The sequence below is a fragment of the Coenobita brevimanus genome, chromosome 88 (genome assembly GCF_032717465.1).
Source record: "Coenobita brevimanus isolate Jiangsu-jjx chromosome 88, ASM3271746v2, whole genome shotgun sequence".
Lineage (NCBI taxonomy): Eukaryota > Metazoa > Arthropoda > Malacostraca > Decapoda > Coenobitidae > Coenobita > Coenobita brevimanus.
The window spans coordinates 650,308-716,403 of NC_137041.1; the positions used below are offsets into that span (position 1 = coordinate 650,308).

At 44.1% G+C, this 66,096-nt stretch overlaps 4 protein-coding genes across 7 annotated transcripts; 1 reads left to right on the forward strand and 3 right to left on the reverse strand.

The window, feature by feature from the left end:
- Positions 1 to 20,334: 20,334 nt before the first annotated feature.
- LOC145411121 (putative Golgi apparatus membrane protein-like protein CG5021) lies at positions 20,335 to 28,528 on the forward strand. Of its 3 annotated transcripts, none has more exons than XM_080281163.1 (8): positions 20,335 to 20,383; positions 20,969 to 21,001; positions 25,031 to 25,098; positions 25,522 to 25,676; positions 25,969 to 26,048; positions 26,408 to 26,533; positions 27,132 to 27,272; positions 28,406 to 28,528. In XM_080281163.1, the coding sequence occupies exons 1-8, from the start codon at positions 20,372 to 20,374 to the stop codon at positions 28,460 to 28,462; spliced, it is 672 nt and encodes a 223-aa protein (XP_080137289.1). In that variant the 5' UTR covers positions 20,335 to 20,371; the 3' UTR covers positions 28,463 to 28,528. The 3 variants fall into 3 exon arrangements, with proteins under 3 accessions (XP_080137289.1, XP_080137290.1, XP_080137291.1); XM_080281164.1 differs by having other exon boundaries at positions 26,420 to 26,533; XM_080281165.1 differs by lacking the exon at positions 20,969 to 21,001 and having other exon boundaries at positions 20,347 to 20,383.
- A 2,357-nt stretch (positions 28,529 to 30,885) lies between these two features.
- On the reverse strand, positions 30,886 to 38,278 carry LOC145411200 (amine sulfotransferase-like). 2 transcript variants are annotated; one of them, XM_080281263.1, is made up of 6 exons: positions 38,200 to 38,278; positions 36,128 to 36,270; positions 35,619 to 35,802; positions 35,170 to 35,361; positions 34,179 to 34,465; positions 30,886 to 32,273 (listed from the first exon to the last, which is right to left on the reverse strand). In XM_080281263.1, the coding sequence occupies exons 2-6, from the start codon at positions 36,262 to 36,264 to the stop codon at positions 32,078 to 32,080; spliced, it is 996 nt and encodes a 331-aa protein (XP_080137389.1). In that variant the 5' UTR covers positions 36,265 to 36,270; positions 38,200 to 38,278; the 3' UTR covers positions 30,886 to 32,077. The 2 variants fall into 2 exon arrangements, with proteins under 2 accessions (XP_080137389.1, XP_080137390.1); XM_080281264.1 differs by lacking the exon at positions 35,170 to 35,361.
- LOC145411151 (sulfotransferase 2A6-like) lies at positions 36,320 to 44,538 on the reverse strand. The gene is made up of 4 exons (XM_080281206.1): positions 44,474 to 44,538; positions 43,409 to 43,695; positions 42,828 to 42,927; positions 36,320 to 36,442 (listed from the first exon to the last, which is right to left on the reverse strand). The coding sequence occupies exons 2-4, from the start codon at positions 43,621 to 43,623 to the stop codon at positions 36,320 to 36,322; spliced, it is 438 nt and encodes a 145-aa protein (XP_080137332.1). The 5' UTR covers positions 43,624 to 43,695; positions 44,474 to 44,538.
- A 4,268-nt stretch (positions 44,539 to 48,806) lies between these two features.
- Positions 48,807 to 59,036, reverse strand: LOC145411138 (uncharacterized). The gene is made up of 13 exons (XM_080281190.1): positions 59,014 to 59,036; positions 56,933 to 57,028; positions 55,909 to 55,950; positions 55,390 to 55,491; positions 54,630 to 54,842; positions 54,113 to 54,271; positions 53,721 to 53,894; positions 52,937 to 53,095; positions 52,333 to 52,479; positions 51,756 to 51,899; positions 51,188 to 51,328; positions 50,834 to 50,956; positions 48,807 to 50,584 (listed from the first exon to the last, which is right to left on the reverse strand). The coding sequence occupies exons 2-13, from the start codon at positions 57,020 to 57,022 to the stop codon at positions 49,490 to 49,492; spliced, it is 2,589 nt and encodes an 862-aa protein (XP_080137316.1). The 5' UTR covers positions 57,023 to 57,028; positions 59,014 to 59,036; the 3' UTR covers positions 48,807 to 49,489.
- Positions 59,037 to 66,096: the final 7,060 nt, after the last annotated feature.

Consider the following 66,096-nt stretch of genomic DNA (forward strand, 5'->3'; position numbering starts at 1 on the left):
ATTGCACAACAGGATACAAAACAGTTACAGCAAATCTACCCTTACCACAGCATAGTAAACAGCATATCTAACCAGCCATAGCATACTTAGCCTTATCATACCCTTGCTAAGAACATCTACTACCCTTACCACAGCATAATTAACCATAGAAACAGCATATCTAACCAGTCATAGCATATCTAGCCTTATCATACCCTTGCTTATAACATCTACTACCCCTACCATGGCACAGTTAACCACAGAAACAGCATATCTAACAAGTCATTGCATATCTAGCATTATCATACCCTTGTTTATAACGTCTAGCCTTACCATAACATAGTAAATTTTGAAACAGCACACCTAGCCATATCCACAACATGTCTAGCCATGCCATAGGATGTCTCACTTAAGCTAAATCAATTTTAGCCAATTCCCTGCAGGTGGCATCACTAAGGACCAAATCTCTTACTGATGACGTAACAATCCACTTATTTATGCAACCCTCTTAGTGGTAATGGCAACTTGGCCAGCCTTTCTGTGTTATCATAGGGAACAGAGTCACGGCCACCTAACTGTGCAAGTATGACAGGTGGACTACTGGACTTAGGGAATGGAACACCTATACTCTTTTCACTATAACCTGACCTAAAACTGACATCTCCATATCATGACTGCCAAGAGGACACAGAGCTAATCATGAAGAAGTGCTAGCTAGGTTGACTATTGGATTCAGAGAAGATGACCTGAGGCTTTTTCATATTAACAGCCCAAACTGACAACTCTCTATCCTGAATGCAGAGTTAGAACAAGAGACTAACATAAAGTGCTAATCACAAAGAAGCACCAGAAAAAGAATGCAGAGCCACAAAACTTCCTTATTCTGCCACTGAGCTACAGGAAATAAGCTGCAAATGAACACAAACTACACATGAGGTGGAAATGACAATGCATCACCCCTCAGGAATAAACCTGAGCTGAATTTCAGTTACCAAACACACCCATCCAGCCACCAACAAATCACTACACCTCTACAGCACATTTACTCTAACCTGACAAAGATCATTATCCCCCTAAAGGTCAGCTGATGACCAAGTGTAGTCAGACTGGAGGGTGGATTTGTGTTACTATGTAAAACAAATCACTGTTACAACTGGAAAATGAGTGACAACACAAGACTAATGGTTTTCTGTACCCAGGAAACCATTTACAATGCTGGGTGGTAACCATATCACTAATGGTTTTCTGTACCCAGGAAACCATTTACAATGCTGGGTGGTAACCATATCACTAATGGTTTTCTGTACCCAGGAAACCATTTACAATGCTGGGTGGTAACCATATCACTAATGGTTTTCTGTACCCAGGAAACCATTTACAATGCTGGGTGGTAACCATATCACTAATGGTTTTCTGTACCCAGGAAACCATTTACAATGCTGGGTGGTAACCATATCACTAATGGTTTTCTGTACCCAGGAAACCATTTACAATGCTGGGTGGTAACCATATCACTAATGGTTTTCTGTACCCAGGAAACCATTTACAATGCTGGGTGGTAACCATATCACTAATGGTTTTCTGTACCCAGGAAACCATTTACAATGCTGGGTGGTAACCATATCACTAATGGTTTTCTGTACCCAGGAAACCATTTACAATGCTGGGTGGTAACCATATCACTAATGGTTTTCTGTACCCAGGAAACCATTTACAATGCTGGGTGGTAACCATATCACTAATGGTTTTCTGTACCCAGGAAACCATTTACAATGCTGGGTGGTAACCATATAACCAAATAATGGGATGATATGGAGCCCATTATGGTGCCCCTGTTAACTGGGTGGAGGCACAAATGTGTTGTCCATCCAGGAACCAAACCTTCACATTCTTCCCCACACCTCACTGTAGTCAGGGGTTGTCTGACACAGGGGGTAATGTTCACTGCACAGGACAGCCTCAGCAGGGGCAACAGCTTGCCTGTGACTGATGGGTCTGCTCAGCCAGACAGACCAGCGTTACTCAAAAACAACAACAACTGGAAAATGATGCTAAACTTGTTCCAAATCCTGTCAACAGAATTACTAACATTTGCTGTAACATATTCAGTGTTGTGTCAGGTACAGTTCCATGTCTGATTATTACCATAATATTTTCTTCAATAACAGCAAACTAGTACAGTACACATGTGCTGTTTGTTCCATGTGGCCTTGTAATACACACAAATATAAAAACATATAATCACAAACACATAATAAACATAAACACACTGAATAAACATAATGATGAAGTCAGTCCAGCTTTCTATATTATACTCAAAAATTTTGCTTCATAAGTATCTTGAAAAGTCATATAAGAGTGATGAAAAGAATGTCATCAGATATGTGAGTATGGCGTGGTTTTGGTAGGGTAGGGTAGGGTAGGGTGTGGTTTGGTTTGGTAGGGTAGGGTGTGGTTTGGTTTGATTCGGTTTGGTTTGGTTTGGTTGGGTAGGGTAGGGTAGGGTAGGGTAGGGTTTGGTTTGGTTTGGTTTGGTTGGGTAGGGTAGGGTAGAGTAGGGTAGGGTAGGGTAGGTCAGTTAAGATTTGGTTGGGTTGGGTTGGGTTGGGTTGGGTTGGGCTGGATTGGGGTTGGGCTAGGCTAGGTTGGGTTGGGTTGGCTTGGGTTGGGTTTTGTCTGGTTTGGTTGGGTTGGGTTGAGTTTGGTTGGGTTGGGTTGAGTTGGGTTGGGCTGGGTTGGGCTGAGTTGGGTTGGGCTGGGTTGGGTTGAGTTGGGTTGGGCTGGGTTGGGTTGAGTTGGGTTGGGCTGGGTTGGGTTAGGTTGGGTTTAGTTTGAATTGGTTTGATTGGGTTAGGTTAGGTTTGGTTTGGTTTGGTTTGGTTTGGTTTGGTTGGGTTGAGTTTGGTTTGGCTTGGTTTGGTTTGGTTTGGTTTGGTTGGGTTGGTTTGAGTTTAGTTTGGTTTGGTTGGGTTGGGTTGGGTTGGTTTGAGTTGGGTTGGTTTGAGTTGGGTTGGGTTTGGTTGGGTCAGGCTGGGTAGCAAAAGGTTAGGTTTGGTTAGGCTGGGTTGCATTAAGTTAGGTTTGGTTAGGCTGGGTTGCAAGAGTTTAGGTTTGGTTAAGTTGGGATGCATTAGGTTAGGTTTGGTTAGGTTGGGTTGCAATAGGTTAGGTTTGGTTAGGTTGGGATGCATCAGGTTAGGTTTGATTAAGTTAGGTTGAGTAAGGGTATGCTAGGTTAGGTCAGGTTCATTTAGATCAGAGAACATTGTTTACAAAATAAATGGAAGCTACAAAACAAAGCTCATAAATTAATACTGTAACTTGTTCTGATCACCATGTAAGCCTTTTATACTTACAAAAAATTTTCTCCGCTCAAAGGAAAAAAAAAAAAAAACTAGGAGTCTGAAATTTTACTTGAATAATAAAATCTGGACTGACTTCATTGTGGTAGTCTGTGGTGTGGTTGTGTGTGTGGTGTGCTGATGTGTGCTGTGGTGGTGTGTAGTGTGGTAGTGTGTGGTGTACAGTAGTGTGGTAGTGTGTGGCGTACAGTAGTGTGGCAGCATGTGGTGTAGTGTGATAGTGTGTGCTGCAATACTGTGTGGTGTGCTGGTGTGTGGTGTGGTAGTGTGTGGTGTGGTAGTGTGTGGTGTGGCAATGTGGTGAGGTGGTATGTGGTATGGTTGTATTTGGTGTGTTTGTGTGTGGAGTGCCGGTATGTGGTGTGGTAGTATATGGTGTGGTGGAGCCAAATGGTTTCCTGTACACTGGGACACCATTTATTACGCTGGGTGGTAACCATATAACTAAATTTTGGCGCCTGGTAGTTTAGTGGGTAATTACGGCGTTCCAATCGGATTGAGCCCGTGTAGGTTTATATCCAAGGAGTGGCTGGGGTTTATTGCTCACATACTGCCATTCAGGAATGAGTGAGGCTGGTCACTCTCAACTTAAACGTCAGGAGCAACTCGCCGAGCCCTGGGCTCCTATGCTCCTCATGGGGCAACATAGGATTGGATGATGAATTAATGAATGTGTAGTGTGTGGTGTGATTACATGTGGTGTGGTGGTATGTAGTATGGTCGTGTATGGCTGTGTGACATAAGGCAGTGTGTAGTGTTGGTGTGTATAATGAGACAAAGCATATTTCAATAGACCACTTTACCTATTACCCTGGAAAGCAGAGTCCTATAAAGTCCAGGAGGAAACTCAAGGAGTCCTGGAGGAGTCCTGGGAAGTCCTGAAGGGTCCTGGAGGAGTCTTAGGAAGTCCTGAAGGGTTGTGGTGGAGACATGAGGGGTCCTGAAGGAGTCCTAGGAAGTCCTGGATGGTCCTATTGGTGATGTGATGAATCCTGGGGGAGTTCTAGGAAGTTATGAAGGGTTCTGGCAGGCACAGTGGTTGGTTCTGGGTCCTACAGCAGCTGATCACTGCACAAGATCCTGGAAATTATTATGAAGTGTTATCCTAGTAGTTGGCCCAACAATGATTAAGTTATCTTTAGTCCATTCACATTTATTCAGCAGAATGTTTGTCTTTCTGTTGCTTATTTGCCATAGCTCAATGCATGAATAAAACAATATTACTATTCTACACCCTTTCCATGGCAGTTCTTTGTGACTGGCACAATATTTTTGTGTTAATACAATGTTGTTGCTCACCATTCAAAACAGAGATGTTTCTTTTGCATCTACTTCGTGTGCGTGCGTGCAACTCCACCCCCAACACTAATGCTTCTCACCTTCTGCAGCCAATTATCATCCCCCATCCTCTCCACATGCCCAAACTACCTCAATCTACCTCTCTTCATCACAACATCTATACAATCCAATCCCATCCTACCTCTCAACTCTTCCACCATAAGCCTAGGCCCCCCCCCCCTGGCCTTGCACTCAGGACACACTGCATATCCACCTAATCATTGTCATTTCTGTACATTTGAGCCTGCAAATATCCTCTTCCTTTACTGCCCAGGTCTCACTACCATACAGAATTACACTCCCAACATATGCTGCATATAAAGATCCTTTAGCATGTAGGGACAGCTCTCTCAATGTCTGGAGAGGCAACAGCTCCATGAACTTCTAACAACCACTTTTCATCCTGGCCACAGAGCTAGCTCCAGCCCCACCTCCAGCACATAACATGTCTCCCAAATAACAGAACTCTTCCACACACTCAAGATACTCACCAGCAAGTTCAATCCTTTCACAGCTGACCATCTCCAACTGCTCTCCCTATACACCACACACATAAAATCAGCATTATCTTGCAGTCTACCTCTAATACCGCCACATCTCTTATGCACCCACTTATCACAAACAATGTACAAAATGGAATCACGTCCCACATCCTTGTGGCAAACTGCATATGGCCACTGTCCCTCTTCTTTGAAAGTACTGCCACCAACCCTTGATATCATCATTTTTGTTTTATTTGCATTTACTCTTAAGCCCTTGTGCCCCATACTGTCTCTCCATTTCCTAAATCTTTCTGGGCGCTCACCATCCACTAACTCGATGTTGTACTGCTCGGGTGACTGCCCTTTCTTCTCTTCCTTTTTTCCTTCCTTCCTCTTGTCTCTTTCTTTCATTCACTCCTCTTCCTTCTGTCTATGGGTAACTCTACACTAAGTGACAAGCCAAATGGTTTCCTGTACACTAGGAACCCATTTACTACACCAGGTGGTAACCATATAACCAAATTATGGCACCTGGTGGTTTAGAGGGTAATTACAATGCTCCAGTCCAATTGAGCCTGTGCAGGCTTCCAAATCTAAGGGGTAGTTGGGGTTTACTGCTCACATACTGCCACTCAGGGAGGAGAGAGGTTGGTCACTCTCATCTTAAATGTCAGGACCAACTTGCCTTGCTCTGGGCTCCTATGTTCCTCGTGGGGCAACACAGGATCAGATGATGATGATGATGATGACAACATCTCCCACAGGAGTCCATTTCTGGAGTCACATGAGAGGGCCTCAAGTGTGTGCAGATAATGAATGATCATGCTAAAATACTGACCTATGTCATACGTTACATTCATACTTATTTCTCAGTTTACACTGGCCTTCCAAGAACCTCGGATGGCAGCTGAGAGGATGCGACCCTCCATGAGCCTGGCATTGTCGCTTGGAGGGTGCGGCTCCATGGACAAGTTGGTTGGAATGGAGTATAGGCAGTACTGGTGGATCCTGTGGCTGATCCTAGTAGGTCCTATGTAACAAAATCCACCAGAGAGCATTCTGGAAAAAAAAAAAAGAAAGTAATAATGATAATAATAATAATAGTAACAAAAGTACAGAACTAATAATACCAGTGATAATGATAATAATAAAAATCATCATCATCATTATCATCATTACTGCCATCATCTTCATCTTCATCACTGTCATCATCATCATCAATTGGTTCTGTGTTGCTCAAAAGCACCAGTTCTTTCAATGGAATTCACTTGCAATTGATACACAGTTGCACCATCACAACTATATGAACAGTGACATTTTTCATACACAAAACAAACTTCATCTGCAGAAATGTCAACAAATCAAACCCTGTAAACACCCACTGCAACATTTCCCTTCAGACTGTGCATACAGTGTTTAGAGAAATTGCCCGTATAGTGAGAATGGCTATAAAGAAAGACTCCAGCCCCTCCTCCCCAGGAGTCAACTATCATTATTATTATTGTTACTGCACTGTCATCATTAATGCCATCACCATCATCATCATCATAATTAACATCATTATCATCATCATTATTGTTATCACTGTCATCATCATCATCATCTTGCCCATTTTTTTTTCTACTTTAAATATGGGGTGAGGTAGGTTACAGAACCAAAGGAGGAGAAAATAGAAAAGTGGACAGTCATGGGATAAATGATGGCTATATTTATCCTCTCTAGTGAAAAAAACATTTCCTAAAGCTGAATAAATCTGTCTGAAGGTAGCAGGAGAAAGATTTAAAATACAACATCAGATTCAAGTGGTTCATGCAAAGTAATATCTAACCCATCCGGTAAGAAAAAAAATCAACACTAAGCTGGGTGAAAATGTCTGGTAGTTCGTTCATTTGTTTGTTTTTGGACGCTCCAACACATTTGCATGCATCGGCGTTGGTCACCTAATGGCAGGTCTCCATGCTGCTCGTTCTCTGGCAGCTTCCCTATTTAGTCCCTTAACTCTGAGGTCACACTCAATGACCTCGTCCCAGTTCTTTTTTGGTCTACCTCTCACTACCCTACTCCCAGCATTAACACTTCTCACTTTCTGCACCCAATCATCATCCCCCATCTTCACCACATGCCCAAGCCATCTCAATCTATCTCTCCTCATCACAACACCAAAACACTCCAGTCCCATCTTACCTCTCAACTCTTCCATCGTAAACCTAGCCCCCCCCAGGTCTCGCACTTAAGGTTGCACTGCATGTTGACCTTATCACTGCCATTTTTGTACGTCTGAGCCTGCAAATATTCTCTTCCTTTTACGCCCAAGTCTCACTACTATACAGCATTGCTCCTAACACATGCCACATAAAAAGATCCCTTAGCACGGAGGGAGAGCCCTCTCAATGTCAGGAGAGGCAACAGCTCCCTGAACTTCTTCCAACCACTCCTCACTCTAGCCACAGAGCTAGCTCCTGCCCCACCTTCAGCACATAACATGTCTCGTAATTAACAAAACTCTTCCACACACTCAACCAGCAAGTTTCATCCTTTCACATCTGGCAATATCCACATGCTCTCCCTGACACACCACATACATGAAATTACCGTTACTTCACAGTCTATCTCTAATACCACTATATCTTTTATGCACTCACTTGTCACAAACACTGCACAAGATGGAAATGCAGTAAAACCTTGATATAACAGACTTCAATAGACCGGAATTCACTTTTATCAGACTCGAGGAGCTACTGGACTAAATTCCTATAAATCGGAAAAAGTCCGATAAAGCCAGAAGCAGTCCAGACTGCCTGGCCACTTCAGCTATGTTCACCATAATAAGGTAAATAAAACATATCTTTAATAGTGTACAGTACTGTATTATCATATATATTATACCATTTGATTAATGTAGTGAAGTTATAACACAGTACAGTACCGCAGTGGTAGTCAAAACAGTTTAAAAACCGTTCATGCGATCTGGACTAATGTCTGATATATCAGAAAAAGTCCGGATTAGCAGGGGGAAGTACGGATGTCGCTTTTATCGGAATTTCACATTTTTCGGGATGGTCTATCTATCTATCTATTGCCAGACGCCTCAATCCCGTTTGGGGTGGCCACAAACAAATCGCCTCCAAGTCGCCCTGTCCCCCGCCATTTCACTGCCCTGCTCCCAACTCCTATAATGGTTTGGGCCCTAATTACTCCGTTATAGTAAGGTCTTACTGTACTTCCCACGCCCTTGTGACAAATCGCACAAGACCATTCTCCCTCTTCTTTGACAATGCCTTTGACAGCCCTAAATACCATCACCATTATCCATCCATCATCCAATCCTATGTTGCCTCATGAGAAGCATAGGAGCCCAGGGCTAGGCAAGTTGGTCCTGACATTTAAGATGAGATTGACCAGCCCCACTCATCCCTGAGTGGCATTACGTGAGCAATAAACCCCTACCACCCCTTGGATATAAGCCTTCACCGGCTTAATCCAATTGGAGCACTGCAATTACCCACTTAACCATCAGGCGTCATAATTTGGTTATATGGTTACCACCCAGCATAGTAAATGGTTTCCTGGTGTACAGGAAACCATTCGGCTTGCCACTGAATGTAGAGTCACCCATGGGCAGAAGGAACAGGAAAGAATGAAGGGAAGAAAGACAAAAGGGGGAGTGTAAAGTAACCCAAAAGCAGAAGGATGGGGAAAGAATGAAGTAAAGAAAGACAGAAGAGGAAGGAAAGAAAGGAGGGAGGACAGGAAAGGGCAGACACCCAAGAACAGCACTACATCGAGTGAGTGGATGGTAAGCGCCCTCACCTACCACAATGATCTTTTGTTTTATTTAGATCTTCTCTTAAGCCCTTGTGCCCCATTCCATCTCTTCACTTCCTAAATCATTCCTCTGCCACTCTTTCATTCTCTGCAGTGAACACCAAATCATCAGCATACAACATCTCTCATGGGGGTCCATTTCTGAAGTCATGTGAGAGGGCTTCAAGTACCATAATAAACAACAAGGGGTTCAAAAGGGTGTGAGACATGCAGCGATGGCGTCTTCGTCGTGAGTCCACTCCCCAGAGACTGTCGAAGTGGAGGAGGAGGACAGCATGTAGGGCCAAACCACCGCTAACTCCCCTGGCCCCTCATGGGGCCCAAGAACCTGGGAGTGGCTTTGGTTGCCAGGGCAAATATCACATCTCCCAAAACAACACAAACAACAACACTGTTTTTTATACACCGAGAAATGACTCACCAGCGGTCACTTCTCAAAACTTCTTCTAGCTGGTGACATCAAGAGCAATCCAGGACCCATCAACAAATAGGTACGTCCAACATGCTCAAAATCCATCACTTTGAATCGACAGAAAATGAGTTCAGTTCAGTGCAGTTCCTGCAAGAACTAGACCCATTTCACCTGCACAACACTTGCATCCAGAGAACATTACACAAACACCTGAACCGGCTCCTTGTGCTCCTTCCCCCCACCCAATAACCCCCCACCAACCCCTCCCCTACTTCCTCCACACCTCCTCAGCCTAACCCACCAATCCTTCCTTTACCATTCAATCCCCCAACCCCTCCCATTCAACTCCAATCTAATTCACCCCAACCCATATCTCTATCACAACCTTTTCCTACCCCTTCCCCTCCACCCACACCCCCACCTCCCCCCCCTTGGTGCAGTACCCAACACATATCATACACACAACACTAACAATCTTCACATAAACAAGGATGGCATAAACACCAAAAAAAACAAGAACTCACACAATTCATCAAACAAAAAAACATACACATTGCCATCTTACAGGAAACAAAACTACGCAGAACACAAAAAACACCTACATTTCATAACTTCACCAGACAAGACTGGGCTGATGGCAGTGGTGGTGGACTCATCACCCTGGTACACCAATCCATCAACTTTACAGATACTAGTGCACACACAAAATCACTTCTCACCCCATGAGACACCACAACAGAAATACAACCAATTAAAATAAGCACTGGCAACAAATTTCATCCAATTCCACCTTGGACAATTCTGGTATTGTTCCTCCATCACTTCCCCTCTGACTTCCTCATGGCTGACATTAAAATTATCACTAGCCTCATTACTAACAAGGCATATGGGCCTGATGGGGTCCCCCCTGTTGACCTCAAGAACTGTGCTTCTGTGCTTGCACCCTGCCGAGGTAAACTCTTTTGCCTTTGTCCATCAATTTGTACCTTTCCTTCTTGCTGGAAGTTTGCTCTCATTCAGCCAGTCCCAAAGAAGGGTGACCATTCCCAACCCTCTAACTATCACCTAATTGCTTTAACATCCAGTGTCTTAAAAGTTTTCGTGTCTATTCTTAACAGAAAAATTTCAAAGCATCCTTCCGATCACAACCTTCTTTCTGATCGTCAGTATGGGTTCCGTCAGGGACGTTCCATTGGTAATCTTCTCACCTACCTTTCAGATTCCCAATCATCCTCCTTTTGGGACTTTGGCGAAAGCTTTGCCATTGCACTTGACATCTCAAACGCTTTTGATTGAGTCTGGCAATAAATCTTTAATATCCAAACTCCCTTCTTACGGTTTCTGTTCTTCTATCGGTGCCTTCATCTATAGCTTCCTATCTAGTTGTTCTATAGCTGCTGTTGTAGACGTCCACCATTCTTCTCCTAGATCTATCAACAGTGGTGTTCCTTAGGGCTCTGTCCTATCACCAACTCTCTTCCTTTTATTCATCAATGACCTAAGCTGTACATCCAATCCTATCCACTCGTACACTGATGATTCCACCCTTCACTTTCCATTAGGTTCTTGCAACGTCCATCTCAGCAGTTACTTCAACAAACAAAGGATGGGGCTATGGCACACCTAATGTCTGACTTGGCTCATATCTCTGACTGGAGTAAAAATAATCTTGCTGTTTTTAATGCATCAAAGACTCAGTACTTACACCTATCAACCCAACAAAATCTTCCACTGGAGTACCCACTAATGTTTAATAATATCCAGCTAAATCCTGCATCATCCTTGAACATGCCTGGGGTTTCATTCACTCGGGACTTATCTTGGAAACATCATATTACATCTCTTGTAAAATCTGTTTCCAAGAGATTACGTGTGCTATGCCGACTCCGTACTTTCTTTACCCCTGCACAGTTGTTGATCTTATACACGGGTTTTATTCGCCCGTGTGGAGTACAACTCTCATGTGTGGGGAGGCTCCCCACATACAGCTCTTCTCGCTTGCATCTCTCCACCTCTACGATGGGTGCATAGCACCTGTCTAGCAACAAACTCTCATCCTTTTTCTGTCCAACTCTCTAATGCAGGAGTTATCCGTTATTCCCAGTCTTTCATTTATGCAACAGGTCAACTCTGGAAATGTCTCCCTCTGTCTGTATTTCCTACTTCCTATGATCTCCAGTCTTTCAAATGCAGTGTGTCCAGGCATCTCAAAATGAATGGATCTTGAATTTGGCTCTCTTTTGTATTTTTTTTTCTTGGAAGGAATGGTTTGTGGGCTTCTGGCCTTTGGTTCCTTCTTCCTTGCATAAAAAAAGTCAGCCTAAATGAATCTGTGAGTGAGTCAGTCAATACATCCATCAGTCTATGAATCAGTAAGTTAGTCAGCCTATATATCACTGTGTCAGTCAATAATCAGTAAGTCAATTACCATAACTACAATGTAAATGCGATTATGAACAGAGCAAAGACAACACACACACACACACACACACACACACACACACACACACACACGCTGGTGCAGTGGTAACGTTCTCGCTTGCCAACTGGTGGACGGGAGTTCGCGCCTTGCTCAGGTTGCGAAAAGTTTCACTGACGAAGTGGGTGGTTACTGTCCCCCTTGAGCAAGGGGACGGGTGTGTGCTTGTGTGAAGGTCACAGCCTTGCCCTTAGATCGGACTATATGAGCTCTCAGCTCCCTTCCGGGAAGGTAAAAGCTGACGATCACGACCATCAAGTGATCCTGACCGACCCGGTGAATTACACACACACACACACACACACACACGAGTGTGAGTGTTTACAGCTTCTTGCTACACACACATACACACACACACACACACACACACACACACACACACACACACACACACACACACGAGTGTGTGTGTGTGTGTGTGTGTGTGTGTGTGTGTGTGTGTAGCAAGAGGCTGTAATCCAGGAAGGAGTGGCTACAAACTACCTTCATATCACCTTATCCTCTGTCATCAGCCTGCCCTTCCTCCAGCTCACACCACCCTCATCCATACACCTCTCCACTCCATCCCTCCCATTCCCGGTCTCCCTCTCCACCTCATTCACATACTCTCTACTCAATCCCCTTCTCCATTCCCTCCACACGGCCAAACCATCTCAGGATCCTACCTTCCTCCCAGCATTTATCTATCTATCTATCTCCTGACACTTTCCATCATATCCACATCAATTCCACGATAAATTTGACATGGTTATGGTCTGAAAATGAGCTAAAAACGTAAAATAACAACTTCACTCAAAATACGCACCACCCGGCCGAGAGTTGGTGGGTGACTGGGGTAGGGTCGGATCTTCAAAAAGGTTCAAATGTTTCGAGGTGGAAAGGGACTGAGATATGAAGCTTCAGTAAATTCTGCCTGTTTTTATCTATACTCTTTTTAAATTAACGTGGCCCAGATTTTCGTCCTTTTGCAGCTTATTCCTTGCAGGACAATGGCGGCTCTTCATCTCTATAGCACTTCTTCGTGATTAACATAATAAATGCTTACATTAACTTAGTCAGGATTTTCGTGTTTCAGGCTTATTCCATGTAGGATAATGGAGAAAGTCAACTACATCCTTTCCGAAGCACTTCTTCGTGACTAGCACCGTCAACTTTTTTTCTTTTTTTACATTAACTTGGGCCAGATTGTCGTCCTCTTGCAGCTTATTCGATGCGGACAATGGCAGAAAGTCATTTCTGTGGCTATACATCCTTTCCATTGCACTTCTTCGTGACTAGCATCGTATACGATTTTTACGTTAACCTGGTCCAGATTCTCGTCCTTTTGCAGCTTATTATTTCTGTGGGTCTACATCCTTTCCACAGCACTTCTTCGTGACTTGCATCGTACTCTACCGTTAGTCTATAGTTACAACATGACAGCATCCAAGATGGGGAGATGGCAATTTTAGGCCACGTGGCATATCTCACTACTGTATACTATAGAATTCTGACCCATACATACATACATTCATAATACATACACATACACATTCATACATACATGCATACATCATACGTACGTACATACAGCCTTACATAGTTGCCTGGGTCACTTCTGTATGCAACAGGATGCGTACAGTACAATACACCTTTATACACACACACACACACACACACACACACACACACACACACACACACACAAAACACTGCCATACAACTTCCTCCCCCCCCTCTCTCTCTTTCTCTCTCTCTCCATCATCATCTTTCATCCTTCTCAAACCATTAATTTCACCATCATCATTTTCATCATCCTTTTCACACCACCACCGTCATCATCACTCCCCCTCCCTCTCTCCTAAACCTCACAGCAAAGCGGCATATAATAATATAAAATGCTTTCAATATAACGTCATACACTAAAGCAGAATTAGGTCACCCAGGCAGCGCACATACATACATACATACACACATACACATACACGCAACCATACACACATACATACATATAGATTTATAGATACATAGTTAGACCGAAAGATTATGGATAGATAAAATAACTGATATGTAGGTGGGTAAGTTAATAGGTACGTAAATAGGCAGGTAAGTAGGCAGGTAGGAATATACAGACAGTCAGACAGACAAACAAACAGATGGATGGATAGACAGACAGATAGACAGACAGATACAAATATAAAAGGGGACGATCACAATAGCTTTGCCCTCAATCGCAGGTTAATCCCAATAAACGCAGTAACTAAAAATGTTTACAATATTATACGTAACACACACACACACACACACACACACAATGAATACCAATGACCCGGAATAACCAAAACTATTGATACGAAAATTTGAATTCAAAACACCTATCCCTACAATGAATATCGATGAAGTAATGAATAATGAATGATGTATAGAGGCAGCACACACACACACACACACACACACACACACACACACACACACACACACACACACACACACACACACACACACGAGTGAATACATAACCTCTGCCCACATTCGTTGAGAGAGGTAATGACACAATATAAATAACAGAAAAATAACAAAATAACAGAATAAATAACAATAAATAATAGAAAACGAATAACAAAATATATAACGTGAAGTGCAATATACATGAGTGGGCGAGAGTTACATTGTTTGGGTGAAATGAAAGCGAGATGTAAATAAGAAAGTTGTGTGTGTGTGTTTGAAAGAGAGAGAGAGAGAGAGGATGGTGTGTGTGTGTTTGTGTGTGTCATGACCCAATACGTGTGACATCACGGGGTGTGTTAATCTGCCACTGTTAATCACTGTCACAGGAGTAAAGGTCAACCTCCGAAATGACGGAAGTGGAGTGCAATACCACGCTCTTACCTAACGCCATGACCTGTGTGTTGGATAATGCTGTGTGCTGCTGTCTGACCTTGTACCCTACTGAACACCTTTATCTTGACTAATGATGTATTGACAAACGCTGTGACGATTACCCTGCGATGCTGTTGCTTAACCCTCGTCTGTCTGGCCGAGCTGACCCGTCGACTACAGACAAACAACTGCCTCTGTGGGTCTGTCCTACAGGTACATTAAAATACGCACACAGTGTAAATACCCAGCGCCCCCTTTTGTGGTAGCGCCTCACCAGGGTTAGACCAGGGTCCTTCCCACAACGAGTTGCAGGGATATGTGAGGAGCTCTGGTTCTTGGGTGGACGTCGCAACTGCTTTGCTCTACCCAGCATACACAGCACCACCATATGTAAGCTCCTCGTCAGCGTAAAACCATATCCTGCTGACAGTCTGCCTTCATGTCAAGGACCTGGACCCCTCCCACAATTTAAATACGATGCTGCTGCTCAATAAATTTCGATGAGACTTAGATATGAGGCAGCACTGAGTCTCCTTGATTACTAGACAAATCGGCCCTCCAATCAGACTACAACTGACCACCAACTCAACTGAAAGGGGTTAGGGATTATAGCCACGTGGGAGTAATTACATGCAAGACAGCTACACACAAGGGGTCACATGATCGTCGTCTGTAATATTATACCACACACACGATTTATTGAATGCTAACTTGAATTTTCATAGACAGACACCTGCTTGGACATACTGTCACGATGTAGCTTTAATACAAAGAGAGAGAGAGAGAGAGAGAGAGAGAGAGAGAGAGAGAGAGAGAGAGAGAGAGAGAGAGAGAGAGAGAGAGAGCCACACTGGTTACAACGTGACAGTGACTGGTTGGATGGGATTTGTGAGAGAGGCAATCCAAAGCCATAGCTCTGTCTGTCTGTCTGTCTCTCTCTCTCTCTCTCTCTCTCTCATCTCCTTTCCCCTCATTCTCATTACAACTTCCGCCATTCTCCTTCTGTAATCTCCATGTCCCTCGCCTCTTAAGCTACTTTATCTCCTACGATTTTTTCTTTCCTAGGATGATGATGATGATCAGGAGGAGGAGGAGGAGGAGGAGGAGGAGGAGGAGCAGGAGGAGGAGGAGCAGGAGGAGGAGGAGGAGGAGGAGGAGGAGGAGGAGGAGGAGGAGAACGAGGAGGAGGAGGAGCAGGAGGAGGATGGTGGTGGTGGTGGTCATACGGGCCCACACGGTCTGTATAATCTGGATAACTGTGTGTGTGTGTGTGTGTGTGTGTGTGTGTGTGTGTGTGTATATATACGAATAATACCTTTTAGCTAATGAGAGTACGGGTCACAAAAGTACCGTCCATTAACTCTCTCTCTCTCTCTCTCTCTCTCTCTCTCTCTCTCTCTCTCTCTCTCTCTCTCTCTCTCTCTCTCTCTCCATCATTTATAAATTTTTCCATATATTCTATTTTCATTAATAATTGTACTATTCACCCTCTCATGGCCGAGTCAACTCTAGTACTGCAAGGTTATGACTAGTAACCAAGGAGACGCATTCCACGACACAGTACTGTATCTGTGAAGAGGAACCTAAGAGTGTTTAATCTAATTTGTAAAGAAGTTAAGTTGTTTTCTCCTCATTAATAAGATAAACTGGCAGACTGCTTATTTAATTATACTAACTAGGAGTGCTGGAGTTGGAGGAGGAAGAGGAGGAATTTCTCTCTCTCTCTATAATTTCGTCGGAGTCTTTAGCAAGGAAAGAAACGTTTTTTGTAAGCTATTCTCTATGCCGTCCTGAGAGTTTACACACACACACACACACACACACACACACACACACACACACACACACACACACACACACACACACACACACACACACACACACACACACACACACACACACACACACACACACACACACACACACACACACACACACACACCGCTCGCTGGCACAGTGGTAACGTTCTCGCTTGCCATCTGGTAGACGGGAGTTCGCGCCTCAATCAGGTTGCGAAAAGTTTCACTGACGAAGTGGGTGGTTACTGTCCCCCTTGAGCAAGGGGATGGGTGTGTGCGTGTGTGAAGGTTACAGCCTTGCCCTTAGATCGGACTATATGAGCTCTCAGCTCCCTTCCGAGAGGGTAAAAGCTGACGATCACGACCATCAAGTGATCCTGACCGACCAGGTGAAATTATTACACACACACACACACACACACAAATACAGTCTTCACGCCATTATCTTTACTGTTTTTGTCTTCATCTCTCATAATGTACACACACAAAACACACACACACACACACACACACACACACACACACACACACACACACAGTTTCTTCTGCTAATCCTTCCTGCACTGAAATGTGTGGAAATGTCGCTCTCGAAATTATCAGTGTTGTTCTGTACCATACTGAAACTGTGTGTGCATCATTATTAAAATTAGTGATGGTTGTGATGGTGTGGATGGTTAGGTCAAGTGGACAGAATGGAGTGAGAGACTGACTATCCTCTTTTTACCTTAACTTCGCCTAAAACTTCCATCCTTCTGTCTTGAGTGCTGAGTTCTAACAATAGTCTATACAGGAAAATGGCGCTAATCACGAAGAAGTGCTGTGAAATGGATGTTGGGCAGCAGCATTCTCAGTTTCTGACAATGAACCAAGTTAAATATGATGCAACAGGACGAAAATCTGGCCAAAGGTGAATGAACGATAGGAAAGTGCATGTGTGTTAGGCAGATGGGGAGAAAAGGCTGAGATTAAAGATGAGGTGGGGAAATGGGATGGAGAGGTATATATGAATGATGGCAGTGGGAGGTGGAGGAAGAGCAGACTGATGGCAGCGGATAAAGTGACATGGAAACAATTTGTTTGTGGCCACCTTCACTGGGATTAAAGCGTCTCGCTACATACAGACAGAGGGGGACACAGACAGACTGGCAGATAAAGATAAATAAACAGATACACAGAAACATATTTATTTCTTTGAGGCAGTTATGAATTCCGAGGCTTCACTGATAGTGGCTGGATGTATGGGCTGATTTTTATACTGGGCACTCCCTTGATCGTTCTCCTTCTTCTCTATTAATGAACTGTGAAGCCCGATGCAGTTCCCAACCAGGCGTAGCGATTCACGAGACCTCACCCAGCCGTTGCCCGGGCTAGCGATCACGGGGAAACTGTTATGGGCGGCCCGTTACGCACGTTTTACGGTCCTGGATCCGCATACGCCCGTAAAATCCCGTAAAATGCTGGGATACGCCCGCCCCCGTGATTTGCCCAAGAGGTATGGCTATGGGCAAAATTTCGCCGACTCTTCTCTGCCGGGCGTGGCGATGGACGGTGTTACGTGATCATTCTTGTGGGATGGCAGTATGGAGGGCGCGCACGCACGCACGCACACGCACACGCACACGCACGCACACACACACACACACACACACACACACACACACACACACACACAAATACGAGAAGAAAGGATACTCTCTGTCGTTTGGGATGGTCTGAGAGATGTGGAAGGCAGGACACAACGCAAACTGAGCATTGTCGAGGGGCTGCCTTTTGCTCCTGGATGTTTCGCAGCATCAGCCATCACACAAGCAAGGGATTCCAGATTCGTGTATGTGTGTGTGTGTGTGTGTAAACAGTAAAGATCACAAGTGGTGTGACTGTGAGAAGAAAACGGATAAATAATACAAGTTAGACATGAATAACGCCGACTAAACCTTCCCCACAACACACGAGGATGCAGCTGGTGGAGTGGACGAGGAGTGGTATAAATGGACCGTCCTCTGTAGCACCTTAATATCAACATACCGTAGTTTTCATCACTATAGTACTTTCACACTAGCTTGGGCAAGATCTGCGTCCCTTTCCGGCTTCTTTCACTTACCTCACTTGCAGAAAAGACAATGGTACGGCTCTACATCCTTTTCATAGCAATTCTTCGTGACCAGCATCATATTCAAGTGTTAATCGTCTGTCACACATAAGTACTGAAGATGCATACTCATATATGACAGTTATTGGCCAAGTCAGAGTAAGAAATAGAGAACTGTCCCAGTAATTATCCAGTCACCCTAACTACTGAGAAATAATCCAAAGAAACACAAATCAAAATCAAAATGAAGGAGAAAACACTCGAACCGAGAAAAATACATAATTAAACCTAAACGAAAGACAAACAAAAGCTTACATAAATATCCAAATAAACCCATATAATTGTGAAAATGCCCAAATGAAGGTCCAAGAGAATAGCCTATCAAGTATTTACCACAAGTACTGGTCAACAGAAGCATATTAGAGGGTAATGAGACTGTACCTATATGTTCAACAGATGTAGTAATGAAGGTCAGGATGAACGTATGTGTGTATGCATCTATGTATGAACATATACTGATATGTATGTATATGTGTATGTAAGTACCGTACATATGTGTGTATACTGATATGTATGTACAGTATGTATACTGATATGTATGTTGGTATGCACATATGTATGTGTATGCAGATATGTAATGTATGTATGCAAGTATGTATGTATGTTCCACTCTTCAATTACTCTTGTAGGGAAGAAGCTGACTCTTGAACCCGCATTCTCGTCTGTTAAGGAAGCTTCCTAACACCTTTTCTTTAACGACTTGCTTTGCTTATTACAACTTACTGTCCTATTCTGTGCTATACAAATCCTTCACACATCGACATACTATACTTTGCGTAAGCAACGTACACAAGGATATTAACTAACCATGTCCAAAAATAAATTGCCAAGGAAGATGTGTTAGGGAGCTTCCCTATCCGACGAGAATAACGGCCGTGGTCACCGTGAGTGCTGGATTTGATGTTTAGACTGGTGGCCTCTATTAAATATTTCTTTACTTTCATTTCATACTATGCACTACTTTTAGCTTTGTACCCCACCCATCTCCTATTCATCATCGTCAAAGCACTCATATAACCACCAATGTCCTGTAATTAAAAAGGAGGGGAATGAAGAAACCAGGTGCCACAGCAAGGGACAGAGTAACGTGCAGAATTAATCGCTACGGATGAGATGTTACGGTCTCCAAATCCACCTAGAATGCGATTCAATGACCCAAGAACATAAAGACTATTAAGGAGTAAAGCGTAAAACAAATAACTTTGGAGGAGGTGTATCGAGACCTACAAAGCCACCTGGAAAACAACCAAAGACACATGGAACCAACTGGGGTAATTTTAACGTCGCACAAATGCACATAAACAACACGAAAATTTACACTTACCACCAGCGATAGATAGATGACAAGCCAGTACCACACAGACCCCTGGAGAGCAGAAACAGAGGATATAAGAGGAATTTTCTACTTGACGCTCGTATCAGATACACACACCGGGCCAATGTTTATGTTAGTTTTGGAGATTTCGTAGCATCTCTTGCTCGGCAATTTATTTTTCCTATGACAACCAGCAGATCCTTCAGTTTTCTGTATTTTTGTTATGTATTGTTGTTGCGTAGATATGCCAATATTGTAGAAAAAAATAATAATACGCACACCCTGAAAATATTACTCTCGCCTTGTCAAAATTCCCTGGAAGCTTTACACTCGCCATGTTATGTTGACATCAGCACAGCTGCTTCGGGGATCATGGCCAGCAACGTAAGCAAAATGTTTAATTTACTGATTTACAAAGTGTGTATCGGTATGGGATAAGATATATTAGTATATGTAGCCAAATTCCTTTTCCTCCAACTGTGGGAATATTTACAAGAAGGTACGTTACCTATATTTAACTTTTTTCATTTACCTTTTGATATGGGGGGAGATATTTTTATTAAGATTATCCTTAACCAGACTTTTCGTATTTTCTGTCTGGACCACATTAGTGTTTCATTACATTGACAGTTGTTTGTAATATCAGTGTAGGACTTTTCCTTAACTGTGGCTATTTACCAGTGTTTTACAGAGGCTTTCACACGTGCCACGAGCCAAGTCTGGCAGAAAATTGATACTGTTAGATAGCTATATCATTTTAGTTTATTGACCAAGAATGTTCCCTTTTTCAAATTACGGTGAAAGTAAGTATATTATGATAGAAGAAGGCCTGAAATAGGTGTTGATGAGATATAAATGCAGTATATTTGCCAAAGTGGCACAAGCGACCCTTGTACCGTGTGGTGCCTTACATAGAGCGAGCGTACCCCAGGCGTAACTAATACCCTCTCCATTCTTTCTCACTGTTAGAGTTCCATTATGTACGGAGAAGACCTTGACCAGGTAAATGATGAATATGGGAGCTGAGGCTTGTATTTTGTGTGGCTTAGGAGATTTCATAAGGCCTCTCATTTTGTTTATGGAGGCTCCAACATTGGCTTACATGCTTTGGCCTTGATCACTTAATGGTTGCTTTCTATGCTGCTTGATCTCAAGTAGCCTTTCAGTTCAGTCTCTAATTCCTGAAGTCACACTGTTATGATCTTATCCCAAGAGTCTGTGTAAGTGATTTCTTCAGCACATTACACCACAGTATGGTACATGCTTATGTGTTATTGATGCAAACTGTGGAGGTATTAATATGAAAAAATAAACTAGAGACTGCCAGAATGTAATATACAAAATAAATGACCAAGAAAGAGGTATTACAGTGCCTCCTATGCCACTGAAAATACAGCCCTTACTATTTACTGTTAGAAGCATGATCCTTGTCTGTTAGATTATTGTAATTGAGTATGTTTTGGTTGTATTGTGTTTGTGGATGTACCGTACAGTACTCTGATCTGCATAATCCATATCTGTGCATGCTACCCATTTTAAAACTTTAATCCATTGCCAGCCATATCTTGTGCATTCCCATAAAGATACAAATTTAGTGACAAATTGTACGAGGGATGTGAAGATGTTCAAATTTACACTAGTAGCACACACTTCATGTTTGGAACTTGTCTAACTTACAGTAGCTTACATGTGTTATCAACTTATCATCACAGACAAACCTTAAAACAGCTTGGAGTTCATAGCTGCAATCCAGTACAGTACTGAAATATTGTGTATTTTCCCCTAAATGCAGAAAAAAAATCCATGCACATATGCATTCAGTAGGCTGAAATTATTAAATATCATTCATATACAGTAATTTGTTTTGAGTGTTTCTGTAGATCCCATGCAATTTTATTGGCTGGGTTTCTCCACTGCTTGGTTATACTGTACAAACACCCTTCAGCTCCCTTCCTCTCCCCCCCAATTTAGTAGGTTAATGGGCTGCTGGAGAAGGGCAACATCATCCTGCAGTCCATTGGATTCATATTCAGATGAGCCTGGGTCCAGAACAACAACAAAGCTAAACCAGCGTAGAGATGACTAAGCTGATTGCATTTAGTGTAGGCATGACAGCTGTTTGCATGTTTGCTAGCTTTTTTTTAGTTGTGATAGTTACCTTACCTTATTACAAAGATTACAATGGCCTCATATGTTATTGCTGTAGCAATCTCCTGAGTGTGTGAAGAGTATACAGTCGAGTATCTCTGTTGTGATATTCAGAATATATATATATATACAGTAACCCCTCCAATATCCGGATCAATAGAGCCATAGGCAGGTCCGGATAGTGGTCCTGTCCGGATATTGGGCCCCAGCTTATAGACTTGTACTTATGGACCCTGACTCTGAAAAACACCTATACAACTCCCTCTGGACATGCATTGCACCTATTTAAGACCCAAATCACACCAATAAGGGACATAAAAGACTGAAATAAATGCAAAAGAACCATAAAATGAGGTTTTAGAGGTGAGTTTATACAATATTAAACATTCTGGGTACTTACAAGTCCCTTGCTCTTGGACTGGTTTGAACCGCCAGTTTGCAGTCCACAGTTAATCCTCTGCACTCTAAATTCTAATTTCTTAACACTGCACAACACTGTAAATTCCTGTGTGTTCTAGTGGCAAGGTATTGCAGTTTATTCACTGTTTATTCACAAAAAACAAGCACCTGTGGCTTGCACTGTTATGAGTATCTGCTCTCCATCGGAGTTAAGCTGTGACTGTTGATGTTGGTGGGGTAACACAGTTGCCAGATCGCAACAGCCACATTACCAATCTCCTCAACTTTCATTGTCAAATATAACTTTTCATTACCAAATTTGTAAAGCTAGCATATATTCTTCACTAATTATATATACAAGTGGAAATACATGTAATCACTCTCCTTATAACTAACACCATGTTGATTATTTTCACACTGTGTAGGGTAACAGATTAATCAGAGAGAGCAAACAATCCACCATCTCCATCCTGTGTATCCTCATACATGTGAAAAATCCATTTGGTAATGCATTATTTTAATTCATTACCAAACGATTTTTCATTACCAAATTGGCCCACACTTGGTAATGAAAAATACCAAATGGCAACCTGACAGGGGAGGGGGGAGGGGGAGGAAGGAAGGAGTGAAGGGACCATGGTGTAACAGCTGTTTGGCGCCAGGCGGGAATTTCAAATTATGGGAGGGAAAAAATTCCGATTTTTTTCGAATTTTTTGTGGTTTTTGGCCCATTTTGGGAATATTGGATCCCAGGAGGATTATGTCCGGTTAGTGGGGATGTTCGGATATTGGGCGTTCGGATATTAGAGGGATTACTGTATATATATATATATATATATGTGTATACTGTGTATATATACAGTACATCCCCACAGTACGCGAGTTCCAAGTACGCGATCCCCCTTGTACGCAAGGACCTATTTTTTGTAATTTTAGTGTATTTTTTATTAGTACTTGAATTGAACTCTTTGTAAGCGAGACGGGCAGCGAAGAGTGGCCCAAATCCAGGATTACCCTGAATATGCGACATTGCCCCCCCCCCCAAGAAGCGATAACAGATAAAGGTCTATCTATCTATCTATTGCCAGACGCCATAATCTCGTAAGGGGTGGCCATTTGACTTTGAGTTACTGGTTTTATGGGGAGGGGCACTAACCCTTCACCAATCCACTTGTTGACACGTAGGGAACACATATGGATTGGTTATATGGTTACCACCCAGCGTTGTAAATGGTTTCTTTGCTTACAGGAAACCATTTGGCATGTCACTCAATGTAAAGCCACCTGTAAAGGAAAGAAGAGCAATAAGAAGTGACAGGAAAGATGGTAAATATATGAAGAGAAGAGGGCAGGCTCAGAAAAAGAACGATAAAGGCTAAGGAAGAAGTAGGCAGCACTACATCAAGTGCATGGATGATGGTCGCCACCACCTACCACCAATGATTTACCTAGTAAAGCCATGATCTTGTAGGTTTACTTTATCTTAGGTAATATGTCTTCGATAGTTTCCCTGTATGGTACAATACTTAGGTCTGGAAGGCATCTCAAGGGTTCCCCATGAAGGGGGGTGCCGCCCATATGTAATTTTTCCCATAAGTTTATGTATTCACAGTACGTGACGTCCTCTGCCGGCCATATAGGCACGTACTAGGGGATGTACTGTATATATATATATACACACACACACACACACACACACATATATTGAGTGAATCTTTAACCCTTCTGTCTTGTAACCCCATTAGTATTTTTATTCTTCAGACTTCATACCATTTTATTCAGTGTAAGATAGTCTTTTTGATCCAGAGGGATTGAATATAGAATTAAATAAATGATTAATGCTCTGAGATGGTTTGACCAAATGGAGTGGATGGAGAACAAGAGAATAACCAAAAGAGTGCATGTGATTGAGGTGGAGGAGGGGAGAGGGAAGGAGTAACCAAGGATAAGTTGGAGCAATGGGATTGAGAGATGTATGATAGAGGGGGGGGGGGGGTTGAGTTGAAGGGAGGGCAGCTAAATAACAGAGGACAGTGGAACATGGAGGTGATGTGTTTGCAGCCACTTCTTATGGGATTAAAGCAACAGGCTGTAGATAGGTAGATAGGCTTGGTAATTTTTACTCAACTTAGTGAAGCCAGTACAAGCCCTAAGTTGAATAAAATTGCTAGGAGATGCAGGAATTGAATAGCAAATATGTCATCAGACTGAAGGGTTAAATTTTGATTCCTGATGTCTCCAGATTATTTTATTCAATTTAGGAGAGACCTCTGAATTGAAGGGGATAGACAGTCTTCATTGGCCTCCTAAAATTATCATTATCATTATTTTTATTATTATTTTTTATGATTAATCTGTTCCTTATATCATTTTTAAGTGAGGATAAGGGTCAGCTTAATGATGAAGAGAAGGAAGAGGCAGAGGATGATGATAGTGATGAGTACGATGATGATGATGATGATGATACAGTGTTTAATTTTGCAGGTGCCTTTGCTAGACAATGAAGAAACATTGGGATTTGGAGAGGAAGATGAACCAAAGGGCAAACTGAAGTAAGTTTCTCTGCATCTTTAGAATTATTTAGTACAAGATTTTATAAAATCCTACTGGTCCAATCTATACTTTGTTCACTATAAATAGGCATAAAAATTACCATCTCTCCATCATGAGCCCTTTTATTTTCCAATTTCATGACATTCTTCCTCCACCAGACATCCATTCATGGCACGGTTTTCTTATTTATTGCCCTTCCCCTCACCACCACCACCAGATCTCCATTCGTAACAGTGCAGGATTCTAAGGCCTTGTCATTTCCTACCAACAAACCCATCAGACTTTCATTTATGACAGTGCAACCACTAGATGTTCATTTGTGACAGTGTCGTTTTCTGTTTCCTTGTCATTCTCTCTCACCACCACCAGACATCTATTTGTGACTGTTTGGTATTCTAATTCCTTGTCAATTCCCCCACCAGACATCCATTTGTGACAGTGTTCCACCTGCTCTTTCGCATGGCAGCGCTGGTGGTGTACGAACTGTGTACATGGGTTACTGATGGATTCATTGGTCCGTTTATTCTCATCGTACTCCTCCTCTCCATGGACTTCTGGACAGTCAAAAATATTACAGGTTTAGATCATTTATATTTTTTTATCTCTTACATTTCTCTGAGCATTTATATTTCTTTGATCTTTTTTATTTCTTAGTTCATTTATATTTCTTAGTGTGATTTTGAGGGTGGGAGGAGGCATAGTGGGCCAACGAAAACTTGAATGAATAGAATCCTAGATGAACGTGGAAATTGAGGATGAGAATACAAGGCATATACTGTAAGTTGAAAAACCTAAGTAATTTACAAGGTATTGGAATAGATGGATGAAGTAAGTAGTACAGTAATTTACTGTTGACTTGTATCTTTCAGGTCGCATAATGGTGGGGCTGAGGTGGTGGAACTACATAGATGATGCTGGACAGAGTCACTGGGTGTTTGAAGCCAAGAAGGTGAGTGGACCACATAGGGAACAACACTGACAGTAACCATAGCACCTTTGTTGTCACCTGATGGAACTGGGCTTTAATAATAATAATAATGGTAGGTCTAAGGTGCTGGGCCTAGGTAGATGATGTGGGACAGATTTGCTGGGCGTTTGAGTCAAGAAACCTGAAAAATTTTAAATGCAAAGAAGGAAAAAACAGAGGTAAAAAACCCACAAGTTGTTTGTACAGAGAACAGCACAAAATAAAGCCAAAAATTGAGGCTCATTCATCTCCATTTTATTTGAGTGCACATAGATTAAGAGGCATTATAAAGGAGTGTGTGTGTGTGTGTGTGATGGGTAACTCAACTGTTCTGATGGTAGGGTGGTCTTCAGGGCAGAGTGTCTCCAACGGAGGTGCGAGTCTTCTGGGTCGCATTGGTGGCTTTCCCAGTCATATGGTCTGTTCTGCTGCTGGTGGCTGTATCCTTCCTGAGGTTTAAGTGGGCTGTGAGTTATCATTATGCTCTACTGTATTTTGTATTAGTAGTAGTAACAGTTGTATTGCCACGTTCATCTGAAATGTGAACCCAGTGGACTACAGGCAAGAGTTGCTTTCCTGCAGTCCATCCTCCTCCTTTTTTCAGGGGATTGGAAGAGAGTTGAGGGACATTTGTATAACTAGGTAGTGGTGCAGCATAGTTACATTGGTACCACCACATTGATTAGGCCTTTGAAGGTCATTCAGAATTTTCATTCTAAACCAACTGCCATGCAAGGGTAACAGTTCAGCTTGCCTCAAGGAATACATTGTACAGTAGTTGTATAGAAGATGTAAGCATGTGTAATAGTCTTCCCCTGGACTTCGATTTTCTAAATGTAATTGAGGTGGACTACTTGGTGCAAGAGCAGCTACCAATCTTTTGTGTCCACACCACACCCATGGCAGTATCTGCAGTGGATGAGGGTAACCAGCCACCTCTGACTTATGTTGACGATTGTTTATTTTTAAATTATGCTTTAACATTTTCTGATAAGAGTAAGTCCTACTTGTATCTGTATCATTAATGTAGCTACACTTGTAGCACTCAATGCTCTTGCTTTCCAGATGGTGGTGGTAATTGCAGTAACTCTGAGTGGCAGTAACCTGTATGGGTACATCAGGTGCAAGATCGGCAAGTCTCAGAGCATCACAGATTCCTTCAAGAACGTGGCATCAGGGCTCGTGCAGCGGCAGATGTTGAGTAATGTAAGTGTCTTGATATCCTCTTTGACCCTGATAACCCTTGACACTTTCTCATTCTCTAGGTACCTCAGGTGTGTTTGATTCCATCACCTTATACCCTTTTCACTGTAACTTGACTCAAATTTTGTTTTTCTGTAGCTGGTGCCACAGTTCTACCTCCTTTTCAGAACACAGTTTTGCAGACAGCTTTCTATTTTGCTGTTAATCTCCTGTTACAGCACAGTATTGAGATAGAGAGATGACAGTTTGGAACAAAGTCAGATTAGGAAGAGTGTAGTTATTTCCTCACAAAAAATCAAACTCTCTGGAAATACAGAGGGTACATTGAATCCATAAAGCTTTTGCGAATGTGCACCAAGGGCTCTGACAGCCAGAAAAGAAAAGGGTTATATGGTGAGTTAGAGAGGGGGTGAATGTGAACGAGAAAGTGTTAAAAGGTATTCTTCATTCATTTTCACAAGGGGGAGATTTAATCCTATTTCAGCTTAATTCCCCATAGCTCAATGCAGAATAAGATGATACTGTGGTTGTACGTCCATTCAAAATACAATACTTATTTTGTGACCAGCAATTTGTTCTAGTGTTAATCTCCTGTCACAGTTAGGCATTCCTGATGAAGAGATATAGTCATGGCACATGACTGTGAGGTTGTCATTATCATATCCTGGCAACCTGCAGTTCAAAAGTGCGTCTGAGTTTGTATCATATTATATACGAATCATTTTATTATGCACGGATATATTATACACAAATACTGTCCACAAACATATTATACACGAATCACATGCATCTCATATTATATACGAAATCGGATGCACTTTTTAATGGTAGGCTGCCAGGGCATGATATTAACAACCTCAGAGTCGCGCGCTGTGACTATAGTAGCTTTATGCCTGGTTACAGTGAACAGATACAGGCATTAGTAGATGGATAGCAACCATTGTCCCAGATAGGTACTACCATGAGAATAAAGTGTAGCTACAAATTCTGGTATGGGCAGCTGCCGCCACTGGGACGTCAGTATAACTGTTGCCCAGTGGGATCAGTGCTACCACATGAAGGTGTCTCTTTCCAGCACTTTTTATACTGTCAGCTCTTGAGATACATAAACATTTCATCCCATTTTCTTTTTGCAGGTTACGAGCATGTTTACCCGAGCACCCCCTACAACTGGGCCCACCACCACTATCTAAAAACAAGATATATCTAAATGCTAAGAGTGAGTGAGGACTGAGCTTCAAGATAGTTGACAATATATATATATATAATGTAAGTTTTTTTTTTTTTTTTTTTTTTAAATAGATGTTTGTAAAAATACGTAGGATTTTTACAGCATTCTGAATGGTGTTTCTGTTCGGCATATGGAAATTTACTCCAGGCTTTAACTGACTTGATATTTAACCCTGTAAGTGTTAGTCTCTCGTAGCAGCTCAGTATTCAAGATGGAGAGATGGCAGTTTTGTGCATAGTTGAAGTGAACAGAATAAAATAGAAAATGCATAATTGGATTGAAGGAGTTAATTGGTTTGGGATTCAGCATGTTTTTAAGTTGGATTTCACCAATACCTAAGGCCATATATTATACCCCAATGCTTTTTGAGATGTTCTAGTGATAAATTATACCGTATTGAGAAAGCAGGTATATTTCCCAGGTCATTAATATTGCTATGATCATTTAGGCTATAACCTGTAAGTATTGTTACCTTTGCCAGATATTATTGGACAGGGGGTACAGTAACATAACAAAGACTGTATAGACTATTTTGTACATTTCATTGAAAAGATTGCTTGGTAAATGCATCAAAAAAAAAAAAAAATCCAAAAGTTTGTCGGGGATCAGGTGTGCTGCATTGTCAGCCACAGAGATGGAATTTTCTTTATTTTCTCGAGTGACTCTGTTTAATGCACAAGTTGTGGTGCTTCTGGATTAAGTGCTACGGTTTATTGCACAGTTTTGACACTTTGTGAAAGACTGATTTGTGAGGAGATAATTTTTTCAGAACCCAGGTTAACCCTTCAATCCGATGATGTACTTTTCATATAATCAGTCCACCACCGGCTGAGTATATTCAGCCAAGGAATTATCTCTAGCAGTGAAAGGGTTAATGGAGGCTATATCGTACCCCACCAGTAGGAAAAATATCACCTAAACTGATTCTCTTTGGAACTCACTTCCCCGGATCCTAAACTTCAGCCTACATCAGTTCAGGTCCAGCTGTTACAGATTTTTTTAATGAACAGAGGATGCCTGTAATCTGGTGTATGGATTAAAAAAAATAAAAAATCCCGCCTCTTTTCATCTGTTTTTAAAAAATCATCTGGTTGTTGTAAGAACAACTCGAAAGGCATCAGTGGACTCGAGGGGTTAAAGGACAAACTTAAGCATTAATCTTTTGCTTTATTAATGCCCATTCTATTCTAAAGAGCTTTGTACTTATTTTCATATGTGTAAAGGATATTTTTTTATAGGAATTAATCCCAAATAAGCAAATGTTTAGTATAATAGAAACATGGGCCATTTGCTGTTATGGAGTATGAATATTATTGTTACTCTAAGCCTAGAAGAAAACCTGAACACTAATGTTAGAATGGAGCTTGAAAAAAATAAAAACTACAGCTACAGAAACAAGTGTAAATATTGGGTAAAGTTAAATAATTTGTTATATACTGAGTAATTGTGTTCTCTCATTCAGTACAGTAATATGGTTTCATCTTTCCTTGACTTTCATGCATCAGTTCACAAGGTTAGGAATAAAGAGTGTCCAGGGAAATGTGTAAGAGGCTCCAATGGGTTATTTTTTTAGCTGTTTTTGAGTATGGCATGTCAGTAGGATGGGTAAAATTTTCAACTGTTACAGAGCTACAGTTACTTATGACCTTTTGGGTGAAAATGGTCTGTGTCATGACTGTTCTACTCATTTCTTTCTCACATCTAATGGTCCCCCTTTTCCGGTAGCACAGTCATTGTTATTTTCATACTTTTTTTTCTTCAGATCTGGCAGCATCTTAGCATTAATTTTCATGTCAGCACTCCTCAGTCCCTGTTAGTGTATTAAACAAAAACATTACTTCTTAATTTACTACTTATCTCTCCATTTACCCATAAGCCCCAGGGAACATCATAAGATGTACACATTTATGCTTTTTTTTTTTTTTTTTTTTTCAAATCTCTAATAAATGGCAGTTCTCTTGTCATCCCAGTCAGTCTTGATCTGGACTAGAGTGAGGGTGGATTGCTGTGCCTCTGCCAGGTTTCATGGCCTTTCTGATCTCTGACATTCCTTTTTTTTTCTTCTTCTTTTTTTTTTTTTTTTAACCAGAAAACAGTTGATAGTTACTGTACTTGTCACAGAAAATTGATGAAAGCTCCAGAGTTGTTCATGGTATCTGTTTGCTATTGAAGGAATTTAGTTTAAGGGTTAAATACTAGTCTTTGTCATGGGATGAAGAGTTGCTTCTATAGTTGTGTTGTAGTAGCTGTTTAATATTATGGTGTTTCATGAAGTACATTCCATGATTGATTATGTAATTCTCTTGTTCATCACTCCTTATATGGAAACAGATGTACAGGGAATTACCAAGTAGATTTTTTTTTTATTATTATTATTATTTTGTCCCAAATGCTTTTGTATTTATATATCTGTAATCTAGATTTTATTAAATAAATATACAAGATGTTTCATTATACAGTATAATCTTTGTCCTGTGCTCCACACTTTAACTATAGGGAAGTGATTAGCGATACTTCTTTCACGTTAACTTGGTCCAGATTTTCGTCCTTTTGTAACATATAATCCGGCTCTGTGGTAAGGAAAGACAATGGTAGGGCTCTGCATCCTTTTCATAGCACTTCTTTGTGGAAGCACCATTTTCTAGTTAACCTGTTGCTACAGCTCAGCATTTAAGATGGAGAGGCAGCAATTTTAGACCAGGTTATAGTAAAAAAGAGTATAATTTTGGCATTTGTTTTAGCTGACAGTCCATGGAAAATATCAGCTGCATGACCACACTTCAGTTAGCTAAAATAATGTAAAAAAAATATGTAATTGGATGCAAGGCGTTAGGAGAAACAAGGCATCATTTTATTTTATTTAACTTGATTTGACATGACTGTGCCTCAACTGACTTTTAATACCTTACTGCAGCTTGGATGATAGAGTTACCAGCCAAGATAGGAGAGTCCCGAGGTATCAGTTGATAGGTTAAGATGGCCTGAGCTCAAGAAATGTGAGTACCTGCTTAGTCGTCAAGTGTTCGTAGATTTGTTACTTTTAAAAACTGGTTCGTTCAGTTTAACTTTTTTTCCCTTAGTCTTTGTGACTAGCACCATATTCTAGTGTTGATATTTTGTTATAGTGCAGCATTCAAGAGAGGTGGCAATTTTATGCCAAGTTAAAGTGAACAGAATATAATGTATAATGTATTTTAATCACATTTGTGCTGGAGAGGGATGCTTTCACTGGAGCTATACAAGTAAGGTGGAGCCAGACACGGTAGGTTTATGTTTAAGGGTCAGATGAAAAGTGATCCTCTTCTTGTAAGTCACCATTATTACCCTATTATTTTAAGTATGATAAATGAAAACAAAATCATATTAAAATACCACTGTTACCCATAAAATGATTTGCTAGTTTACAGTACCAGTGAAGTGATAACATTGAAATGGCAAGCAGATAGGTAGTACAAAGTGTGTGGGACCTGTCTCACCCCATCGAAGTGCAGGAAAAGAGTTGTGGATGATGATGATCTGCATATCTTCTTGTTAATTTGTGTGTGTGTGTGTGTGTGTGTGTGTGTGTGCTTCTTCTTCATTTAAAAATATCAATATCACTGTAGTTCTCCTTAATCCATGCATCCATCTTAGCATCCAGTTCTTGTGATGCATTCTTTGACCACCCACCAACACTTCCCTTATGAAAGAAACTCCCGTCTTTCGTCATGGGTACGATCTGGATGGATTTTTCTCGAGCCTTCATCGTCTCGAATTTCGTGTGTTCTGCTACCCTGTAGATGGGGAATAGAATTTTTTTAGTCTTTTTTTTAGGCCACTATATTCCTTTTACCATATGCTGTTCCTGTTATTTTGGGATACAGTGATCTAGGTTTATTGAGAGTGTATTGTATACAGTTTCATAAGCTTAGCACTGTCTGTCTTACGATGTGTTTTTCACTTTGTTCTTTAATCTCGTGGTGTGATTTTACAAAGCTAAGGAGAAACATTTGTAATGGGAGAGTCTTTTTATATAGCGTTCATGAACGCCTTCACCGTTAAAAGTCTTTCCTAACTTGAATGTAGTTGTCTGGGAAATAAAATATAGAAATACTGTATACTGATATCCATGAGGAAAAAGGAGACACAAAAATTTCCTGAGCACTTTTTGTGTATTGATACAGGACATTTTCATGTGTCCTCTTTCCTTGTGGACATCCTCATATCTGTGAATCATGGGTAATCATGGGATTTACAGCCACAACGAATTGACTTAGGACCTACACACAGAAATGCTATGGGAGAGTTGTCTGTCTTTGCTTTGTGTTTTCACCTCAATGAAGCAAATTTTTTGGGCAAGAAGTAACTGGCAACTCCTCTGGTGTGGGCAGGAGGTGGTGAAACACTCAGCATGTCAGGGCTTGCCTGGAAGTGAGAGTGGGAGTACATGGTCCCATTGCTCCGAGCTTGCACCTCCCTCCTTTTTCGTATGCATTACTGTTTGCCCTGTTATTTTCCTAGAGTCGAGTTGTCATGCCTGGAAAGTACTGTGCAAGGGATGAGAGGGTCCATATCATTGCATGGAGGCAGAATAGTGTCCCTATCAACATGATTTGTGAATGTATTGGACATGCAAAGTCGACCGTCATGAAGATTCTTGCTGCAGCACGCAACCTGCCAACTGATGTCATACCAGTGCACAAGCATGGTAGTGGAAAGAAGAGGACGACTTCCAGAGGTACAGATACGCTTCTGAGGAGCAAAGTAATGAAGAATCCTCGACTGCCAGCAGCAGAATTGAAGAGAATGCATCCCCAGCTGTAATGAGACGTCTCAGTTCGAACTGTCCAACACCGCTTGCAGAAGGAGCTTGGTTTGCAAGCCGCACCGCAGCCAACAAACCGCTTCTCACTGACTGCATGAAGAAGCAGCACATTTAGTTTGTCAGGAAGTATGCACACAGGACATCGGATGAGTGGAGAAAAGCTATGTTTTTTGATGAAAGCACGTTTCAAGTGTTCCAGGTGCGTTCTGCCAAGGTTCGTCACCCTGCCTCCTGTAGTCGATATGACCCTACTTACACGGTGCTGATTGTTAAGCACCCGCAATCAGTAATGGTATGGGGGTGTTTCTCAGGTGAAATGGGAAGGGGAGGCCTCTACCTTCTTCCAAAGAACTTGATGAATGGTGGCTGGTACATTCAAGTTCTTACAGATCATTTGTTAAACTTTTTTGCTATTCGTGGGTGTGAGTTTTTCATGCACGATTCAGCTCCATGTCACAAGTCAAGAAAGGTGACAAAATGGCATCAGGATAATCGGATTGAGGTCCTCGACTGGCCTGGCAACAGTCCGGATCTAAATCTGATAGAAGACTGCTGGGCAAAGATGAAGAAAATCATGGCAGAGAAGAAGACACCCAATCTGGACAACCTCAAGACTGAACTGATAGATGTTTGGTCCAAAGAAATGTCTTCAGATTACTTTAGAGATCTAAGTGATTCCATGCCAAATTGCATCCAACTGGTCCTAGAAACAAGGGAAACATGATTTCATATTAATGAATGGCATTTCATGAACAAACATTGTGATATACTATGATTTCTGTCTTTTTTAACACCTTGTGGGGGGAGGTCCTAAGTCAATTTGTGGTAACTGTATATAGTCTAAAAATACATCATCATATGTTATCGGTCTTACCTTTTAAGTCCATCATCGTCAATACCAAGCCCGAGGAACGAGTTGAGTTTTCGAAGCTCTGCCATCAAATCCGCCTTCATATCCTCATACAGCATGAAGTGAAGATTCTTATGCCCCCTGTGCTGCAGTGCCTCTCGCAGGTGTTGATGATGCAACCCGTAGTACAGCATGCCGTTCATGAAAAGCTCTGCACAACCGGCCAATCCTGTCTCCATAACGCCCAGGTTGTAGAAGAAGTTATAGGAGGACAAACAAACATCCTTTGGGTTCCTTGCCACATACACCACCTTAGGGAGGAGAAGAGGGAGACTGAGAATAAGGCATGTATCAGGAAAGAAGGGCATGTTAGTAGTTGTGGTAGCTGCAACCCAAGACTTGTGAATGTGATCCCAGTAGACTGAAGGCTGAAGTTATGGGAGGAGAAGTAGAGGGAGACTGAGAATAAGGTATGTATCAGGAAGGAAGAACATGTTAGTAGTTGTGGTAGCTGCAACCCAAGACTTGTGTGAATGTGATCCCAGTAGACTGCAGGCTAAAGTTACCCTTCCCCTGCAGTCCACCAGCATCTTTGTGGGGGATAGGGAGGGAGTTGAAGGACATTTGTATGACTAGGCACTAGAGCCGCTCATATCAGTGCCACCACATGGAGGCATCCCTGTCTAGCACCAAGGACATGTTGAGATGTGCAGATGTGAGAGATAATTGGATAATGAGTAGTGAGAGACTAACTAGAGTGTATGTGAGTGAGGTGGAAGGGATGAGCAGGAGGAGGAGACTGAGGCTAAGATGGAGGCCTGGGGTGGTGAAGTATACTGAGACAGACTAGGGGAGTGTATGTGAGTGAGGTTGAGAGGGTACAGGTGAGGGGGAAACTGAGAATAAGATGGAGGGATCGAGTGGAAAGGTGTAAGGGAAGGGGCTGTGTGAGCTTAATAGAGGGGAGACAAATGACATTGGACAGGACCAGTATAAGTGTCAGTTGCAGAATTACCTTGCAAGTATCGAGGAGGGAGGGGTTGAGGTGCGAGAAGGTGAGGTGGGATGAAATGAGTCTTCGTGAGCCCTTATCAGCGTCTGCTAGTTGCTTCACAACCCCGTCTTCCTTGTTTGCCCCCGGACACTCCACCGGGAATCTAGTTGTATTTAGGAAGCCATCACCGGGAACGTGGGGCAACACCATGTCCTGTGAGAAATGGTGAAGAAATGTATATAATGACCAGTTCTGTACTACTGGAGAGGGATGCTTTCATGTGATGGGACGAATATAACCAAACAACGGTTATACAGTGTCTCTCATCTCTCCCCCTGTCCCCCAAAAGAGGGATGGTGGACAGCAGGAGAGGAGCAGCTTCAGCCTGCAATCCACTGAGTTCACATCCAGATGAGTGCTGGGCAGTAACAGCAGCAAAAACAACACAACAAAAATCTGTGAAATCTCACTCGATCTATAAAGTAGTTCCTGTCATCAATGTGTTGCTCATCAGCCAGGTGGAGTTCATTAAGGTGCGTCATGGCCCACAGAATCTCCTTGGTCCACACAGTGCCACTTTTGAGATACGAGAGAAGAACAATGTCGCCGCTGCGGAACTGGAAGTTGTAGTAGTTGGCAGCCAGTTTCTTATACCTGTGGAAGATAGAAAAAAGAATTACTTGCATTTTTAGCCATTTCAAGAGGTGATATAGCCAGAGGGGAAGGCTGGGGTGGTGCTGGCTACCCCATATTTCTAAGGGAATGCCCTCGAACTTCCAGTGAGTTTGCCTTGGGCTGCTTCATAATTAGCCTTGGCCACCCAGTTCTTTAAATCGTAGCTACACCCTGCTTTTAGGCTGATAATGACTTACAAACCACAAATTTAGTCCCATAAGGAAAGGATCTGAAGGCCTTGTTTGCTTTGTGCATGTAACAAACTGCTTCATCGGATAAAATAAAAGTCACTCCATCAACTCACGCAAGAGGCAGTACAAGACCTCCGGGTTTGGTACACACTTGCCCCCAGGTCACGTCGCTTAAGCCAAGAGACTTTTGGTACTCAGCATGCACCTCCGTCAGGTCCTCAATGCTGAATGGCAGTGCTGAGGCAGCCATGTTGGTCTGTGGAGAGGTACGGGAATATAAACATGAATTAGGGATTTTGCCATGCCTAGTACTGTAGTTGAGTGGTTAGAATGTTCCAGGTGGAGCGACAACTTTTCATAGGGTATCCAGCAATCTCCTCCATGTGGCTCTTGGTGTCAAATGGCAGTGCTGGGACGGCCATGATGGTCTAGAGAACATGCTGAGGAATATAAAGACTTAGTAATCAAGTTGTTGGAATGACCCAGTTCTGTCAGACGAAAACAAACCAACTGCAGGGATTTCAGGGCACATAGGTGGGGGTGCTGGTCATCCACTCACACAATGTAGTGCTACCTTCGTGTGTCTGCACTGAGCGACAAGCCAGGTGGTTTCTTGTACTCCAGGCAGGCATACTCCAAGATGGTTTGGCCATGTGGAGAGGATGGAGAATGAAAGACTGACCAGAACAGTGCATGTGAGTGAGGTGGAGGGAGGGTGAGCAGAAGACCGAGAAGGAAATGGAGGGATTGGTTGGAGAGATAGATGAAAGAGGGTGAATGGAGAATGATAGACCATCTAGAAGAGTGTATGTGAGTGAAGTGGAGAGGGGGAGACCAAGGATGATGTGGAGAGATATATGAGAGAGGTGGATGTGACTAAGACATAGAGAGACAGGTTAGATAGCAGAGGACAGGGTAACATGAAGGCGATTTGTTTGTGGCCACCCCTTACGAAATAAAGGAGTCTGGCAATAGGCAGACAGATAGATAGATAAACAAATATATATTACTGATGCAAACTGCGTCTATTTTGAAATGATACAAGTACCATACAAGGGCGTGTTAAGGTGTCGTATGCAGAGTAAATCGCTTTGGAATAAGTATTACGAACTGAAACTGAAAATGGCAGCCGTTTATCTCCGCCAGTGAGTCGAGTGCGTCTGGTTAGGTGTTGTGGTCTTGGCTGGCGTGTTGTCTTATCTCCGTTTTATCCGTGTTTTATTCTGTTGAAGTGGGCGTGGGTATGTAGTCAGTCATCATGATCACTATTATCGCCGTCATCATCGTCATCATCATCGTTATCATTTTCATCATCATCATCGTTATCATCATCATCATCATCATCATCCCAACCAGAATTCCAAAGACCATCCTCCTCCTCCTCCTCCTCCTCCTCGTCATCATCATCATCATCATCATCATCATCATCATCATCATCATCATCATCATCATCATCATCATCATCATCATCATCATCATCATCATTTTGGCCTGCCACTTCTCCCACTTTCAAACTCGCTCACACATACCCCGTTTTCACCTCTCTGTTCACACCCATTCTCTCCACATGTCCATACCACCGAAGCACACTCTTCAGCTCTCCTATCTGTTTATCTATCTATCCATCTATCTATCTGTTGTCAGCCGCCTTAGTCCCGTGAGAGGTGGTCACAAACAAATCGCCTCCACGTCGCTCTGTCCTCTGTCATTGGGCCGCTTACCATAGAAATCACACCCCCATCTCTCATATGACTCTCCATTCCATCCCACCATCTCATCCTTGATCTCCCCCGCTTCCTGTCCCCCCTCCACCTCGCTCACTTACTCTCTTAATCAGTCTCTTATCTCCATCCTCTCCACTTGGCCAGACCACCACAAAGTGTTTATCTTAACACTTTCAGTCACATCCACATTAACACTACAACGCTCCTTTACTTCCTCATTTGTCTGTCTGTCTCTCCACGTAACTCCATGTCCACATCAACACCACAGCGCCCCTTCACTTCCTCATTTGCCTATCTGTCTCTCCACGTAACTCCACATCAACACCACTGCACTCCTTCACTTCCTTATTTGCCTGTCTGTAACTCCACATCCACGTCAACAGCACAACACTCCCTCACTTCCTCACTTATCCGTCTGTCTCGCCACTTAACTCCGCATCAACACCACACCACTCCCTCACCTCCTCATTTATCTGTCTGTCTCTCCACGCAACTCCACATAAACATTAACATCACAGCGCTCCTTCACTTCCTCATTTATCTGTCTCCACGTAACTTCACATCCACATCAGCATCACAGCTCCCCTTCACTTCACTTCCTCATTTGTCCTCTCCACGTAACTCCATATCCGCTTTAACACAACAGCGTCACTTCACTTCCTCACTTGCCAGTCTGTCTCTTCTTTGTTGTTTCGTACACCACAGAGACATAAAAAATACCCAATCTCCCGCCCACACTCCTCCCATCACCAGTAACAACAGATAATCACCAGTTTTTATGCAGCCAAGTTCTAGCCAAGTGTGTGTAACCTTGTGAAGGCACAGTCGCCAGGCGCGGTGGAAGAGTCAGCATTAAATCTGTTTAGTAATGCTTGCTGGCAGTATTTTGAGCCAGATCCCGCCCACCTTCCACCGTACAAGCAAATATAAAAGTCCCCCCCCCCCTCATCTCCACCTCTTTCTCCCTGCTGGTATTATTGATGCTGCAATGTAACGTAGTGAACAGAGGTGCTTACTATGCCCCACGAATGGTGCTACAACCTCAGTCCAGTAGTAGTAGTAGTAGTAATAGTAGTAGTAGTAATGGTAGTGGTAGCAGTAATAGTGGCAGTGGTGGCAGCAGCACCAGTAGTAATAGTAGTAGTAGTAGTAAGTTAGTAGCCGCTACCCTAGACTCGTGTGAATGTGAACCCTGTGGACTGCAGGCTGAAGTTGCCCCTCCCTTGCAGACCATTATTATCCTCCTTTCGGGGGATAGGGAGGGAGTTAAGTGACGTTTGTATAACAGAGCAGTTCCATCGACCGCTTGCATCGGTGCCACCACATGAAGGCTTTTATCTGCAGCGCCTCCCTCAGTTCACTACAAGAGAAACCGAGACGAAGGAACTTTTCAATCACTGTGTCCCTCACTGCAAGCGGTACGGTACAACGCGCAGTGAGAATAAATCGCAGTGAAGGTGGAGCTAAGGAGACTCACGCCATGTAGAATACGACTGTGATTCGGATGGCTATATCCTTTCATTGTTGCCACCTAGACAGCATAGAGGAAAGAATTCATGGATTTGAAGGAGTTACGGAAGGATGTGTAGAACCACTTGAGATGGGTGTCTTGCCTCAGTATAGTTGTGTGTGTGTGTGTGTAATTCACCGGGTCGGTCAGGATCACTTGATGGTCGTGATCGTCAGCTTTTACCCTCCTGGAAGGGAGCTGAGAGCTCATATAGTCCGATCTAAGGGCAAGGCTGTGACCTTCACACACGCACACACCCGTCCCCTTGCTCAAGGGGGACAGTAACCACCCACTTCGTCAGTGAAACTTTTCGCAACCTGAGCAAGGCGCGAACTCCCGTCTACCAGATGGCAAGCGAGAACGTTACCACTGCACCAGCGAGCGGTGTGTGTGTGTGTGTGTGTGTGTGTGTGTGTGTGTGTGTGTGTGTGTGTGTGTGTGTGTTAGTTCGTGACCAAATATTGGACACTTCTTTGTTAGAGGCCCAGATATAACTCTACACCTAGGTACACTTTCACATGTTGCCTCATGGGCCCCAATACATTGCCATTAGTACAGTCATATTACCTCCGGACTAGAAGGATTAGGTAAGTGGTCGGACGGGTAAATAAAGAAACGGGTGTTTGAAGCCAAGAAGGTGACACACGGGGAACAACATTAGCCTAACAGTAACCATTGCGCCTTCGTTTTCACCTGATGGAACTGGGCTTTAATAATAATACTAATGGTAGGTCTAAGGTGCTGGAACTACGTGGATGATGCGGGAAAAATTTTAAATGCAAAGAAGGAAAAAACAGAGGCAAAAACGCACAAGTTGTTTGTACAGAAGAACAAAAGAAAAGAAAGCCAAAAATTAAGGTTCATTCATCACTGTTATGCAGCATATTCTGAGTCTCGACTTCTTGGGTTCAGGTACGGTGCGACCTTAGGTTCTTTGTTCTCGACCGGGTCAGTCACAGGCAAGGAAGGAAAGTCCAGACACAACTGGTCAAAGGCACACTTATATATTAACAATAGACAGTTACATACACACTCGTGATCAAAACCATGGGACATATAATCATCAGAATATCTCAGAAGGCTAACCCTTACAATAAATATCTCCACCTATAACCAGTTTGACCTTTACACAGTATTCCACCTTTTCTTACATATGATGATTTCCTCATAGTGTCATACATATTGTTCATACAATACACCAGGTGCACTTGGTCTCAGATATATAACAGAGACAATCAAGTATATCTCAATATACCTAAACGCTTGACATCAGCATCATCATCAGCTGTTGAGGTCCACTGCAGGACCGGCCTATCCCTAGCAAAGCAGGGACGATACAGCCAATGTATCCCCACCCAGTTGCTTAGGCTGTCTGGTAGAGACTGTATGTAGAGTGAGAAGTGCTTGTGAGTGTGATTGTAGTGTTGTAGTGGCTTTGGATGTGTGTGTAGTCTGTGAGCCAAGTGTAATCGGCCCGCCTTAAGCCGATTGGGTGCAAGCATACTAGTATGCGACACTGGTTCAACCACAGCACCCCTTGTGTCCGCCAAAACAGCAAGTGGCTTGGTGAACGCTTCCGAAAGTTTTTTTTACAACTCTGGCGGGAGGCGTTAGACGACGGTATATACTCAAATCCTTATATATATATATATATATATATATATATATATATATATATATATATATGTAACACAAACGGCTCCCTATGCTAGTTATATGCATCCGCGTGACACAGACAATACCCTAGCTATCCTTATGCTAGCTATGTGTGATTATATAGGATGAGAGAATATAGCATCCACGATCTATCTGCGCGTGGGGCAGAGGGGGGGAGGGGGAGGGGGTGGTGGTGATACGGACTTCCTTACGAGACAGGAGGTTGGGAGTACACCTCATATATCACTTTCTATTCACTTCATGTGGCCAAAGCAAAAAAGAGGGGGGGGGGGGAAGGGCTGCGGCACTGATGCTGTCTGTTCGTATAGTGGCCCACACGTGAGCTTATTGGTGGGGAGTTCACTGTTCCACACGGGGAGGTAACACGGGGGGGGGGGGGACACTGGGGTTCAATACTAGTCTTTGTCATGGGATGAAGAGTTGCTTCTATAGTTGTGTTGTAGTAGCTGTTTAATATTATGGTGTTTCATGAAGCACATTCCATGATTGATTATGTAATTCTCCTGTTCATCACTCCTTATATGGAAACAGATGTACAGGGAATTACCAAGTAGATTTTTTTTTAATTATTATTATTATTTTGTCCCAAATGCTTTTGTATTTATATATCTGTAATCTAGATTTTATTAAATAAATATACAAGATGTTTCATTATACAGTATAATCTTTGTCCTGTGCTCCACACTTTAACTATAGGGAAGTGATTAGCGATACTTCTTTCACGTTAACTTGGTCCAGATTTTCGTCCTTTTGTAACATATAATCCGGCTCTGTGGTAAGGAAAGACAATGGTAGGGCTCTGCATCCTTTTCATAGCACTTCTTTGTGGAAGCACCATTTTCTAGTTAACCTGTTGCTACAGCTCAGCATTTAAGATGGAGAGGCAGCAAATTTAGACCAGGTTATAGTAAAAAAGAGTATAATTTTGGCATTTGTTTTAGCTGACAGTCCATGGAAAATATCAGCTGCATGACCACACTTCAGTTAGCTAAAATAATGTAAAAAAAATATGTAATTGGATGCAAGGCGTTAGGAGAAACAAGGCATCATTTTATTTTATTTAACTTGATTTGACATGACTGTGCCTCAACTGACTTGTAATACCTTACTGCAGCTTGGATGATAGAGTTACCAGCCAAGATAGGAGAGTCCCGAGGTATCAGTTGATAGGTTAAGATGGCCTGAGCTCAAGAAATGTGAGTACCTGCTTAGTCGTCAAGTGTTCGTAGATTTGTTACTTTTAAAAACTGGTTCGTTCAGTTTAACTTTTTTTCCCTTAGTCTTTGTGACTAGCACCATATTCTAGTGTTGATATTTTGTTATAGTGCAGCATTCAAGAGAGGTGGCAATTTTATGCCAAGTTAAAGTGAACAGAATATAATGTATAATGTATTGTAACCACATTTGTGCTGGAGAGGGATGCTTTCACTGGAGCTATACAAGTAAGGTGGAGCCAGACACGGTAGGTTTACGTTTAAGGGTCAGATGAAAAGTGATCCTCTTCTTGTAAGTCACCATTATTACCCTATTATTTTAAGTATAATAAATGAAAACAAAATCATATTAAAATACCACTGTTACCCATAAAATGATTTGCTAGTTTACAGTACCAGTGAAGTGATAACATTGAAATGGCAAGCAGATAGGTAGTACAAAGTGTGTGGGACCTGTCTCACCCCATCGAAGTGCAGGAAAAGAGTTGTGGGTGATGATGATCTGCATATCTTCTTGTTAATTTGTGTGTGTGTGTGTGTGTGTGTGTGTGTGTGTGTGTGTGTGTGTGTGTGTGTGTGTGTGTGTGCTTCTTCATTTAAAAATATCAATATCACTGTAGTTCTCCTTAATCCATGCATCCATCTTAGCATCCAGTTCTTGTGATGCATTCTTTGACCACCCACCAACGCTTCCCTTATGAAAGAAACTCCCGTCTTTCGTCATGGGTACAATCTGGATGGATTTTTCTCGAGCCTTCATCATCTCGAATTTCGTGTGTTCTGCTACCCTGTAGATGGGGAATAGAATTTTTTTAGTCTTTTTTTTAGGCCACTATATTCCTTTTACCATATGCTGTTCCTGTTATTTTGGGATACAGTGATCTAGGTTTATTGAGAGTGTATTGTATACAGTTTCATAAGCTTACCACCATCTGTCTTACGATGTGTTTTTCACTTTGTTCTTGTAATCTCTTGGTGTGATTTTACAAAGCTAAGGAGAAACATTTGTAATGAGAGAGTCTTTTTATATAGCGTTCATGAACGCCTTCACCGTTAAAAGTCTTTCCTAACTTGAATGTAGTTGTCTGGGAAATAAAATATAGAAATACTGTATACTGATATCCATGAGGAAAAAGGAGACACAAAAATTTCCTGAACACTTTTCATGTTTCCTATTTCCTTGTGGACATCCTCATATCTGTGAATCGTGGGTAATCAAGGGATTTATGTATAGTTTAAAAATACATGATCATATGTTATTGGTCTTACCTTGTAAGTCCATCATCATCAATACCAAGCCCAAAGAAAGAGTTGAGTTTTCGAAGCTCTGCCATCAGATCCGCCTTCATATCCTCATACAGCATGAAGTGAAGGTTCTTATGCCCCCTGTGTTGCAGTGCCTCTCGCAGGTGTTGATGATGAAACCCACTGGGCACCTCGCAGCTCATGAAAAGCTCTGCAAAGCTGGCCAGTCCTGCCTCCATAACGCCCAGGTTGAGGAAGAAGTTATAGCAGGAGAAACAAACATCCTTTGGGTTCCTTGCCACATACACCACCTTAGGGAGGAGAAGAAGAGGGAGACTGAGAATAAGGCATTTATCAGGAAGGAAGGACATGTTAGTAGTTGTGGTAGCTTCAACCCAAGACTTGTGTGAATGTGAACCCAGTAGACTGCAGGCTAAAGTTACTCTTCCCCTACAGTCCACCAACATCTTCTGTGGGGGATAGGGAGTTGAAGGACATTTGCATGACTAGGCACTATACTCCGTTTTTTTTATCGAGGCGAAGATGCACTTGACAGATTGGTGATTATCGGCTGAATGCAACATTACTTCATAATCTAGCATTATCAACTGACAACAAATGTCTGAGGGGGAAATTTGGGTTAGTAAATATTTTTTGGACATGCTGCATTCAGCCAGTCATCATCAACCTGTCAAGTGCATCTTCGCCTCAATAAAAAAAAAACGGAGTATAGAGCCGCTCATATCAGTGCCACCACATGGAGGCATCCCTGTAGCACCAAGGACATGTTGAGACGTGCAGATGTGAGATGTAACTGGATAATGAGTAGTGTTTGTGAGTGAGGTGGAAGGGATGAGCAGGAGGAGGAGGAGACTGAGGCTAAGATGGAGGCCTGGGATGGTGAGGTATACTGAGACAGACTAGGGGAGTGTATGTGAGTGAGGTTGAGAGGGTACAGGTGAGGGGGAAACTGAGAATAAGATGGAGGGATAGAGTGGAAAGGTGTAAGGGAAGGGGCTGTGTGAGCTTAATAGAGGGGAGACAAATGACATTGGACAGGACCAGTGTAAGTGTCCGTTGCAGAATTACCTTGCAAGTATCGAGGAGGGAGGGGTTGAGGTGCGAGAAGGTGAGGTGGGATGAAATGAGTCTTCGTGAGCTCTTATCAGCGTCCGCTAGTTGCAACACCACCCCATCTTCCTTGTTTGCCCCCGGACACTCCACCGGGAATCTAGTTGTATTTAGGAAGCCATCACCGGGAACGTGGGGCAACACAATGTCCTGTGAGAAATGGTGAAGAAAGGTACAGTGACACCTCACGATAACGGACTAACTGGGGCCCAAACCCTTCTGAAAAAAGCGAAATTCCAATAAAAGCGACATCAAGCCTTCCCCCTGCAAACCCAGACTTTTTCTTATATATCAGACATCAGTCAAGATCGCACCATCGGTTTTTAAACTGTTTTCACTACCATTGCAACACTGTACCGTATTATACCTTCATTACAATAATCAAATGGTAAAATATATATACTAATACTGTACTGTACACTGATAAACATGTCTTTTATTTACAGTATTATGGTGAATAAAGCTGAAGTGATCAGGCAATCCACTCTGCTTCTGGGTTTATTGGACTTTTTCCAATATATAGGAATTTAGTCCGGTAGCTCCCTGATTCCGATAAAAACGAATTCTGGTCAATTGAAGTATGTTAAATCGAGGTTTTATTGTATAAAATGACCAGTTCTATACTACTGCCCTGTTTTTGGTGCTGGAGAGGGATGCTTTCATGTGATGGCACGAATATAACCAAACAACGGTTATACAATGTCTCTCATCTCTCCCCCTGTCCCCCAAAAGAGGGATGGTGGACAGCAGGAGAGGAGCAGCTTCAGCCTGCAATCCACTGAGTTCACATCCAGATGAGTGCTGGGCAGTAACAGCAGCAAAAACAACACAACAAAAATCTGTGAAATCTCACTCGATCTATAAAGTAGTTCCTGTCATCAATGTGTTGCTCATCAGCCAGGTGGAGTTCATTAAGGTGCGTCATGGCCCACAGAATCTCCTTGGTCCACACAGTGCCACTTTTGGGGAACGAGAGAAGAACAATGTCGCTGTTGCGGAACTGGAAGTTGTAGTACTTGGCAGCCAGTTTCTTATACCTGTGGAAGATAGAAAAAAGAATTACTTGCATTTTTAGCCATTTCAAGAGGTGTTATAGCCAGAGGGGAGGGCTGGGGTGATGCTGGCTACCCCTTATTTCTAGGGGAATGCCCTCGAACCTCCAATGAGTTTGCCTTGGGCTGCTTCATAATTAGACTTGGCCACCCAGTTCTTTAAATCATAGCTACACCCTGCTTTTAGGCTGATAGTGACTTACAAACCACAAATTTAGTCCCATAAGGAAGGGATCTGAAGGCCCTGTTTGCTTTGTGCATGTAACAAACTGCTTCATCGGATAAAACAAAAGTCACTCCATCAACTCACTCAAGAGGCAGTACAAGACCTCCGGGTTTGGTACGCACGAACTCTCTGCTCATCCCCAGTCGGCTGTTAGACATTCGGTACAGAGGATGCTCGTGCGTCAGGTCCTCAATGCTGAATGGCAGTGCTGAGGCAGCCATGTTGGTCTGTGGAGAGGTACGGGAATATAAACATGAATTAGGGATTTTGCCATGCCTAGTAGTTGAGTGGTTAGAATGTTCCAGGTGGAGCGACAACTTTTCATAGGGTATCCAGCAATCTCCTCCATGTGGCTCTTGGTGTCAAATGGCAGTGCTGGGACGGCCATGATGGTGTGGAGAACATGCTGAGGAATATAAAGACTAAATCCCCGTCCACACGAGCGGGCAATGCCCGCGGGTACAAGCGAGCAGTTTGCCTGTTGGCGGGCACAAGCGGTGAGCCCGTCAACAGGCAAACTGCTCGCTTGTGACCGCGGGCATTGCCCGCTCGTGTGGACGGGGCTTAAGATAGAGAAAGAAAGGTTAGATGGCAGAGGACAGGATGACACGGAGGCGATTTGTTTGTGGCCACCTATTGCAAAATAAAGGTGTCTGGCTATAGGCAGATAGGTAGATATATAGACAAATAGATATTACTGATGCAAACTACGTCTATTTTGAAATGATATAAATACCTTACAAGTGCGTGATAAGGTGTCGTATGCAGAGTAAATCGCTTTGGAAGAAGTGTTACGAACTGAAACTCAGAATGGCAGCCGTTTATCTCCGCCAGTGAGTCGAGTGCGTCTGGTTAGGTGTTGTGGTCTTGGCTGGCGTGTTGTCTTATCTCCGTTTTATCCGTGTTTTATTCTGTTGAAGTGGGCGTGGGTATGTAGTCAGTCATCATGATTGGTACTATCGCCGTCATCATGATCATCGTTATCATCATCACCCACAAGCACACACAATGACAATAACAATATAACAATACTAGAAAAATATTTTATCTTACTCTCTAATGACCCAAAGCATCATCATCATTTATCTGTCTCTCCACATAACTCCACATCCACATTAGACACCACAGCGCTCCTTTACTTCCTCGTTAGTCCATCTGTCTCTCCACGTAACTCCACATCCACATCAGCATCACATCTTCCCTTTCTCTTCCTCATTGGTCCATCTGTCTCTCCACGTAACTCCATATCCGCGCTAACACAACAGCGTCACTTCACTTCCTCACTTGCCAGTCTGTCTCTTCCTTGTTGTTTCGTACACCACAGAGACATAAAAAATACCCAATCTCCCGCTCACACTCCTCCCATCACCAGTAACAACAGATAATCACCAGTTTTTATGCAGCCAAGTCTAACAAAGCATGTGTAACCTTGAGAAGGCACAGTCGCCAGGCGCGGTGGATGAATCAACATTAAATCTGTTTAGTAATGCTTGCTGGCAGTATTTTGAGCCAGATCCCGCCCACCTTCCACCGTGCATGCAAATATAAAAGTCCCCCCCCCCTCTTCTCCACCTCTTTCTCCCTGCAGGATTTATTGATGGTGCAATGTAACGTAGTGAACAGAGGTGCTTACTATGCCCCACGAATGGTGCTACAACCTCAGTCCAGTAGTAGTAGTAGTAGCAGTGGTAGTGGTAGCAGTAGTAGAGGCTGTGGTGGCAGCAGCAGCAGCAGCGGCAGCAGCAGCAGTAGTAGTAGTAGTAGTAGTAATGGTAGTGGTAGCAGTAGTCGTGGCAGTGTTGCAGAAGCAGCAGCAGCAGCAGCAGCAGCAGTAGTAGTAGTAGTAGTAGCAGTAGTAGCAGTGGTAGCAGTAATAGTGGCAGTGTGGCAGCAGCAGCAGCAGCAGCAGTAGTAGTTGTAGTAGTAGTAGTAGTAAGTTAGTAGCCGCTACCCTAGATTCGTGTGAATGTGAACCCAGTGGACTATGCAGATCTTATCCTCCTTTCGGGGGACAGGGAGGGAGTTAAGGGAAGTTTGTATAACCGAGCAGTTCCACCGACCGCATGCATCGATGCCACGACATAAAGGCGTTTCTCTGCAGCGCCTCCCTCAGTTCATTACAAGAAAAACTGAAACGAAGGAACTTTTGAATCACCCTGTCCCTCACTGTTAGCGGTACGGTACAACGCGCAGCGAGAATAAATCGCAGTGAAGGTGGAGCTAAGGAGACTCCCACGCCATCTAGAATACTGCTGAGATTCAGATGGCTATTTCCCGTCACTGTTGCCACCTAGACGGGATTTTAGCTCGGCACAGAGGAAAGATTTCATGGATTTGAAGGGGTTATGGAAGGATGTGTAGAGCCACTTGAGATGGGTGTCTTGCCTCAATATAGTCATGTGTGTGTGTGTGTGTGTGTGTGTGTGTGTGTGTGTGTGTGTAATTCACCGGGTCGGTCAGGATCACATGATGGTCGTGATCGTCAGCTTTTACCCTCCCGGAAAGGAGCTGAGAGCTCATATAGTCCTATCTAAGGGTAAGGCTGTGACCTTCACACACACACACACCCGTCCCCTTGCTCGAGGGGGACAGTAACCACCCACTTCGTCAGTGTGTGTGTGTGTGTGTGTGTGTGTGTGTGTGTGTGTGTGTGTGTGTGTGTGTGTGTGTGTGTGTGTGTGTGTGTGTGTGTGTGTGCGCGTTCGTGTGTCAGTTCGTGACCAAATATTGGACAGTTCTTTGTTAGAGGCCCAGCTCTAACTCTACGTCTAGTTACACTTCCACATGTTGCCACATGGGCCCTAATGCATAGCCATTAGTACAGTCACATTACCTCAAGACAAGTTCCTTATCGTCATCGTCATCACCAGCACCATCACCATCACCATCACCACCGTCACCATCAGCACCATCACCACCACCATCACCACCACCATCACCACCGTCACCATCACCACCATCACCATCACCATCACCACCACCATAATCATTTGGGATAAGTAACAAACCAGTATCAAGGAATCCATTTATTAGATACAAAAAAGTATATATATCACAGACTATAACATATGAGTATTAATAATATCCAAAAATTTCTGATATAAATAGGCAAGATCATTTTGTTCAACTCATGTTTGGGGTATTTCTCAGCTGGCGTAAAGATTTATATTAGGTTCGTATTTCAAAGCAGAGATTGCGAAGGTAAAGAGGCAGAGGTTAGGGTGTTCTGGGTGGGTGTTTTAAAAGTCTGCTAAAACTCCTTCTGGATGTGAGAAACTTTTTCGTTCTCACTGGCTTTTTCTTCTGTCTAGGAGCGATTAAAATCAGTCGGTAGTAAAAATAAAATCTGGAGCCGCCTCCTCTTCGTGATCACAGCTTTAAGAATACAGGCATACTGGATACGACCATGGTTACGGCCTTGGTGTCTGAGCCAAGGGGTACAGCTTAAAGTTCTGTCGCAAAGGACCCTATTCTCGTAAGCTTATGAGGCTTCCTGGTACCCCTTCCTTAGAGATTTTTATTTTATCACATTACTCATTTTTCTTTACGCTGTTTCCGTCCCTTTAGTACCAACGTAGGTTCGCATAAGTAGCATAAAGAGAATATTCCTGTGTCATATGCAGAAATAAACTAGACAGGAATTAGTTTGGGACCCCCTTCGCCAGAAAGAATACAGACCAAAGTTACATGAACCTTCTACTTGCCGTACACTCCGGTGGTCTGCTGGTGTTGTGGCGAAAAGAGAATGTCGTTGATCCAGCTATGGAAGTACTCTACGTTGACAAAGACGCCGGGAACATTCTTCTGACCGCAGCCGATACCCCAGGCCGTGATGCCGGTGAGAATGTAGCGGCCAGTAGAAGGGTCCTGGCATACCAAGGGTCCGCCCCCGTCGCCCTCACAAGCGTCCTTCCCTTCCTCTCCTCCGGCACAGAGGAAGGACTTATCTAGAATGAAGAAGGGTCCCAGGCGCGTCTTTCGGAGATACTGCTGGCACTCTTCGTGATTGACCAGTGGCAGGTCGACCTTCTTCATGATGACCTGGTATTCCCCACCATCAAATGCATCCTTGCCCCAGCCAGTGGCATAGCATCTGGTCTGGTCGTAGAATAACTGTCCCTGTTCCGGAAGGCAGACCGCGTTGATGTGGTACTGGAAGTTGACAGATTTCTGCAGGCGGATCAGGGCAATGTCATTGTGCAGGTTTCCGGAGTTGAAGCCTGGATGGACGTAGATGGAGTGGATTCCAACATCGAGGTAGTTGCCCGGCTCGTCGTAGCTGTCCACCTTCCACTCTCCCAGTCGAACCATGAGGTCTTGGGCAGTGTAGCCATTGACGCAGTGGGCGGCTGTCAGGAGCCACCCGTCACCGATGAGAGAGGCGCCGCACTTGAAGGTGAAATTGGTGAAGAAGACAATAGCCTGCCAGGGGAACTCGGCAAACTGGGCCTGGTAGTTGTTGTGCGGGCCTTTAGGGGTCTGGACGCGTTGATCGAGGCCATAGTTTCGGACTCCGCACTTCTGCGCCGGCGGGGGGAGATCCGGAACGATGACAAGGTTACGACAGCAGACTCCAGGTGATGCAAGGCCGGACCCGCTGACCCTGCACTGGGCCCAGGATTTGTCGGTGCTGTAGGGGTAGAACTGGTCATCTAGGGAGAGGATGTCGCCTTGGCATAGGATGTCTGGAAGGCAAACGCTGTCGTCCGGGCAGGTGTCGCGGATGGAAATTGGAGGTGGCTTCGGCTTGCAGCACTTGCCCACAGTCACGGTATCCGGCAGGTAACAGTTCTGTGGGAGTTATTTATTATTATTAATTATTATTATTATTATTATTATTATTATTAGTTATTATTTTCATCCCAACCCAAATTCCCACCTAGGAGATTGTGCGAGGCAGGATCCATAACAGATCATTATCTCCATCAGATTGGTACAGATATATACCCGAATGGTTATTTTATTGATTTGAGTGTGTGTGTGTGTGTGTGTGTGTGTGTGTGTGTGTATGTGTGTGTGTGTGTGTGTCTAAGTACTTACAGTAGCAGTACTAAGATCAGTGGCTTGTGCGTCACATCTGTCTTCGGTGAGACACTTATCTTCGACGGAGCAGGCAATGGGGGAGCAGCAGGTACCAGTAACACCCTTGCCAAGGTCACAGTACTGTGGGGGGGACGGGGGGTTAGCATCATCATCGTCATCATCATCATCACTGCAATCATCGCTATCAATACACTTACACGACCACACCCCTCCTCCATCATCATCATCATCATCATCATCATCATCATGACTGCTTTACTGATCGAATATAAAACACCAATTCAAGCAGCAAAACATTAAAAACACAAACTCAAACTTACATAAACACCTGCCACACACACAGACACTCACCAGTTCGTTTCCATAATCGTTGACGACCGTGATGCCAGCGCAGTCTCCAAAAGGCACACAGATGTCTCCTCCTGGACACGTTGGCACCCTTGGAGACTCACAGCACTCGCCAACAGTACTCCCGCCGCCTAGGTAACAGCTCTGAGGAGGGGAGAGAAAGATTTACGGATCCTGGAGAGAAAAGAGTTGGAGATATTTATGTTACAAGCAATGACGTAGCAAAGGTTTTCAGCGGAGGTGGGTAGTCACGAAAAAGTGCTATGGAAATTAGGTTGCGCCCTATCGTCTTTTTGAGCCACTGAACTACGTGAGTTAAACTGCAAAAGGACTCAAATTCTGGGCCAAGTAAAGGGAAAAGGAGTATAGGACCCCTTAGCTGAATCTACATCTATAGCCTACGCCTTAATCCTGTAAGGGGTGACCGCAAACTAATCTCCATGTCGCCCTGTCCCCCTGCCATTTCTCTGTCCTCCCTTCAACTTACACCCCCTCCATGTCGTCCTGTCCCCTGCCATTTTGCTGCCCTCCCCCCAGCCTACACCCGTATCTCTCCTACCTGGCTACTCACCTGAATGCCATCATAAATATCAAGCTTGGTTTGGCCCTGACAAGTGCCCGTCTCTGCACAGAAGAAAGCGGTGTCGGCGGAGCAGGAAGTGGCGGGTCTGGGAGTCTCGCAGCAGACACCCTGGCCACCTTCGAGATAGCAGGCCTGTGGAGAGAGGGTTGTTGATGAGTAGGGATTCTTTCTGTGATAGTTATGGAAGCAGGATAGATTGGGAGGGTTGATTGGGGATTGTCTGCGGATAGATGGTTTTGGAGGGTTGTTGCTGAGTAGGGATTGTCTCTGTGTTCACTTTTACAAGGCTTTAAATTATCCTTTTCCTGTGTTCAGTGCTGAGCCACAGCAAGAGAAAGAAAATGGATCAAAATAATAGTATCTAGCCAAAGGAAACCCAGTCGAATGGGCCACACACTCTCACTCTCACCACTCAAGCCCTTGGAATCCTGACGCCATCTCACTGACATAATGATGCCCACGTCAATACCCACCTGTTTCCCGCCGCTCATACATGGGCCACAGACTCATCCACTCACCACTGAAGCCCATGGAATCCCGACGAGGCTTACGCACAGATACCCACCTGGTCCCCACCGTAGATATCGGGCAGAATACTTCCTTGGCAGCTACCGGCAGGCGCGCAGAAATACTCGTTAGTGTTGGAGCAGAAGTTGACAGGCTCGGGACTCTCGCAGCAAAGACCCGTAGAGCCGTCGCCTAGGTAACAAGACTGGGGAAGAAAAGAAATGAAAAAGAATGTTAGATTTGTAGGTGTCTAGGTACCGTGGGGGATTCATATTTTAGGATCAGATTTCTTAAGTCAACAGTCGTCAGTTCTGTAGACCGATTTAGCGTTAAGACATCAGGTTCTCAAGCAGCCCAGCACTAGGAGTTTTGAAGGATGACTGAGTTTTACTTCAGGCGTTTTATTAACTCTAGGCATCTAGATCTTATGAGAGACTTAAGAATATTATTTTTGAAGGCTACATTTTTTTTTATCACACGTTGGTTCATTAAAAACCATCTATTTTTTACTCCAAAGATGCCAGAAACAACACTCAAGACAAGCTGCCATATGCCTGTCCATCCAGAAACTTGTAGGTATGTTTCCAAGAGTATGGTTCTCCTACAGATTTATGAAGACGTAGGTCGTGACTCATTACAAACTGATGTGGTGGTGAACTTACGAGAGCGCGACCATATGCATCGAGGAGCGTGGTTCCCTGGCACACATCAGGACTGCGACACACATGGCTGCCACCACCAGGGCATTCGTTGACCACCTCGATGATGGGAGGGTTGCAGCACACGCCCGTACCAGTGAGAGAGTTGTCCAGATAGCACGGCTGGTGGGGGGGAAAGGAAAAGAAAGAAAAAAAGCGATGGTCAGTTTTGTGGCAGGCACCGTTGAAAGTATACCTAAATTTAGCTTTATTATACCATACACAGGGCCGGATCCAGCAACTTTGAAAAGTGGGGGTAATGACAGCATAGAGAATGGAAGGGATTGCTGTTGATTTGCTAGATGTGACGTCCGTTCCTCTTTAATTCAGTTGATTTGTTGGTATCAGTTAATCCCCTTTAAATTCACAGTCCCATTTGAACTTACAGATTAAGTTTAATATTAATCGAATGCTGATAAATCCTGATGTCAAGTAATCCTTTAGCTTACGAGATTAATCCTTTTGAGCTCCGCCCGATATGAATTAAATACATTTGAACTCCGTTTCAGCCTGATGTCAGTTACTGCCTTTTTGAACTTCAAATTAATCCCCTTTGAACTCCTCTTTAACTCCCTTGAACTCTCCAAATAAATCAGTTAACCTTTGAACTCAGCTCAATCCTTCTTGAACTCACCAAATTAATATCCTTTGAACTCCCATCCGTTAAACCCCTTTGAACTCAGCTTAATCCCTCGAACGCAACAGATATCAATGAATCCCCTTTGAACTCAGTCAGCTTTCTGCTCACCAGATTAATCCTGATATCAATTAATCCAGTTCCATCGGTGTTCACTTGGCCCTGTCCGGTGCAGACTTCCTGAGTGACGCAAACCTGATCCACGGGGCAGATCCTGATGGGTTCTGGGATAGGGTCGTTACAGCACACACCCAGCTCTGCCGTGGCTGTGTTGGTGTAGCAGCGCTGGTGGGAGGAGAGGGAGGGGGTTAGACTGAGGGAAGGCGTGTGTGAGAGAGGGGGAGAGGGAGGGAGGGAGAGAGATAGAGAAAGAAGGGTGTTATGAGGGAGAAAGGAGGCAGGGTTAGATAGTGGGTTAGGGAGAGGGGTTAGGTTGGATTTAGTATCATCATCATCACCATCGTCATCATCACCATCATCACCATCACCACCATCACACTCACCGTATAAGAGCCGTCAGGTCCGATGGGGATGGTACCGGCGCACTGTAATTCGTCGTTGCATCTCAGGCCTTTGGAGCAAGTCAGCACAGGGTGAGGCTCCGGCAGCTGACAGCACACCCCAGGAACCCCAGCATAACGGGGGTCCTCGCTGGTGCAACTCTGAGCGGGGGAGAAGTTCATCATCATCATCATCATCATCGTCATCGTCGTCATCATCATTGTCATCTTATCATTATCGTTACTATCATTATTAACAACGTCGGTATTATCAACGTCATGTCACCACCACCACCACCACCACCACCACCACCACCACCACCACCACCACCACTACTACTATCCTAACTAAAATTTCCCAGTATTGACTAGCCTAGTCTTAGGGAAAAAATGAAAAAGGATTGGATGGATGGATGGATGGATGAATGAATGGATAGATGGATGGATGAATGCATGAATGAATGAATGACTGGACAGATGAATGAACGAGTGAATGAATAGATGAATAGTTGAAGCTCACCTGGAGAGGCTTGACCCCGCTGGGTTTAATGCGTGGATCGAGGAGCCCCACGCCCGACGTGTTGATGATGCCGTTGAGACACTGGTAGGCGGGAACGCAGCTGTGGTGGACCGCACACTGCCCCTGCCATCCCCCGGTCTGCTCCTGCCACAGTATGTCCGGAATCTTGCAGCAGATGTTGTTGGGCCCGTTGGAGCACGTCGGCTGCCCGTACTGTGAGGGAAGACGGTGAATGAGGCTGAGGAGGGTGGGTGGTGGTTTTGAGGAGAGTGTGTGTTGGGTGTATGGTGGTGTGTGTGTGTGTGTGTGTGTGTGTGTGTGTGTGTGTGTGTAGGGGATGGATGTGTGTGTGTAGGGGATGGATGTGTGCGAGTAGGGGGTGGATGTGTGTGTATGTGTGTAGGGGTGGATGTGTGTGTGTGTGTGTGTGTGTGAAGTTGAAAGGTAAGGTTGCTGATTGACATGTTAAAGTCAAGAGTATAGAAACAGAAGACACAGCGGATGGCCTACAAGGAAACCCACTTGGCATTGTGCTGTGGGAACGGCTGAGTCTGCTGGTGTGGGCGTGGATGAGTAGGAAATTAATAAAACAGTGGATTTTAGACACTGATAACTTCTAATCGTTCCGGTAAGAAATGAGAAATAGTCCAGGGAAGTTTAAGGAGAGTTGTATGTGATCACTTCAACATATCTTATACTTAGCCAGGTTGAAGTTGAAAGACTGTAGAGACAAAAGACAAAGCCACGTGCATATACTCACGCCGGCGGGGATGGGCTTCAGGGTACGCACGTCCAGCTTGCCGATGCCCCCCGTGTTGATCTCGCCGTTGTGGCAGTACTCCCAGTAGATGCACGCGTGTTGCTGAGGGTATACCAAGGCTGTTGTAGATTTACCAATAGTAACTCAGTGCAGTTTTATTATCACTGATTCTTGTAACATTGAGTAAGTTTTTTAAAGTCTCTTTCAACATCTTATTATATGAAATTGCTGTTTTTGTTGCTTTACCCTGGTCCGTCTGGCCGAGCAGACCCGTTAACCACAGGTAAGCAGCTGCTTCTGTGGGGCAGTCTTACTCGTGTAGTACAGTAAATCGTGTAGGGGTATTGCACCCGTTGTGGTAGACCGCGCCTCGCAAGGGTCGGAGCATGGTCCTTCCCACGGCGAGGTGCAGGGAAATATGAGGTCTGGCTCCCGGGTGGAACAGCTCCATGCCGGGATGCACAATGCCACCACGTGTAGGCTCCCCGTCAGCGTAGGAAACATATTAGAATTACTTACCGTATCACAGTCCTTCGCTTGTACAGGAGTGAAGCCCGGCACCTGCAAGCAAGATGGATGCGTTAGTGGTGAAGTTACAGTGTCGGTGAAGTTACAGTGTCGGTGAAGTTACTGTGTCGGTGAAGGTACTGTGTCGGTGAAGGTACTGTGTCGGTGAAGGTACTGTGTTGGTGAAGGTACTGTGTCGGTGAAGGTACTGTGTCGGTGAAGGTACTGTGCCGGTGAAGGTACTGTGTCGGTGAAGTATTGTTGAAGTACAGTGCTGGGAAAGAAGTAGTGTTGGTTGAGCACTAGCACACATCAGCCAGAATTATATAACACCGCACCACAGACCCCCTCCTTCCTTACCCCTTACCCTTCCCTCCCCCTCCCATACCCCCTCCAGTTGTCTCCCGCCCACCAGTCCCTCTCTCTTCCCATTCGTACTCCTTTTCTGCACTTCTCTTCCTCATTCTTTTCTCTCTCTTCCTCCTCCTCCTCTTCTTCCCTTCCTCCATTCCCTCCACTCACTCTTTCCTTACTCCCTTTCCTTGCTTTTTCTCATTCTTCCCTCTTCGATCCTTTTCCCTCCCTCCTTCCCTCCTCCTTCCTCCCCTCCCTCCCCTAGCCTCACCTGTTCTTGCCTCTCCACGCCCTCCTGAACCAGACCTTTTGTTCCCTCCCCCTTCCCTTACCCCTTCCTCACCTCCACCTTCCTCCCCCTCCTCCCCCCTCTCTCCCTCCCCCTCCCTCTTTATCCCTTCCTCTCCCTTCACGCTCTTCCCTTCTCTTTCTCTTCCCCAACTCTTCTTTCGTTACCTCTTCCATTGTTTCAGTGCCCTCTTACCTTCTCCTTTTCCTCTCTCTTCTCCTCTCTCCTTCCTTCTCCCTCTTCCCTCTCCTTCCTTCTCCCTCTTCCCTCTCCTTCCTTCTCCCTCTTCCCTCTCCTTCCTTCTCCCTCTTCCCTCTCCTTCCTTCTCCCTCTTCCCTCTCCTTCCTTCTCCCTCTTCCCTCTCCTTCCTTCTCCCTCTCCCCTCCCCCTCACCTGTTGTTGCTGCTGTGACGGTCCATACTGAGCGAGGGCAGACCCCGCCGCCAGCACCACCAACGCCACACACAACCCCGCAGTTCCCATCTCAACCTGTTAATGAAAAAAGTCATAAATAAGTACAGTAAATAAATAAACACCCGCTGACATTGCCATCTCCCCTCTGAAATGCCGAGTGTAACATCAGATTAACTGTTATTTTGCTGGTCACGAAGAATACCATGGAAAGGATTTAGAGCTGTACCAGTGTGTAGCATGTTCAGGGTACAACTCGCTTCACTTAAACTTGTCCTAAACTTGCCATCTCTCCCCCTTGAACATCAGGCTCTGACAACAGACTCACACAAGAGTATGGTGCCAGTCACGAAGAAGTGCTAAGGAAAGGATGCGGGGGCGTAATATTGTCTTACTCTTCTACTTTGAAACGAAAAATTGGCCACAAGAAATATCTCCGCCATGTTTAAAATGAATGATCTGTTTACACCACATTTTCAAATTACACCAGAGAGTTAACCCCACCAGAACTCTTATTCGCACCAACGTGAGAGTGGCACAGGAGGCTACTTAGCACGTCTTCTTTGGCGATTTATTTTGCATATTACATCTTATTCTCGTTAATTAATGCAGGTTTAATATGGACAATTTGCAGCAATAAAATAAGAGACCACTGTGGTGAAAGGAACGGAGTAAATCTCTTAGTAAACGGCGTCACGAAACCCTGAAGCACACCACCACCTCGTACCAAAACACAAACCTGGCAGAGATATATATTTGTGCTCAGTTGGTGGTCAAGTGTAGTCAGATTGGAGGGTTGCTTGCACTGATTTGACTGACAGGAGGATTGATTGATTGATTATCGCTCGTTTGTTCTCATCTGGTAGAAATCCACAAATCCTTTTAGTTCAGTTGATGGCCAAGGGTAGCTAGACTGTAGGTTTAATTTGTCTAGTAATCAAGGAGACTCATTGCTACTCACAGCCAAGGATCATCGAATTTCACACAACCACGACTTAAAGATTCTCGGATTTAAATTTCACGGAATCAGTTTTTCGAAATGTTATATATATAGGGGAGAGGTTAGGTTAGGTTAGGTTAGGTATAAATCGGAAGTAGACTTGCTTTTGAGTCCTATTTTCATAATATATCACTACCTCTATACAACGTTTCGAAAAAGAATCCATGAAATCTAAACTCAAAAAATAAGGAAGAAAAGCAGATAAATATAAACACAAATAAATATAAACACGAATCTAAAACAGGTAAATATATAAACACTAGAATCTAACACAGGTAAATATATAAACACTAGAATCTAACACAGGTAAATATATAAACACTAGAATCTAACAGAGGTAAATATATAAACACTAGAATCTAACACAGGTAAATATATAAACACTAGAATCAAAAACACAGGTAAATATAGACTAAAAACACACTAAACTGCCTGGTGGAAATGGGGCTCCGGGTGGCATCCAAGCCTCACATTGTTAGAGTATCGGAACTAACTCTGCGCATCGTTTCCGCTTGTTTATCACGTTCCCGGCAAGAGGAGCTGCATCTTGAGTGGCAAAGTCTTAAAGAAAATGGCAGTCAGGAATGTGGCGGAGTCTTTAGAATCACTCCTTCAAACCCGTGATGACATAACCCACCGGTGCTCAGGAAGATCCCTTAAAAGGGTATTGAATTTGACATTTTCAGAGATTAATAAACGGGGGAACTTCAAGGTGTCGATCTATTACCTTCGCTACTATGAGCTGATAGGCGGAGGGCGGTACGCTAACACAGGAGCCCTTGTTACTGATGGATTAAGGTTACTATTTCCTAAACCTGAATAAATTTGTCGAACCAGAAATAAAGACTGACAAACGTAAATACCATTAATAAAGAAAATCTGGAGAGTGATATCCATACTAACTCACTGACATCCATAATAAGGTAAGGAATAGAGGAAGAAAGCCTTAAGTCCACATACGAGAAGAGAGGGAGTCCTGAGTGAGAGACGAAATTGCATAAATCTTAAGAAAATCCCTATAAGGTGTACGGTATATATATATATAGAGAGAGTGTTACCCCACCTTACAGTCTGCTGCTGTGAAGAGAACTGAATTGGACTAGCTGCCGCGGTGTTTATATGTGCTGCAACTACCCCTCCTTCCCCTCCATCCCTCCAGTCCTTCTCCCCCTCCATCCCTCTCTCCCCTCCCCTCCATCCCTCCATCTCCTTCCCCTCTCCCCTCCCTCTCTTCCAGTGTCCTAAAACTCCTCTACTCTCCCTCATCGTGTGTCCCTCCCCCAGCTCCCTCATTCTCCCTCCTTCCTCCCTCATCCTGTCTCCCAGAATGTTCCTCCCTCCTTCCCTCTCCCCCTCTCCCCCTCCCACTTTTTTTTCTCCCCTTCCATCCTCCTTCCTCCCTTCCTACACACCTTTTCTCCATCGTCCTGACTCCTTTTCCCTTTCCCTCCTTCCCAGCATCCTCGTCCCTCTCCTCCACAGCATCTCTCTCTCTCTCTCTCTCTCTCTCTCTCTCTCTCTCTCTCTCTCTCTCTCTCTCTCTCTCTCTCAGCACTTAGTTACTCTGAGATATAATACTGTTTAACATTTTTTCACTTCACCATTCACCTTGCTTTGCTTAAGTGTTTGATAAATGTTTGAGGGAGGATGGAGGGACAGACAGACGAACAGCCAACAGCACTACCCCATCTCTCCCTCCCTCCTTCCCCCCCCCAGTCCTTCCCCTCCCTTCTTTTCCTTCCTCCTCCCTCCCCCCATTCCCCTTCATCTCTCCCATACCTCACCAACATAGGAGACTTTGTAAATAACGTCGATCTCTCTATATCGCAACGCCTTCCCTCCCTCCGTCTCCCTCCCTCCCTCCCTTCTTCCCCCCGTCTACTTTTCTCTCTCCCGTCCTCCGTTTCTCCTTCCCTCCCTTCCTCTTCCCTTTTTCCATTCTCACACTCCTTCTCCTCTCACTCCCATCCCTCTCCGCCTCCTCCTCCCCCAGTCCCTCCAAAACATATGTTATAGTTTTACATCGCAACTCCCTCCCTGTCTTCAAGCCCTCCCTCTTTCCGTTTCCTTCCCCCCATCTTTTCCTCCTCCTCCTCGCTCTTTTCCCTCCACTCTTCCCCTCCTATTCTTTTCCTCCTCCCTCCTTCCCATACCCCTCCACCTCCCTATCTCCAGAACATAGGTTGGACCCTCTACAGCACTACTCCCTCCGTCTCCAATCTCTCCCTCTCTCCACCCGTCCCTTCCCATCTTCCCCCACCCCCTCCCCTCATCCTACCCTCCCCCTCCCCACCTCTTCTCTCCACCCCTCCATACCTCCTTCCGTCCCTTCAATCTCCCGGGTCTGCCCCAGTCACGGTTTTCCCCAGGGTGACTAGCTCGGCCCTCTTCTTTTGTTTTGATCTTTTTCGTCCAGTCCGGCTCCTAGGAATTTTTTCGCCACACGCGCGTTAGGGCAGAATCTACAAACTCCGAAAGTTGACCTGTGTGGAAGAAGTTATTGTTGTTGTTGCTGTCCCAGGTTTGTCGAGTCCTGTTCCCGGGAATTTTCTGCCATACGCGCGTTGGAGCCGAGTTTATAAAGTCTTCGAAAGTTACGATTGTTGTTGTTGCTTCTTAGTCTTGTTCTTCTTGTTGTTGTGGCCCCAGACTCATCAGAACATTAGAAACGTGAACCTTGTGGAGTGCAGGCTGAAATGGCCCTCCAACCTGGGGTCTACCATCATCCGTTTGGGTGGATAAGGAGGGAGTTGAGGGATGTTTGTATAACTGGACAGTAAAGCCGTCCAGTCATATCAGTGCCACCACGTGAAGGCGTCCCTCTAGTTAAGCCTGTCTGTATATATGTGTGTCTGTGACCTATCTAAATAAAAAAGCGAAAAACTAAACCATCTGTGACGTATCATTAAGGAAAAAACGTGAAACACAAAAGACGAGATATAAAAATTTGTGTGACGTTTCAAATTAAAATGAACATCAGAGAGAGAGAGAAAAAAAACTCCTTGATCTAGTAAACTGTCAAGGATCCAAGATGGCGGATCGGCGCTTTTTGTTTTGATACGTTTTTGTCCAGTTCGGCTCCGAGGAATTATCTGCCACCACACGCTCGCAAGCGGGAGATTTCGACACCACTTACCCTACCTCGTCCCCGCCTCCGAGAAACGATTAGGTAAGTGGCCGGACTGGTAAATAAACAAACGGGTTGCCGAAGTTGATCAGGGAGCCGAATGTTGTTTCTTTGCTTTAGTTAGTAAGAGTCAATCAATCAATCAATCATTTCCTGTGGCACCCTCGGGGATGCATAGGGCCTGGATGAACTCACACCACCACATCCTATCTTGTGCTAACTCCTCAAGATCTCCCCAACACTCATCTCCAGCTTCCCGCCTCATTGTCCTCACTCACGTCTCTTTTGGCCTTCCTCTACCTCTAAGAGTGCTGTATTTAATTTGTTTTCACCTGAGAGAACTAGGCCACACTCAACTTGTATACCGCACACACACACACACACACACACACACACACACACACACACACACACACACACACACACACACACACACACACACACCAAGCAAAACAGTACACCCGCACGTAGTAACCGAACACAGATGTTTTTACTGAAACCTCCAACTGGTACTCAGAGGAAAGGTCAAAGGTCAACGTGTGTTTTGTTTTGGGTGCTCGTTGACCTTGCTTTTTATTTCCGTATTGGAGGTGATGGGGGGGGGAGAAGGATGCGTATCTCCATTTCTCTGACGATTTATTCTGGTGTGACGGTGGTGGTAGAGGGGAAGGAAGGAAAAGAAATAAAAGAACGGAAAAGAGGCCACAAATAGGGGAGAAAAAAGGAGAAGGAAGGGGAGAGGAGGAGGAAACGAGAGAGGAGGGGAGAGGGAACAGGAAGAAGGAAATCAGAGAGGTAGTAAGGAAGAGGGGGAAGTGGAGGAAGACAAAATAAACCCGCTTCTTATCACCCCCACTTCCTTCCTTCTACCCCTTCCCTCCCTCTTTCCTCCCTTTCTCCTCACCCCTCCTCTTCCCCTTCCCTCCCTTTTTCCTCCCTTCCCTTTGTCCCTTCCTCTCTCCCTCCTTACTTCTCTTCTCTCATTCCTCCCTGTTTTCCTCCCTTCCCTTTTTCCTTCCCTCGACACACCTCTTCTCTCTTTTCTCATTCCCATCACGCTTCCTTCTTCCCCCTCCTTTTCCCTCCTTCCTTCCTCACCCCTTCCCATTTCCCCTTCTTCTTCCTTCATTCCCACGTCACCCCTCCTTCCTCTCCCCCCCTCCTTCCTCCTCCCCCTCTCCCCTCCCCTCCTCACCTGCCGGAACACCTTTGCATTACCAGGAACCACACGTAATAGCACTAGACTCACCTTCTCCCCCATAACCTGTCTCTCAGCTCGGGTTTTACGCTCTTTCCTAACACACTTGGGATTTTGGCCAGGTTTTCGCTTTTGTAAATCTAGTGGATGTGGATGCATGGTTGTGTGTGTGTGTGTGTGTGTGTGTGTGTGTGTGTGTGTGTGTGTGTGTGTGTGTGTGTGTGTGTGTGTGTGTTTCAGTATATTCACTTTTGTTCCCTTTTATTCATTTTCCTCCTCCTCATCGGCAAGTGCACCACATCGGCTTCAACCACACGTGCCGGAACTGTGTGTGGTGCCGGAGGTGATCCTGACCTCTAGGAATTATAAGGAAAATACGAAGGTGTGGGATTATTTTACATTTGTCAGCGTCTGGGGGGTTTTGTGGCGAATGATCAAGACTGAAGTTATTGTAGTTGCTGTTGTTGCAGATCCCCTCAATGATAGTAAGAAATATCACCGCCCTGCTCCAACCTCCACAGCATTCCCTCGTGTCCAGCGTGATGTTATAGTGCTGATATAGTGCTGATGATTTTGTTACAACTCAGCATTCACTCTGGACAGATATGCAGTTGTCGGCTAGCGAAAAAGAGGAGAATTGTGGTGGCGGAAGTGGTCCTGACTTGGCGGGACGCGGATTTTTTTTTGGCGCCAAGATAATGACGTCTGGAAAACATGACGTGAACATTTCGATTTTGAGAGAGAGATTTATTGTTATTTCCTTTATTGTTTTCCTTTACGTTTGGTGATGGGTGTTGAACCTGGCATTAATTGTAACGTGATATCTGTAGGTCCAAATGCATTAACCTCTCAGAAGCGATGTGAAGAGTTCGAGTGTGTGTGTGTGTGTGTGTGTGTGTGTGTGTGTGTGTGTGTGTGTGTGTGTGTGTGCCTTCATATTTTTCTTTTGTTTACGAATTGTGGGGGGTGGCCATCATTCACTCACTTGATGTGGTGCTTCCTCTGTGGGTGACTCCAAACAGGAACAGGGCAGATGGTTACATGCGAAAGGGTTGAAATGGGTCAGCTAAAATGAGAGAGAGAGAGAGAGAGAGATTCATGGGAGGCAGTGAACCACAATTAATTACACAGTGAGTGACAATGGAATCTCCCTAGTGACGTCAGTACCGTAAACAAAGTTGGTTTTCCCGTCCCCTACACATCTCTTTTCCTAGATTCCTGGCTACACACACACCCATATAACGATTTCTACATCAATATTTCGTCCCAGGTAGACTCATGCAACGATTTCTACATCAGTATTTCATCCCTGGTGGATTTTTGGATTTTTACTAGAGGGCCGGATCCAGGATTTTGAAAAATTGGGAGGAGACGTGATTCCTAGCATAATTGTCACCTAATGCACCCGGAAAATCAAGGAATAAATGTGCTTTCTTATCTGACTTATTTTGATTATATATTCAAGGGAGGGCATGTTACTGGGCACCTCCACTTGACTGTTATATCCGTGCGACCACATGAAGGGGTCCCTCTCCACCATCAGGATAGAAGACGTGAATATCCACCTTCCTTTTGTTATATGTAATCAATGGGCTGCCTATAATTGGAGGGCGTGGGATCCAAAAACGTCATTAGGAAAAGTGTATGGAGTGAAAATTCGACATGTCCGCTACCGTGAGATTTATCATACACGCATCATTCAAACCGTGGAATATCTCGTCTCCATCTGCGTCACTTGAGTTTTACGGTTCCATCAGTGCATGGTGGAGGGCGATGAACTTTGGTGTGGATATCCATAGGGACGTGCGGATATCCATTGATTGGTGTATATAACCTTTGTGACGTGTGGATATACATTCCTTGGTCTGGATGCCCCTTTTTCGTGTATATATCCATTGGTCGTGTGTATATCGAGTCCTCATGTAGGCTGTGTATATTCATTCGTGTACATAGCCGTTGTTGGTGTATATATCCATCGTTGGTGTACATATATCCATCGCAGGTGTACACATCCAGGGTCTTGGGAACCATCAGGAGGAGGCAGGAAGTTGTTTATGAGTCATGGTGCACGCATTCTGGAAAAATAAGTCGCCTGGTGATTCGTGTTGCGGTATTTTGGGGTATATTCGTCTGATATATCTGTACCTCGTATGCTGGTTATACTATTTGGTGTCGGTATAGATTATTTTTTAAGATTTGTGTATAGAATGACGGCTTGATTCTGGAAGGGGTGGCCACAAGCAAATCGCCTCCATGTCACCCTGCCCTCTGCCATCACGCTGCCCTTTCCTCAGCTCATACCAGCCTCACTCGTATGTCCCCACCTCATCCCTTCATCTCATCCTCGATCTCCCCCTTCCTCTCTCCCTCCACATACAGTCTCCTAGTCAGTCTCTCAATTTCCATCCTCCTTACATAGCCAAACAGTTTTAAAGTAATTCTCATAACTCCTTCAATCACATCCACAGCAAAACCACAACGCTCCTTCACTTCCTCATTTGTCTGTCTGTCTCTCCACGTAACTCCACATCCACATCAGCACCACAACGCTCCTTCACTTCCTCATTAGTATGTCTATCTCTCCACGTAACTCCACATCCACATCAACACCACAACGCTCCTTCACTTCCTCATTTGTCTGTCTCTCTCTCCACGTAACTCCACATCCACATCAACACCACAACGCTCCTTCACTTCCCCATTTGTCTGTCTCTCTCTCCACGTAACTCCACATCCACATCAACACCACAACGCTCCTTCACTTCCTCATTAGGCAGTCTGTCTTTCCACGTAACTCCACATGCTCCTCTCACATAACTCCTCTCCACTGCTCTCACTCTTGACTTGTATCCTTCCAAGCAGAGCCCAAGAGGATATTAAGGCATAGTTGTGGAAAAAATCGCAAAGGAGAAGGTGCCACGTAGTCTCAATGCCAGTGTGATCATGTAATTATTTTCTGAGTATAAACAGGAAGTCATTATAATAGCATCATCACACCGCTATTTACAAACACAAGGACATCACCACCTCCATTTCATCCTCGGTCTCCCTCTTCTCTCCCTCCCCCCCGTCCACCTCACTCATACACTCTCCCAGTCAGTCTCACCACCACCTCCATTTCATTCTCGGTCTCCCTCTTCTCTCCCCTCCCCCCCGTCCACCTCACTCATACACTCTCCCAGTCAGTCTCATCACCACCTCCATTTCATTCTTGGTCTCCCCCTCTCCCTCCTCCCGCCCACCTCACTCACATACACTCTCCCAGTCAGTCTCATCACCACCTCCATTTCATCCTCGGTCTTCCCTTCCCGTCCGCCTCATTCACATACACTCTCCCAGTCAGTCTCTCATCCTCTCATTGTCATACCGAAGAACTGCTATTCACATTGAGCTACGTGAACTAAGCTGCAATATACGAAAATCTGGGCCAATTTAAAGTGAAAAGACTAAAGATATGTAATGATAACACGATGTGGAGAAAAAGTGGAGGGTATATATTTAAACACAATGCATTACAGTTTGACTCGTGAGAAGAGAGATTCGGAGATTGAGTGTGGTGAAGGTGTGATTGCTGGTGGTGACGAGAGGGGAGGAGTGAAAAGAGGGGAGGGGGAGGGAGAAGGGGAGAGAAGGAGGGAGAGAGAAAGAGAGAGAGGTAGGAGGAGAAGGGGAGAGAAGGAGGGGGAGAAACAGAGAGAGAGGTAGGAGGAGGTAAGGGAGAATTTGCGAGGGAGAGGGATTTAGAAGGATTGGGATGGGGAAGGGTAGGAAGGAAGGGGAAGAGGGTTAGAACAGTGGGGAGAGAATGTGTGTGTGTGTGT

Excerpts from the sequence above, each read along its gene's own strand:
- LOC145411200 (XM_080281263.1), bottom strand. The coding sequence starts at position 36,264 with ATGGCTGCCTCAGCACTGCCATTCAGCATTGAGGACCTGACGGAGGTG. Across the intron at positions 35,803-36,127 it reads GGTCTTGTACTGCCTCTTGC|GTATAAGAAACTGGCTGCCA; the intron begins GTGAGTTGATGG and ends TATCTTCCACAG. Across the intron at positions 34,466-35,169 it reads CCCTCCTCGATACTTGCAAG|GTGGTGTATGTGGCAAGGAA; the intron begins GTAATTCTGCAA and ends CTCCTCCCTAAG.
- LOC145411138 (XM_080281190.1), bottom strand. The coding sequence starts at position 57,022 with ATGGGAACTGCGGGGTTGTGTGTGGCGTTGGTGGTGCTGGCGGCGGGG. Across the intron at positions 53,096-53,720 it reads TTGATATCAGGATTAATCTG|CCGTGCTATCTGGACAACTC; the intron begins GTGAGCAGAAAG and ends CCCCCCCACCAG. Across the intron at positions 51,329-51,755 it reads ATATTTATGATGGCATTCAG|AGCTGTTACCTAGGCGGCGG; the intron begins GTGAGTAGCCAG and ends TCCCCTCCTCAG.
- LOC145411151 (XM_080281206.1), bottom strand. The coding sequence starts at position 43,623 with ATGGAGGCAGGACTGGCCAGCTTTGCAGAGCTTTTCATGAGCTGCGAG. Across the intron at positions 42,928-43,408 it reads GATGATGATGGACTTACAAG|GGTAGCAGAACACACGAAAT; the intron begins GTAAGACCAATA and ends CCCCATCTACAG. Across the intron at positions 36,443-42,827 it reads GTTTCTTTCATAAGGGAAGC|ACCATCATGGCCGTCCCAGC; the intron begins GTTGGTGGGTGG and ends CATGTTCTCTAG.
- LOC145411121 (XM_080281163.1), top strand. Across the intron at positions 25,099-25,521 it reads GAACCAAAGGGCAAACTGAA|ACATCCATTTGTGACAGTGT; the intron begins GTAAGTTTCTCT and ends TTCCCCCACCAG. Across the intron at positions 27,273-28,405 it reads AGCGGCAGATGTTGAGTAAT|GTTACGAGCATGTTTACCCG; the intron begins GTAAGTGTCTTG and ends TTCTTTTTGCAG.